The sequence below is a fragment of the Bidens hawaiensis genome, unplaced genomic scaffold, assembly GCF_021521415.1.
Source record: "Bidens hawaiensis isolate Kalapana, Puna unplaced genomic scaffold, B.hawaiensis_p1.1 tig00001721_1, whole genome shotgun sequence".
In the NCBI taxonomy this organism is placed as follows: domain Eukaryota; kingdom Viridiplantae; phylum Streptophyta; class Magnoliopsida; order Asterales; family Asteraceae; genus Bidens; species Bidens hawaiensis.
Window position 1 is genome coordinate 3,195,754 of NW_027491098.1, and position 72,089 is coordinate 3,267,842.

The 72,089-nt window shown below is 39.0% G+C and overlaps 3 protein-coding genes, 2 non-coding genes and 1 pseudogene across 5 annotated transcripts; 5 read left to right on the forward strand and 1 right to left on the reverse strand.

Annotated features, from left to right (window-relative positions):
- Positions 1–1,823: 1,823 nt before the first annotated feature.
- TRNAQ-UUG (transfer RNA glutamine (anticodon UUG)) lies at positions 1,824–1,895 on the forward strand. The gene has a single exon. It is a non-coding gene; the product is annotated as a tRNA-Gln (tRNA).
- Positions 1,896–8,091: 6,196 nt separating this feature from the next.
- TRNAQ-UUG (transfer RNA glutamine (anticodon UUG)) lies at positions 8,092–8,163 on the forward strand. Its single transcript has one exon. It is a non-coding gene; the product is annotated as a tRNA-Gln (tRNA).
- Positions 8,164–10,160: 1,997 nt separating this feature from the next.
- On the reverse strand, positions 10,161–13,252 carry LOC143596298 (uncharacterized). Its single transcript, XM_077075107.1, has 4 exons — positions 12,996–13,252; positions 12,301–12,533; positions 11,973–12,205; positions 10,161–11,939 (listed from the first exon to the last, which is right to left on the reverse strand). The coding sequence occupies exons 2-4, from the start codon at positions 12,529–12,531 to the stop codon at positions 10,490–10,492; spliced, it is 1,914 nt and encodes a 637-aa protein (XP_076931222.1). The 5' UTR covers positions 12,532–12,533; positions 12,996–13,252; the 3' UTR covers positions 10,161–10,489.
- Positions 13,253–22,854: 9,602 nt separating this feature from the next.
- Positions 22,855–24,992, forward strand: LOC143595557 (chorismate mutase 1, chloroplastic-like). The gene is made up of 6 exons (XM_077074544.1): positions 22,855–22,985; positions 23,752–23,965; positions 24,056–24,142; positions 24,227–24,370; positions 24,463–24,555; positions 24,641–24,992. The coding sequence occupies exons 1-6, from the start codon at positions 22,912–22,914 to the stop codon at positions 24,875–24,877; spliced, it is 849 nt and encodes a 282-aa protein (XP_076930659.1). The 5' UTR covers positions 22,855–22,911; the 3' UTR covers positions 24,878–24,992.
- A 2,102-nt stretch (positions 24,993–27,094) lies between these two features.
- On the forward strand, positions 27,095–28,538 carry LOC143596309 (early nodulin-like protein 17). The gene is made up of 2 exons (XM_077075115.1): positions 27,095–27,319; positions 27,994–28,538. The coding sequence occupies exons 1-2, from the start codon at positions 27,145–27,147 to the stop codon at positions 28,332–28,334; spliced, it is 516 nt and encodes a 171-aa protein (XP_076931230.1). The 5' UTR covers positions 27,095–27,144; the 3' UTR covers positions 28,335–28,538.
- A 6,212-nt stretch (positions 28,539–34,750) lies between these two features.
- Positions 34,751–38,850, forward strand: LOC143596743 (early nodulin-like protein 20 pseudogene; annotated as a pseudogene).
- Positions 38,851–72,089: the final 33,239 nt, after the last annotated feature.

A 72,089-nucleotide genomic window follows, 5' to 3' on the forward strand; every position in this document is an offset into this window, starting at 1 on the left:
AAAAACAAAAAAAAAACGTTGTATTATACACATATGTATAATTTTATTTAATCTTTAGTTACGTAATATACACATATGTACAGCATCATTTATCTTAAATTATACACATGTGTACAAAAAAACATGTAAATGTACATATATGTGTATAATATATATTATACATATGTGTATATAATTTAACTAAACCGGGTTTTTTTTATGAAATCAGGATGATAAAATAAGAATTTTGGTTTTTTTACTTTTATGATTTTTGTGTTTTATTTTATTTTATGATTTTTTTTATTTTTGGGTTTTTTGTGGTTCAAAATGGTTCTCATAGTTCTCAATTTCAAAAAGGTTCTCTCATGATCCTGATCCTATACATCATTATGTAGGGTTTAAATAACTAATATATAGAGAACAATTTTTAGATATCTTTTTTTTATTATTTTGAATCAAAAAAAGATATTTTTGGCCAATATGCCAAAAATTCGGATTATTAAAATTCAATATCCCTTTCAAAAAGCATTCTTATTAATAAATGAGTGTCACATTCGTTACCCCATGACACGTTTCAAGGTTAAACCAACATATGAACACTGCCATCGATCTTTCATGTAAACCAATGGATTGTTAAGGACAACGTTGTACGTCACAATCTCACATCTCGTCAACCGGTGGCCTTTGACCATGAAACAGATGGTTTATTACTTTATTCTTTCCACTTGTAACGTTTGTCTTGGTATCAAGCAATCCCAACAACTAAAAGACCACACACATAAACCATATTTCCATTCACCATCCTGATGGAACACTTTTAACTCGTTTCAAAATCCTTATTACATACTTTCAAAAGACCATTATAAATCATACAACCGCATGTGATCATTCGTAACTTTAATCACACTATTACACATATACACGTTCACATGCTCTGATGCTCATAACATACCTCACAGTTCATCGTTTATATGTCATTTGTCCTATTTGAAAACCTCCCAAACACTTTTATGGTTACTCAAAACTTTGAATTTACTTGTATGCTTGCCAGAAATTTGTGAACGTAAATAGACTCAAATATGTCGTGTATGAAATCTATGGGCGCCAATGCATACATGTGTTGCCTTATCATTGCTTCCTGAGCTTAATAGGCTATAAATGGCCACAACTTTAAATTCTTTATAAAACTAGTTCAGTCAAACAAAAAACGAATCACCGATTGTGCACCAATTGATTATGATTTCTAATGACCGAAATGTGCATTTATGATTCAGTTTAAAGCAATAGTTGGACGCCTGGACCTAGAAATTTCCACCCTTGTTACATGTGTAAAAAAGATTGCTAAGTTTAATGACGTAACGTATAACAAAACTATAAATTAATACATTTGTTAACATACATGGATTTGTCTTCTCATTCGAGAATCCATGATAGCGTGTGGTTACATCCTTAGGCATTCGAAAACACAAATAATAGTCTATAAACTAACTTAACTAGTTCAGATGATTTAGTTAGTTAATGTTTACCTTTTTTTAAAGGGAAAATCCTCATTTTGTCTATTCTCCTCTCCCAACTCAAGGATTTGTCCACGGTCTTCCTTTATTCCCAAAATATCCATGAAGAATACCGGCGGTTCCTTTTTTATTTTCCGACAACCGACGGTGTTTATATCATATAAGAACCTTAGTGAATTAACCGAGTCAACTTGAATTCTTAACAAAATGTTAGGTATGTCATAACTCATAATTGTATTTTCTCGTATATATGCAAGCTAGGAATATAAATAAAAGTTCTCTATGTTAATAACGGTTATTAATTTACTTATAGAAAAGTCAAACAATACAGGTTCTATGGTGTAGTGGTTAGCACTCTGGACTTTGAATCCAGCGACCTGGGTTCGACTCCCGGTAGGACCTTTTTTGTCGCTACCATTTTTAGTTTACACATCTGTTTTTTTTTTAACTTTGTTATCATTAAATGAACATGTTTCTGTACTTAGAAAATCATTCCACTACAGAGACGTTGAAATTATTCATTTATTTGTCAACATAATATCTACAAGCCCGTCGCTGACTTCTCACAGATTTAAACCATATTATAAAGAAAGCAATATTGCCTTTTCTTTTCTTTTGTTTTTTTTTTAATTATTAATCTTTTATATTCAAAACAGATAAAGTCATATAACCAGATATAATCATGACACAAATCAATATTAAGATGACCTTTGAATATATAGTATTAGAGTTAGGTTATCGTACAATAATACGATAATCTTTAACGTACAAAAATGTATATGAATTAGGCTTAAGGCAAAAACAAAACGCTCAAAGACAAACACAAAACACTCAAGGACAAAAAACAGAAACGCTCAAAAGCCAAAATAACAAAAAATGCTCAAGAATCCGTAATACGCTCAAAACGGGTTTCGTGAAGAAAAGTAAAAAATCGACCGATTAACGATTCAAATATGTTTTTTTCGGTGACTCGATGATTGGGTGTGTATTGATGATTTCAAGATCTTGTGATGTGATTTCATGATTCAATTTCGTGAATATATATTTTTGTACTTTAAGGTACGTTAAGAATTATTGTATTATATCATTTATCTATAGTACTACTAATAATAATATGTTCTAATTAGGTATATCATCTTGAATATTTATTTTAAAATGAACTTTAGATTCAACCTACCCTGAATATATTCAAATTTCAAAACTACTTTATGTTTGTTAAAAAAATAGCCATACGGATAGGTTATCCTAGGTTATCCTTCGTTGTTCAGTCATGGTAACAACTCATGTCAATACTTTCTCAAATTACGATTTTGTTTCCTAGGTTTCCTAGGTTAGAGAAAGTAATGGAAACCTAGGTTAGAGAAGGTGGCCATCATTCAGTCAAGGAAACCTAGGTTAGAGTTAAACCTTTTGAAATTAATACAACTACAATTGTGCCCATCGCGCGTTGCAGCGAGAGCATGTATTGTTAAGAACGCATACGTCAAGTTTAACCGGGTGTATCAATCATCTATAACCGAACAAAGGACACTACACTCTCCACAAAGGACGGTTACTGATAACATAGATAAGATAGGTAGCTATTTGTGAGTATTTTTTTATACAATAACTCCCTTAAGCAAGGCTGCTGCACCATATCTACCCAATTGCAAATATGTTCAGGTCGATAAGCATAGTTGGCAAACAACCTCACTGCTAGCCTAAGCCGTTCCAGCCAATTAGATTCCCATTGCCAAGTAACTACATAAATATTGTAAAGTAGTTTATGATCCTTCATAAGTTATCCTTCGTCGCTGTTCTTTCTCACTGAAATTATCATGTGGATGACGTTGGAGAGAGATGGAAAGGTGAAGAAGGTTCTAGCCATGTAAACATGTTGTAAAAGCTTGTACCATACGCTTCAAGAAATCATTGTGAGAGGAAGCCAACTTCACAATTAATACCCTGTTTTTAATTTAAGAAACGAAAAAACTAAATGAAAGATGAAAATATTAGTTTCAACTACGCCCTCATTCTCTTTAACAATTAAGACTAGTGTTCAATTTCAACTATTGAAATAAACAACTCCAATCATGCCAACTGTCAAGTGTCAAGTAGACATGTACTTAGTTAATTTAATCTCATATATGGCCCGATAAAAATCATACCACTTACGTTACATATACAAATAAGAAAATTAATCTTCAAGTAATCTAGTCCTTAAAAAGAGTCGAGAATGATGGCAACAACTGAGAAGGTGGCGGACTTGCAGTGCTAGCGCCTAGCAAGGAGAACACTAAACACCTCACCCCTTACGACGTGAAAGGGACAAAATTGGGTTTTAATATGGCATGTATTTAACAAGCTTTTGAACTTTTGTTAGTAAATAAAAGTGTTCACAAATCAAATTGATTTCTGATGTGTGCCACGTCCATGCACATGAACACAACATGGGTTTCTAGTAGTTTTGGTTCAATGCATTTTCTTTTGATTAGATTAATGGTTGGTTATTTGTTTAGTTAGTGGGTAGTGTAAAGAATTTACTAATTGTATGGCTATATAATGGCCACAACCTATTTCTATTAGGGTATGAATGAAAATATTATGATTTGATAAATCAAAGTCTCTCCTAAAAATCTGATTTCTATTCTGGTTTCTATCTTTTTTTTAGACCATTTAATTAATGAACGAGGTTCGTAACAATTTTCAAAACTGAAACCAAATACATGAAGATGTAATTAACCAATTACCATTACTTACATAATGAATATTTTAGTACATAACTGCATTTTTTTATTTCGAAGCTATTAATAATACTCTATTATTGGATTTTGTTTGAAGTCACTTTCAACAAACAAAAAAGAAAATGACAGACAGGTTCAGTTGATGGATGGAAACCCACCAAGTGTCACGTGGGCCTACAAAACTCTCAACTGAGAATTTAAGATTCGGTTCATGAAAGCCACGTGATATTGGAAGTTCTAAGTTAATACTCATGTCAAAAACATCAACTTAAACCTAAATAATATAGAACTTAAATCATGTAATCAGAACACACGATTGCCGGATTATTAATGAATTATAAATAAGTTTAAAAATGTCATAGATGAGTTGTTTTTTATAGGCGGGTTGTAACAAAGTAACAGACAAGTTAAACAAGTCGTAGATAAATTGATGTGTCATAAACATGTAATAAAGTTGCAAACATGTCAAACGGGTCATAAACGAGCTGACAAGTTAAACTTATAAATTATTTGATTTAATATGTATTTTTATTTTCGACGGGTTTAAGAATAAGTTTTGGCAAAACCTGAACATGGCATACTTATCGAACGTAATAGACACGTGTATTCATCAAATGAGTTAAATTAATGAAACCCAAAACCCCAAAACCTGACTAATTAGATGTGATTTAGGTTTTTAAATATGCTCACAATGTTGTCTTTTCTATGCTACTTTGAATACATTTCTAATACACACAAATAATATATTTAAAATAGAAGGATTAATACTTTTATTGGCTGCTAATATGCTTCTGCTATATAATATATAAATATACTATAGATGAATTTAATCTTTTTTTTTAAATGTTAACACACCCTTTAATCATCTTAAATAATAGTCCCTTCTACCTCATGAAGAAATTCATCATAACACTTTATAATACCGTCATGTCATTTGCCACATACCCTTAACCCTTTGGTGGATCTTGTCAATGATCACCTGATTAGTATGCTCATTTGATGGTTCCCACTTGCCACGGACTACCGCTATAAATTATAAATACTTAATTTTAATCCATTATAAAATGTTAGTTGTATCCAATTATACAAATGATATTCTTTTATACCAAGTAGTAATATATTTTTTTATAACTGCTTAATTTTGTTTTGATTATTTATTAGTGGTTAATACAGGGCCGGCTCCGAAAAGACGAAAAATATTTTGGGTTAAAGGCGAACTTTTTTTTGGGCCTTAAGTAAAAGAAACATTTTGTTGGGTTTATACAATTTAATTATAAATGAGCTTATTTGATTATGATTTAAATAAGACTAGAACCCACAACCTTTTGGTTAGATGTCATACCCCTTTACCATTAGACCAAGCTAGTAGTTATGTAATTGTGTTGAAACATTGATTATACACACGTTTTTTATTAAAATACATGTAATCTTTTTTGGAAAAAAAAAATTTCGGGCCTAGCGGGGTGTCGGGCATGTGGCCGTCGACTACCCTGCCATGCCTCAAAGACGGCCCTGAGTTAATAATAGATAATATTTGCAAATTGAAAAAAAAATAGATTTCTTGGCTATGCCTATCGTATGCAAGTTAGCTATTAAACAAATCTACATATTCTAATAAAGTAAAATAAATGTGACACGTGTCAGTTTGTGGTTAATCCTTACAATTTTTTTCCCTCCAAAACTAATATATGGTATAAATCAGTAATTATTCACTTTTCTTTTACACTCCATTTATATTGTTTTTAAATAAATTATTCATTTTTTAATTATATTATATCTACACTTTTATACAAATAAATATCTACACATTATATTAATGTATATTATTATAATATATTTCACAACATAATTGGTGAAATTCAAAAATCTACAACACCCATGTTTATTAAATATTGAAAATAATATAATTTTAAATGTTATCATTAACATATTATACTATGTATATTGTTGAAGATTGTAAATAAAAAAACACTAATATGCTTTCAGTTTACAAAGTAATTTTTTTAATCATTAAATTATAAGTATATGCTTAAAAGCTATCCATTTTTTAAAAATAAATCCATTTATCTATTGTTTTTTTTTTTTGTACAATGTCATATAAGGTGTTGTTTGTTTTTCAGAGGTAAAATGTCAGAAGACTGCGAAACCACATCTGCCAACATCTATAGCATAAGAGGTGGACCAAAACTCTGCAGTCTGCAACAAGAAGACTGTTTGTTTTTTAATAACTGCAGACTACCAAAACTATTCTAAATCTAATCTAATCTAATCTCATAAGACATATAACAAGTTAATGTTTGATATATTAGCTAGCATTCACAGTTCAAGTAACTTCAAAGCAATTATCTTTTCCACAAACTAACGCCTAACATAGCAACAATTATCAAGTAAAATCATGAAAATGTTTATAGCATAAAAATAACAATCAAAACACGTATTCATTACCACGAGACAAACAAACACACACTCTGGTTCAATAAGCCCTAACAATCACCAAAATCAATCAAAACATGTATTAACCACTACGAGATAGCATAATCTGGTTCAATAAACCCTAAAATCACCAAACTCAATAATAACAGAACCTACACACCAAACATCAATAGTAACAAAATGTATGAAATTAAACCTGATATGTGGGAATAGAGGACGGCGGGGTTGCAGCGGTGGGGCGGCACTGGAGCAGTAGAGCGGCAGCGGCAGGTTGCGGCGGTGGGGCGGCGGCGCTGGAGCAGTGGAGAGATGGGGTTGCAGCGGTGGGAGAGTTGGGCGGCAGTGGAGCGACAGGTTGATGGTGGGTGAGTTGGGTGGCAGTGGAGAGGATGAGGGGATTAGGGTTTGGGAGTGTCTGATGGAATAAGAAAGATGGAAAGAAATTGGTTAGAAGAGGTGAGAAGTAACAATACCAACACTTCTGGGAGAAGAGGGCGCGCAGACGTTTTTTAATGAAACGTCTTCGGAAAAACAAACACACTGCAGAGCCCAACGTCTGCGCGCCCTCTTCTCAGTGCAGACAGAAGAGGTGGAGAAGTGCTTTTGAGGAAAAACAAACAGCACCTAAATTTATAAATGACAACCACTTCTGACATGCCACCTCCTTACCTATCATTACTTCTAACTTTTATCAAATTAGAAACATTTGTGTCAGCATTGACTTTTTCTTAAATAGTGATTAGAATGTTATATGTGAAGCATGTCGTGCAAAATTATGCTCAAATGAAGCAAAACATTCACAAAATTGAACATATTAACATGTTATTTTTTTGTCAGTTGGCAAAGTCGAGAAGTCTCTAAAACTTATCAAAATGTTTTTCATGGTGTAACTCAAAACTATTATAATAAGAGAAGTATTCTCCGAAATTTGTTCATAACCAAATTTCTTTCAATTATACATACATGATACCGAGAATAAATTTTCAATAGACGAAGTATTCTTGTGTATGTTTTTGCACGTGCATATATTTTTTTATTAAGTTAATTTTATTTGGAAAAAATCATTTTCTGATATAAATAAAATCAATTTATATATAATGATACAAGCATAGATGTTATACATTTTTCTATATGTATTATGTATTGCTTTATTTGTAACTTAATTATTTAGATTATCCCGTGTGTTACACGGGCTCTAAATCAAGTCTAGTTCATAATAGTGTGTATATACCTTTTGACTTTTTTATATTAAAATATAACAATTTATATAAGATACTTCAGGTATACAAAATACAGAATGAGCTTAAAATACATAACCAGTCAATTCAACTAAAAATAAGAAATCAAGTTGAATCCTTAATGTGTCAACACACTAGAGTTCCTATAATGTCTGTTAGGATTTATCATTTATTAATTCTTTTAAATATTTTATAGCAATAACAGGTTCTATGGTGTAGTGGTTAGCACTCTGGACTTTGAATCCAGCGACCTGGGTTTGACTCCCGGTAGGACCTTTTTGCCACCAATAGATTGTTACATTTTAATATTTTGTTATCATTAAATAAACATGATTCTATTATTTTTATTTATCAATATATAAACACATTTAAATACTTTAAACCACCATTGTTTGTCTAATTGTCTTGTCAGATTTTTAATATTCTTTATCAATTTTATAAACATATTTCTAGATTTTAAAATTCACCTCTCTAGAAAAGAAGTTTTCTTATATGCATAACTCTTTATGCAGTTTATTTCTGTATTAAACATGTCTATATAAGTTTAAACCTTTAAATAAAGACAGAATTACAAATTTTGTCCTTTAAAATAAGACGAATTACGGTTCGTGTCCTTTTCTAAGTTTCCTTGCAGGCGGTGTACTTTAAACTTTTTTTTCCTACAAGTTTTGTCCTTTACGCTAACTGGGTTAGAAAAAGTCAGTTAAGTATGACATGTGCCAGACATGTGATGGGCATAATTGTAATTTTAACAGGGGAATGTATTATATATATTTTCTTTTCTTTCTCTCTTCTTTCTCTCTAAGCCACCACCATCACCATAAATTCCGGCCACCACCGCTACTCTCACCGATTCCGGCAACCTCGTCCTCCGAAACGACACCGATGCCATTCTAAATAAGACAGACACTATTCATTAGTTCACCTTATTCAACAAATGATTCAATGAATCTTCCATAAATCAGCTGCTGATCATCAGGTTACAAAACTACAATCGCATAATCCAATCGTTCCAGAAGACCGATCAAATCCAGCGTTTTATCACAAACTTCCACCGAATTTGTTGAAAGTACTATCGAGTGATATCCCCAACCCTCACCCGAACCCTAACCTTATCCAACAGTCAACACAAAGTTTCACCGAATCTGTTGAAAGCCGGCGTATAATAATATGATCCACTGATAACTCCAACCCCGACCCAAACCCTAACCCTATCCAACAATCAACAAAAACTTCCATCGACTCCGTCGATATAATCCAAAATCTAAACCCTAACCCTAACATGATAATCCAAAATCATCCGGCCGAATCATCCGAAGAGGTTGATGATAATATGATGGATAAACAAGCATAATATAATTACGAGAGGAAAACACAACACTAATAAATAATAATGATGGTAGTCGCAATAAGCTATCAAACCTGCTGTTTATTTAATAATAATCGCCTCTGAATTGAAGAAATTTTACGACTAGGGTTTCAAGGAGGAGGCGAATATTGTGATGAGAGAAGACTTCGTGTTTGACCGGGGGAGTATAGTATCGGTGGGGTTATCGAAGGTAGTCCAGATTGAAACGGTGTCGTTTCGGAGGACGAGGTTGCCGGAATCGGTGAGAGTAGCGGTGGTGGCCGGAATTTATGGTGATGGTGGTGGCTTAGAGAGAAAGAAGAGAGAAAGAAAAGAAAATATATATAATACATTCCCCTGTTAAAATTACAATTATGCCCATCACATGTCTGGCACATGTCATACTTAACTGACTTTTTCTAACCCAGTTAGCGTAAAGGACAAAACTTGTAGGAAAAAAAAGTTTAAAGTACACCGCCTGCAATGAAACTTAGAAAAGGACACGAACCGTAATTCGTCTTATTTTAAAGGACAAAATTTGTAATTCTGTCTTAAATAAAAGCTACACTAATTAATTATACAAGTAACTTATAATAGTGTTGTGAACCCAGTCTTGTGTTGATAGGTGTTAAAAACTTAAAAGTGGTGAACCATACATTAATTTGATGGGCTGTAAATGATTGTTATCTAGTTGTTAACAAGTTAAACTAGTCATAAAATGTTACCGTCTTATAAATGAGTTGTAATAAAGTTACAAACAAGATACGTTGACTAGTTAATTTTTTTTATTCTGCTTTTGAATGGGTTGATGAGTCATCCTATTTTATTTTCATAAAACCCGATCACCACAAGATTATTAACGGATTAAATAGGTCAATCCACACAGGACATGCAGAGTTGACTCAAAATCATCTTACTCTTTTCATGTGGTCTAGATCATATTAGAAAGTTCCATTCAACCATCTTAACCGATGCTTGACGATTCTCGGTTTTGACCCAAACCCGTCCTTCACATGTATGGTAGTTTTTACTTTTTACAACCTCTATCTACCAAACACCATTCTATTACAATAATATACTCTTTTAACACATCATAATGCAAGAAGCTTCATAACTATCACTACCACTACCATTCTGATTATGTTTACTTTGTTTGTGACAAGTTTCATAAGTTGCGGTTGAGACATTATATAAAAGGTCTATTTAATTATGCACAACAATGACTACAACACCACACCATGAAAACATCCCTACTCAGCATTTCAAAGCAACAGACTGATTATGATTACCACCATTCTGACATCTTTGCCTCGGTAGCCTACGCGTCCTCCTCCCCCACCCTTCAAGACTTTTCTCCAACGACATAACCCTCTCCTCGCCACTGCCACCTCCACATGCCGCTGGCGGAGACCGGCTGCACGAGGATTCAGCCACCAACCGCCGCCTGACTTTACCATTTCTAGCAGCAGCTTTCCTTTTACCACAAGTAGACTGCCAACAAACACCAGTAGCTGAAAGCGCCTCTTCAAATACTTGAAGATCTTCGGTCACTTCCCGCCTCGATAACGAAACCATACTCGGCAGGATATCTTTTTGAAAATCTTTCCTTTGCCTTCCACGTCTTCCTTGTGCCTTTCTTGCTGTTCGTTTTGATAACGGGCCATTTTCGTCTTCTTTCTGTTCCTCCACAATTATTGGAACATAATTATAGTATTTGGTATCTTCAAGCTTCAACGTCATGTACTCAAAGTAATCCATGCCTTCCGGAACAGAATCTTTGCTTTCCTTAACCTCGTTAGATGTAATAACAACCTCAGCAAACCAAAGCAAAGTGTCTGTGGATGGCGGCTGCGAGAGTGAAATGGATACAATCGCCTCGGCTGCTCCTTTAACAAGCTCCATATGAGTACCATTATTAATATTATTATCTGTGGATCCATCATCCGGGTCGGGTTCAAGAACTGCTGGAGCTTCTAAGTCTATCTCCATTGTAGCAATCTTGACAATCGACTCAGGGAAAGACGGTGCTGTTGGGGAACTGTCTTCTTCATTAAGTGATAAGTTCAAATCAATATTATGCTTAATATCCTTTGATTCTTCACAATGGTTTTCAACTTTTTTGTCAATAATCGGGACGCCAAGGATCTTTGTAATGCTCCGAGTGTCATTATCGTTAGTATCTGCATTTTCAGTTTTCTTGAAAAACTGGTGAGAGTGATTCTGTAACGCGTCCAAGTTAATATGATGGACTTTTGTTTTGACCTGTTCTGTCTGCAAAGGTTTTGATGTAAGCCAAGACGGTAGTTTCTGTTCAGGGGTTTCATGGTTTTTCCACATGTCGAGAAACCTGTGTTTTTCTAAGTCAATAAATGTGTTTTGACTGGTTGACTTTGGAGTCAAATTCAATCTTGAATTGCCATCAAAGAGCCCAGGGGTTTGACTTGTTGACCCGAATGAGTTAAGCCAAATACTATGATGAGAAGTAGTGTTTGTGTTTCTCCATGGTAAAGCAAAAGACGGTGTGTGGTTTTTTTCACCGACTTCAATACCAAATAACGCTCTTTTTGCAGATAATTCATCACTTTTGATTTTGTTACTAAAAAATGCTGAAAAAGCCGTTTCCCGTTCCTCCACTTGAACCAGTTCATTCAAGTCAGCCAAGTTAAAAACTTTCCCTTTGTTACTCGCGTCCACGTCAGCGGACGTGTCCGGGTCAATTACTCTTTTTTCAAAAAAGCGACATTTTGAAATGAGAGGGTTGTATTCATGTAATGTACCTTTCCCCTTAATAGAATCCATTAATGAAAACATATTGTCGGTTCTCGAAGTAGATGCTCGACCAAAACTCGGGTTCATTTGAGGAAAATTAGATGGTGCATGATTTAGAAAATGACCCAAATTTAATGATTCGGTTGACACAGGAATCATCAAATCTTTCTGTTTTTTATACAACCGATGAAGCTCTTGTAGCTGGATTAAAAGGAAACACCATAAGTATATTAAAAAAACATCACAAACTCAGATAACAATATTAAATAAAATGCTAAAAGAAAACCGATACCGACCTGATGCTTGAAGATCGATTCATGCTTTACAATAGTTTGCCTAATTTGCTCTTTGGCATAACCGTTGTATCCGTCCATGGCTTGTGTTGTTAGAATATAGTCATAATGTTGGGTGGTCCCATTGGTGGGGATCTTGTGAGTTTTGTCATCATGACATAGATTGTGAAAACCGTTGTTTAGATCGGTCATAGAGCCGGGAAAATACGTTTTCGATTGGACTTTGGCTCCCATTTCTGCAACCATATCAAGAAACAAACACATTCATACCACAAAAAACTAAACTTTTAAAAGAGTTTTGTCCCAAATATGATTATATAGATCATTATATGAACACAAATATGCAATGAAAGTGAAAAAAATGATTCATTTATAAACAAAAGAGGCTATGTATGATGATTCAAATCTTGTAATATTATTCATTAACATATATGTAAATTTTGGAGAAATAAGTCAACAAGAGTCAACTCACAATGAAAAGATGAGATATAACAGCAAAGTGAATGAGTCTTTGGACTGATCCACATAGACACACTTATGTTAAAGTTTAACACATATACACATATATAAACTAAAACAATTAAATATATTATCCGTTACACCAAACATTGAAGAAATCGAAAACCCAATTCAAATTCAATCATTATTACAACAAAAACTAAACAATTTAATATTAACAATAATAATGGACTTGATACCTTCCGTGAAAGCGTATAAATCTTGACCTCAACGAACTGGATTCCGAAGGAATAGACGCAACAACATAATAATAATAATCAAAGCTCTCTCATGGGTTTCGTGAAATCAATTACTGTAATGAATTAGGAAAAGGTTAAAAAAAGGAAGAAAGAGGAAAATCGAAAAGAATCAAATCACTTTTTCTGATCAAGAGGAGGTACTAGGAGAAAAGGAGATCTGTTTCTTTATATTATATTATATTATAGTTTCAGTTTCTCTCTCTCTCTCTCTACAAATAAAAATGAAGCTTGTCAAGTGAAGGATCTGTCTGTCGTCTTCTGTTGTTTGATATTTAATTGCACATATATTTGTTGTGATTCCTTCATTTTCACATTTGGCATTTCGGAAATATATTTTATATAATCTACAAAGATAAAAAGAATTTTGGAAATTGATTTTGGGTTTGGAAATAATAAATAAATACATGTGAAAAGAGAAAGATGGGGATCCCTACATATTTATGTATCTATCATTCATCACATTTAGATTCCTTCTAATCTTTTACTATTATGTTTTTTTTAGTGTCATTACCAATTTAATCATTTCTTTTTTTCTAAAAAATTTTTTCTAGAGTTTTGGGAATATGAATTAATTTAGAATAAATAAAGACGTTGAAAAATCAAATAAACTAGTTGCTTTAAACTATGGGAGAAAATTATTGTTTGTGTCCCTTTAGTTTCAGGGCATATGCACAATAAGTCCTCAAGAAAGAAAACTGAACTGGTTGAGTCCTTGTGATTTCAAAAATGAACTATCCGAGCCCCTATCATTAACTAAAATGGTGGAATTACTAGTTTCCCTTTTTTTATGATCCGTATAAGTTCTTGTGGTTAAGTGATTGCTCAGTTTTAGTTCCTCTGTAAAATTTACCTCCAAATTACATAATTAACCATAAAAAGATAATCAATCAATCCATACTCAACCAACAAAACCATAATCAACCAAAAAAATGAGCCTAACTATTTTTTATCAAAAATAAAATAACCGAACTTTTTTTAACAAAAATAAATGAACTAAACTAAGTTTTTTTAACAAAAATAAACTAACATGACTACTTTAAAAAAAATAAACCACCAAACTACCTTTTTAACAAAAATAAACGAACTATTTTTTTTACTAAACAAAACAAGCATAACTACTTCTAGAATAAGTAATCGAATCAAACTTCGCCTTAGCACAAGCTACAACTATATTTTTGTCAAAAAAGTAGTTCGGTTAGTTTATTTTTGATAAAAAAAAAGTTGTTCGATTTGTTTATTTTTATTAAAAAATAAGTTTAATTCATTTTTTTTGTTTTGTTAAAATGTAGGTGGATTCATTTATTTTTGTTAAACGAAATGAACTAAATGGCTTTTTAAAAAAAGTGGCTCGGTTCGTTTAGTTTTGTGAAAAAAATAATTCAATCCGTTTATTTTTGTTAAAAGACAAGTTTGGTTTGTTTATTTTTGTTAAAAAAATAAGTTCGGTTCATTTATTTTTGTTAGTAAGGTAGTTTAATTCATTTATTTTTGTTAAAAAAACAAGTTCGGGTCATTTATTTTTATTAAATGAAATGAACTACTTGTTAAAAAAAGTGATTCGGCTCGTTTAGTTTGAACAAAAAATAGTTTGGTCCGTTTATTTTTGTTAAGAAGTAGTTCGGTTCGTTATTTTTTTGTTGAAAAGATGGTTAGGTTTGTTTATTTTTGTTAAAAAAATTAGTCTAGTTCATTTATTTTTGTTAAAATGAGAAAGAGACTCAAGGTGATCAATTATGAAAGTTCAAGGACTTAGTGTGACAATGTGTGTGTATATATATATATACTAGTCTATATACCCGTGTGACACACGGGTTTATAAAAAAAAAATAACTTATTATTAATTATAATCTATGATGTACCTACATATCCTAACAATAACTATATTAAAAGAATGCATAGAATAGTCAAACAAAGATATAAAATAAAACAAATTTCTCAATGAACCAAATGTTATGGCTCTACAATACATTAAAAGATGAAAGTACGGAAACAATGTGCCTTTCACTTCCTTTTGTAGTTCTCGTTCTTGATTTTCCGTCAACCCAATATTCAACCTCCATCGCAATTAGTTGTTATTACCAAGTTGAAATAGAAAATAGTTTCCACAAATTTCACTTGTTTTGATCACTTGAGACCACTATCAATGCACATCTAGACAACATATTGTTATGAGTAGGGGTGTTCACGGTCCGGTTTGAACGATTTTTAGCTCAAACCGTGAGCCAAACCGTTAGTAACGGTATCTGAAATCGAAAACCAAAACCGAACTGTTGAAAATTAAAAAAACCGAACCGTTGCCAACGGTTTGGTTTCAGTTTGGTTTCACGATTTGAGTTTGGGTTGTTAAAGTGTTACTATAAATTTGCGGTGCTTATAGATTTATACATGACAATATTGTTCTAATTTCAGTAATGAAAGAATTGTGAATGATAAACATTAATCTTATTCTAAGTCAAACAGGTCAATCAGCTCAAGGCTGAAGATAATTATGCAAGTATTTAGATGTTAAATAGTAAACAAACACTATGTAAATATAAAGTGATGGGTCAATAGGTCACGAGTGAAAGAGATTAGGTTGTTAGTCCATTTTAACATAAATGAACCCGGTGGTGTTAGATCCTTAGCACAGTTGACAATTCATCTATTTCATTTCAATTAAACCCAAATGCAAAGAAGAACATAATTTGTACCTACTATAAAACATCTAAAAATAAAATATATAAATACATATATATTTATTTATCAAACGGTCCGGTCCGGTCCGGTTTTATATGACCGTTTTTTGGTATAAACCGTAAACCAAACCGTTTGCTACGGTTTGAAATTTTTGAAACTGACCAACCAAAATATACAAACAATAACCGACAGTGAAGCCAAACCGATGACCAGTTTGGTCGGTTTCATGGTTTCAAACCGAACCGTGAACACCCCTAGTTATGAGTCATGTGAAAAAAACAATTACCTTTTTTAATGACTGAAGTGAATATATAATTCTTTTTGGGGATGAGTGAGCATGCAACATACAACCTCGACTATCTGCAAATTTCTCAACATAAAGCTTTTTATTAATAGAAAGATATTGCATACCTTTGGGCAAGTGATTCAGTAGCAATGCATTAGTCATTGGTGAGACGAACTTACCTGATTCGTTTTTGCACTTAGTTATGTTGAACATTCATTGATGAGACGTTCCTCTTCTGCACAAATAGGGCAGCCACATTATTTAAAGAACTGTTCATAGGTCTAGAAATGAAATATGCAATGTTGATAAGATTGGTGGCATTTATGATTAATATATCATCAATAACAAATTCACATAAAGACTTAAAAAATCCCCTTAATTTTAGTGAGCCCTAGCCTTAAATCTTTATGGCGCGTGTGTAAAATAAAGATTAAAGGAGAACAAATTATACAAGTTTATTTGTTAGCACTTTACAGTTATCTAAACATGGGGTACACAAAATCAGCTTTATTATTTTCATGCCCAATTTTCAATTTTTCGTATATAATCATTATAATTGTAAAATGTATTGATACAATGAAGATATTAGTTTTAACTAATTAAAATAAACACATATTATTGTGCACACATAATATCATCCTGTAAGCCTACTAAAAATTCACAAACATAGACACACACATATAATAAATCAAGTCGGCTCACGAGCTCAGAGAGTGAGGGCTAGCTCGGGCTCGACCGTTTACAACCGAGCCACATGGTATTTGGACAACCCTAATATATTGAGAAAACTACTAGTCAAACCTACAGTCCTCTAAAGTCAAATAATCTTTTATTATATAGAGGATATATATATATATATATATATATATATATATATATATATATATGTTTGTGTGTGTGTGAGAGAGAGAGCTAACATAGTTAAGTAACAAAAGGGACTCAAATGGTTCATTTTTGAAACCACAAGACTCAACCAGTTCGATTTTTTTCAGGGACTCATTGGTCATCCGCCCTGAAACCACATTGACGAAAACAATAATTTTCTCAAACTAGGCATTGCATCAGGGATGCGGATATCAGCTAACGAAATATTAAAAAGTTGTAGAGCTTGTTTGTGTAACTTAATAGAACTTTAGGGTTATCATATTAAAAAGTTGTGTGGTTAATTACGTAATTAGTGGAACTTGATGGTTAATATATTAAAATTTTTCGGGATTCTTTGTAAAACTAATGAAAGTTGTTCAGTACCATATGTAAATGTGTGTGTGTGGTTACCTGTTTATGTAAATGAAAGTTGTGTGAAACTATTTATGTAACTAACACCAACCGTAATCGGCACGTTTAGAGTGCGTTGTGGAGTATAACACCAAGGGCACACCCCCCCCCCCCGCGGCGTTTTGGGGTTTTTAGCCAGCGTTTTGTGTATAACATGAGGTGGCTCGAAAATTAAAAAATATATTTTCAACCCTCTCCAACGGTGTAAAAGTGACTGGGCGCCATGTGACACATAATGCTCATGGATGGAAAGTTATGACTACATTATTTTTTTTTATAAAAAATTATAACTCTGACTAGACCCCACATGACACACAATGCCTAATTGTGAAAAATTATGACTACGCATTGTGTAAATGAAAGTTGTATTATGTAAATATTGTTGCACGAATTTCAAAACTTTAAGTTAATATATTTTATAATATGACAGATTTACATTACTCAAGCATGTATAAAAGGTTGAAGTAAAACAACTATGCAAGTAACTCACGAAGATGATCCATGCCTACAAAAAAAATAAATTAAATGAAATGCGAACGACTCGAGTATCGATAAAAACAAGGACGCAAATATATATTTTCCGTAGAGATGCGTTGACTTAAAACCAAAATATCTATAAAAAAGTAAATAAATAAATAGAGAAAATGTGAAAGATAAATTAAAGAAAAAAATGGAAAAGGACAAAAATAAACATAAAACGATTGGAATGGGAAACTTGGAGTCGAACGTGTGTCTCCAAGTGAACTAGGAAGTGTCTATTCCATAATCCATAGTGCATACTATATTTACTTAATATTATGGATTAGCAACTTCGATATTTGTATCGATGGGTATCGATATCAAAGTTTTGAGTTTCAGTATCTGTACCGGTATGTTCAGAAATTTTACCTTTAATACCGTTACCGAACCAAAAATTTCGGTTATGGTAACAATATTGAAGGTAAAATTCCGGGAAATACCGGTGTCGATAACGAAACTCAAAACTTTGGTACCGATACTAATCGATACAAATACCGAATTTGCTAATCCCTAGTATTAAGTAAATATAGTTTACACAATGGAATAGCATGCCCAAATGTATCATTGTACTTAATATTAACTAATTCATCGTAATCGTGTAACATCAAGTCGTAGCATGCCCAAATGTATGTTGACACGTTTTCGATTTTTTCTTATTATCATGCAGAAAAATATAAATAAAAGTTATAAAAATAAGCATGTTGAAACGTTATATTTGAAATTTTATAGATCTCATAATTTAAGTAAAAGTAACTTAAAGTTTGAGTGCAATTATGGTATAATTCAGTTTTTAAAATTTAAAATAGCTTAAAAGATAAAAGCGTGGTCAGTTTGAAGTTTGAGTTTAGTTACAATTGTAAGACTATCTATAACGCAACAGCTCATTCTTCCGACATGCAACCTTATTATTTTCATATCACGATTAATTAATTAATTATTTAAAAAATATGTTTTTTTATTTTAGAAATAATTTAACTAATTAATTAAACAAAAGTATAATAAATATAAAATATTTGCATTAGATTAAAAAAAATCGAATAGCTAAAACTTAAATCAAGAAATAAAATTAAAACCACAATACTATATAATTTATCAAAACCCTCGATCATCGTCTTCTTCACCTGGGTCGTCTAGGTTGGGTCTTCAGCGAGCCTTAACTTGCTTGCATCATAATCGGATGAAGACATGCGTTTACCCTTTAGTTTGACCATTGATTTTTGCATGAATATCATCGTCGTCATCGGTCAAGTGATACTCCAAATTCATGAGTATAGCTAAAGAAATTTCATTAAAATGATTATTAGGTTTATCAGGGAAAGCATTTTTTAAGTTTTTTTATAAGTAAAAAAGACGTTTTTATTTAGTTAAAAAAACATTTTTAATTTTTAAATAGAGTGTTTTTTTTTTTAAAAAAAAAAAAAAACATTTGTTCTAAAAAAGAAACCCGTTAAAAAAATCTTGGGTGGAATATGATAAGTTTTGATTTTATCTTGTAGAGTGTAAGGATACGACAAGTAAAAAAGATGAGCATGTTTAGCCATATCCCTTGAATAATGATATAACTTATTACAATAATTTTTTCTTTCCTTTTTTTAAAGTTTTTCATTCTAAATAGATAAGCTACAACTTACAGTTATAGTGTCAATTCAAAAGCTTAAAATTCAATGTATCATTAATAATGCTACCAAACAACTTCATTATCAAATATGGACCACAATTATACATCAAGTGATTTCACACAATTTAGACAATTGAAGAGTTGTATTGGGCCATAAATTAGCAAACTATCTTTGACCCATAAGCCCAACAACATTTAGGATAGAACCCAGCCACAAAACCCATCAAAGAATCTAAACTCACCCACACCAAACACATTCCTCATCACCATCCTAGCAACACACCCTGCAGTGTCTCTCTGGTCCCATAGTACAACCCTATCATTACTTCATGAAAAACACTGCTATTTTACAGGTTTTGAATTTCGTATTTCATGATAACCTTTTGAATCTGTAATTGGGCCCCTTTTAAATTAAAGTATTCAGTGTTTATCGATAATAAGATATAAGACAAAAAGTTTTCTTTTTTTTTTAATTAAAAAAAAACGCCATATATAATATATTTCCTGAGAATTTGAACTATGAATTCGATTATAAAACTAGACCAAATAATCTTTTTATAAAGGGGTCGGACCATTACAACGGTTAAAGTGAAATGTCGTAACGCTTCACGAACTGTCTGGCAATTGAGGTGCAACTAGGGATACCAATTTGGTACCGTCGTTAACCAATTGGTACCAAGTTTTTAATTTTCAGTATTGGTACGGTACCTGTATTTTTCGAATTTTGCACGAAATACCGGTACCGAACCGAACATTTCGGTACCGGTACCAAATATTTCGAAATTTCAGGATTAGTACCGGTGGTTCGGTACCGGTACCAAATATTTCGAAATTTCAGGATTAGTACCTGTATCGTCCCGAGCTCATCCTAGGTTGTGATCACTACCGATACATCGATATCGGGAACTCGATTGCAACCTTGTTGCTACCGAATTTTTAAAATCCTAGTGATCAGTGAGGAAGCTTAGGCTAAGTCATAGGGGTGACTAGACTCTATACCTATAAAAACTTCGAACGAAATCGTGACAATTTACCATACGAAGCAAAAAAAAAACAGCTGTGACCGGGGGACACCCCCCCCTAAAAAAAAAAAAAAAAAAAAAAAAAAAAAAAAAAAAATAATAATAATAATAATAATAATAATAATAATAATAAAGTATCTCATTTGCTACCAACAAACAAAGTTGCTATCGCTTTAACTAAGTTGTTATAACAAAGTTGCTACCAAACTTCAATATTCAAGTTGCCACCAGTGAGTAGTAGTTTCGTGTTGAGTTCTAGTCATGTTTAAAAGATCTTTTTCCATGCAACTTACAAGCATCCATGTCGAATCAATGCGTTTTCATTGAAGCATCATTAAGATCATGTGTAGTGGGCCGTTTTAGTTGCCCCAAATGCTCTGTTAAGGAGTTAAGGAATCATCGAAAAGAGCATACACAACTAACTAATGCCCCTTTATAAACATGACTAGACGTTAAGGTATCATCTAAAAGAACATACACGATATCCATACACCCTTGCTAAAAGCTCACACGCCCTATATACAATCGTATAGGAGTTATACGATCGTATGGAATAGCGCTTAGTGTACGGAGTTTGACTAGATAGTATGACTCCCATACGATCGTATGAGAACAAAAAACAAAAAACTAAATTTAATTGAGTTAGCCGTATATGCTAAAAACAAAACGTGATGACACATGGACATGAATACTACATTAAATAAGATATAATATCCCGTACGTACCTACCCTCGTTTTACGCAACGACACGATACAATATTCCGACGTGATATAATATTCAGTTTATAATTTGATACGACACAATATTCCGGACGTGATATAATATTCTACCGGTTTTAATATATAAACACGAAGTAGACTTGTTTCTTTCTCATTCATTCACTACCAAACCAACGTGAGTGATGTCGATTTCTGGAGATGATGATAACGATAGCGAATTTTATAACAACATATCAGTGTTTACAACTGATCAGGTCTATTTTTTCAAAATTATGTTTGTATTATTTAAGCACGATCATCACTAAATGTTTATTTTGTTTCAGTTTTTTGGGTCCATCGATGAATTGAAGACATGGGCGCAAACTACTAGTCGTGAGAATGGTGTCGCATAGTCACAGAACGATCAAAGAGTAATGTTGCTGGCGAGGTGGTCAAAATATACTTAAGGTGTGATCATGGTGGGGAGTACAAGTGCACTGCAAAAACTCGACGTACTGGTACGAATAAAACCGGTTGTCGTTTTCAATTAATAGGCAAGTATCTCAAAAATTATAATCGTTGGCCATTAGTTGTGTCATGTGATGCACACAACCATGAACTTGCTGCACACATGGAGGGCCATCCATATGCAATGAGATTTACCCATGATGAAAAGGTTGTGGTGGTAGATATGTATCAAAATAGATCGACACCACGTGACACTCTTAGTAATTTAAAGGCGAAGGACAATAAAAATTCATCGTCACTAAGAACCGTGTACAATGAAAGGAAGAAGCTGCGTGGGAAGGAGCGCGGAGGAGAAAGCCCAATGAACGTTCTTTTCAATCAGTTGATCAGGAAAAAATTTATACACCACGATCGCACAAATCCAACCACTAATGCTCTGGAGGATTTATTCTTCATTCACCCTACGTCGTATATGATATATCGTGCATTTCCACACTTGTTGATCATAGACACCACATACAATACAAATGTATACAAGTTGCTGCTTGTACAAATTGTTGGTGTAACCTCAACTGGAAAGACGCTTACGATAGCGTTAGCCTTTATATCCCATGAGAAGGAGGATGACTTCACATTATAAAACAGGACAAGCAACTAGTTGTATATTATAAAAGTTTAAGCCTTCTAAAGTTATAATTTCTTAAAAAAGTTATACCCAAAGTTCCAATTAATAAACGGGTAGTTAACTCATGCATCTACAAAGCTATACCCTTTCTCAAAACTCACACGTCCTAAAAAAAGATCGTATAGTTGTTGGTCATTTAAAAAACTTACAAACCCAAAGTTCATACGAAAGTTGTAGATTGTTAATTAAAAAAAAACAAGTTATACGATCGTATAGTGTCCATACTATCGTATGGAATTTTCCTGAACAACAGACAAAGGTTGCGAGAAACTGACAAAAGCTGCAGTCTTATACGATCGTATAAGAGCCATACGATCATATGGATTCCAAAGGTGTGTGGATAAGTCAAAAAGGATGTGCAGATAACCGAAGCCCTTTACAATGGTAGAAATATAAATCTATTTCTAGTTAAAGTCTAAAGTTATGTCATGAAGTTGTAAACAAGAAGAAAAAAACATGTCTATTAAATGAGGAAAAGCATCAAACTTATGTAAATAAGAGAATTAATCATTAATTTATAGGGATTTAGATATGTCACTCATCCAATATTGATTCGTGGCTCCTATGAAAATATTTCTTGTAGACTACTAATTAATTAATCGCATCAAATGTGGAAGAACTGGAAGTTGGAAACACCCAATTTAGGGTTAACCAACACTCACACTTCATTTGGGTACCTTTTCTCTCATTTTTCTTTTTTTTTTTTTTATTTCAATGCATGATTCATCATGTCATGTGTATGATTCATCAACTGTTGATAGTATTATGATCTAAGTATGCCACATGTCATCCTTTCATTTGATTTTGGGGATTCAAAACTGCCAATTTGACATACAGAATAATCCTTTAATTCAACAAACTCACTTGACATTAAAAAGTCAAACATGCGAGATTGATTTTGTTCTTCAATGTTTTTCTGTAAAGTTTGTTCAAATATGGTATGTGAATATGCTAGACCTAGCAAAGTCCGCATGTCGTGCTGGTTTGGGTTCTAAGCAAAATGAATTCGGGTCAATCTAGGCCGTTTTGAAAAGTATCAATTTGGTTGGGGTCAAAACAAGTCTGGCCACAATGGACTTGGTTAAAATGAGTCGTTTTAAAAAGGTTATCAATTTGGTTGGAGTCAAAACGGGTTTTAAGCAAAATGCCGGTATCGAAGGCGGCGGTGGAGCCTCAATGTCAATGGCGGTGACAGCGACAAGTTGGCAAAGACAAACAATGTTCGTGGGTGGTGCTAACCCATTTTGACCTCTTTTTCAAGTTAAAGAAGTTTTATGATAGTCACCCGTTGACTAATTTAAGGTGATCCAAATGAACCCATATGCAATTTAGTTTTACCAAAATTCGCCAATTGTTTGAATAATGGGTCATGATTGCCTTCTCTAGCTAGAACACTGGTTAGCCTATTTTAGGCACACTAATTAGATTGGTCTTTGTTGATCAACAACCGATAACAAGGTGGCCGAGAATGAGATCTATACTCTTGATGCTATAAGAAGCTCTCTAATTAAACAAGAAGATACCATTATTTTTAGCCTTTTGGAAAGAGCTCAATATTGTTACAACAGTGACACATATGACCCCAATGCTTCCTTCATAGATGGCTTCAAGGGTTCTTTAGTCGAATTCATGATCAAAGAAACCGAAAAGATCCATGCTCAGGTACTTTATATTTTACACCATAATTTGATAGTTGTTACTATAAAAAAATGTTGTTATCAGCACAAACATAAAACTTGTTTTGTTAAACAGGTTGGAAGATACAAGAGCCCCGACGAGCATCTGTTTTTCCCAAATGAAATATCCGATCCTGTATTGCCACATTTACAGTACCCACAAGTAATGATGGTTACACAGTTGGTTTATTTATATAATTATATTAGTTTACAACTCAAGCCAGTTTCTTTGATTTTATGCATATAGGTGTTGCATCCTTGTGCTCGTGATGTTAATATTAATCGCAAGATATGGGATATATACTTTAAAGATCTTCTCCCTCGGCTAGTCAAGGAAGGAAATGATGGTAATTGTGGATTAGCCGCGACGTGTGACTACACATGCTTGCAGGTACACATCTATAATAATGCACCAATCTTGTAAGAATAGTCTTTCATGTTTATAAAATGGAACTTCACTTTATCACTTTATGCTATTTGCAGGCCCTGTCTAGAAGAATTCACTATGGTAAATTTGTAGCCGAATCCAAATTCCGGGCTTCACCAGCTGATTATGAAGCTGCCATCAAAGCAAATGTAAGAGTTTCTATGCGTGTTTTATATAAAATAATGAAAACCCCGTCAGGTATTATGAAGGGTATAATGGTCATTTTACATGCAGGATAGGGAAAAGCTGATGAGCCTGTTGACCTACCCGGCCGTGGAAGAGACGGTAAAGAAGAGAGTGGAAGCAAAAACCAAGACTTTCGGGCAAGTAGTGACAGTGGGGTCTGGTGAAGATGCTACCGAGCCGATTGATAAAATAATACCAAGTTTGGTTGCTGATATATATGGGGAGTGGATTATGCCATTGACAAAAGAAGTGCAGGTTGAGTACTTGCTGAGAAGACTTGATTGAATTCATTTTCATGTAAAATGTAATGTGTTTTATGAACTGAGTGTGAATCTGTGTTTTCATCTCAATATTACTGAATTTCACTTAGGTGAAAACATGAATTCTTTCTGAAAATAGACCATGAAGAAAATAAAGAATCTGTTATGATAAACAAATGTAATGGCACAAAGTTGTAGTAACAATTTGTATTAATATTATTATTGTAATGATGTGGCAAATCATTTTATCACTTATGTACAAGACTGAAACAATTATAGGGTTTTATAATAATCTGTTAAACCTATTCTTTGATTAATTTCTTAAAATATGCAGCTATGCCAGCTTTGAAGCCACCTCAAACGCCAGATCAGTACCTTTTGTCATATACTCATATCATGTAATTTTTAAACAGTGTCCATTTTTCAGATCTTAAACCGTGTCAATCTTTTATGTAATCCCTGGAGCCTGGAGGTTTTCGTTAAGGTTTCCTTATGGGGACGTGTGCACTTTGAAATATGAGCAACGCCAATGCGACATACACATTTCCAAAGTAAAATACCCATGGGTGCATATGATATTGTGTAAGACGCTAGATCTTGATATTGACCATAGAAGTTGGTTCAAATTTTCATGTCATCCTATTATAACTGATTGTATCTTGAAAGAATAGTTCTTAAGAGCGTAATTTTGATGTTAAAATCTTATTAGTTTTATATTTTTATTTAATAAAAATGTGTCAGTTCTTCATATAATCTAGACTACAGGAGTCGGTTCATACTGCTAGAGTGTCAGGTCATCTTATTTTTGACAGGTTAGCATCTGAAAGCATGGTTCTCAAGATCTCGATACCTTAACTCCTTAAGAAACTATAATTTTATTTATTGAACGTATGTTGATTCACATTTGTGCTTTATGATTAGGGGTGTTCTTCGGGTTCGTTTTCGGGTTCTTTGGATTTTAAAGTTTTAAATATTGACACAAAACCCAACTCAAATCTCTCACGGGTTTTCGGGTTCGGGTTTTTTCGGGTTGGGTTAATCGGGTTTCGAGTAAAAAAAACACAATAACAAAAAAATAATAATTAAAAACTAAAATGCTAAAATTAAAACAACATATTCATCTTTGTCCGTGTTCGCCCATTAGGCTTACCGAACTAATTTTTTTTTCTATGTCTGGTTCATTTATTAAAAGGACAAACACAAACGAACTTCTTGTCGAACTGACAACCGGACGTCTGTCGGACGTCCGATTCACTTACAACCCTAGCTGTAAGAGAGAGACTCTTATTATACTCGTATTAACCACCTTTATTATATTGATGTATCTTTCAGAATTGAAGAAACACTAAATAAACTTGGAGTGATCAAGTTAGTATTCTATCCAGGTGTGGATCTGTAGTCAGGTAGTTCAAGGATAAAACCAACTGATCCTGCAAAATAGAACACCGTGAGTTCGTTACGAGAAGGAGAATGAAGGGGTTCTTCTCGTAGCCACCTTCCAACATGAGAATCAATATTGTATGTTAAATGTATGAGTAGATGGAATTTGATGATCTTACCGCTGGTTTTGCATCATATTTATAACCGAAGAGGTAAAGAAGATTTGGCCAGACTGTCACCATAAACCAAACCTTCTACTTTTTATGTGCAAGCGCGTTTCTGGTCTCTGATTGGTTGTGACAGTTGGCAGGTAAAATGGTTGTCTCCTGAAGGTACAACGTTGGCTTCTCCTGATATGCTCATCGTCCGCTTGCTATCCCTTCTGTACCACGTGTTCCCCAAGAAGGTTCTTGCATTATGATTGGCTGTAGAATTAGCCGCTATTTTTTATATCTCTCTCGCTAACGACTATCCTTCATATTATGTATTTGTTGGGAGTTGTTCTACGGTTCTATGTCCTTGTCGTAGGTTCCGCGTACATCTACAAGACTTTAAACCATATAAAAGCTTACCATCAAGACAAATAAATATCATATTAGTGGTTAGGGTTTACAATATTTAAAGGATACAAGTAACATGTCCAAAAAAAACCGTGAATAACAAACACATATTTGTAGGGACACGATAGAAGTCGATTTAAATAGATAGTGACATGAAGGAAATCGATATAAAAACATAACAAAATAAAAACGCGTACCGACTAATGCATTAAAATTATTATATTACTTAATATTATTATTACTATTATCGTGTGACGCTCCTTTTCGTGTTATAAAACCAAGCCCCGAAGACAGCATTACATTACATTTACATCACCCGACATTTCTAGAAAAACCTCGAAATTAATTTCCAATGGGACGGAGCACTACCACGGCGGTGGCTATCGCGTTCTTGGCTACATTAGTCATCATGTTGCCGGAAGTCTCCGCCAGACGATTAATCGTCGGCGGAAGCATGGGCTGGACTACCAACGTTAACTACACTCTGTGGGCTGGCAACCAAACCTTCAACTTCGGTGACTGGCTCTGTAAGTATTTATTTCTCTCTCTCAGATCTACTGTTTTATTTTAATTAATTACTGTATTTGTACACGTAGATCTGTCATTTTGAACCTAATTGCACTAGATCTTTCTTTCTACCCTGATGTTGTTGATATATTGTTTCATTATATATTGCCTAGGTTTTGCAATTTCTAATAGTTATATCTGTTAATTGTTAATTGAGTCTGCTAATAGAGATGTGCATGGTTCGGTTCGGTAATTAGCTGCAACCAAATTAATCAATCAGTTTTCGGTTAATTGGTTTAGTTTATTCGGTTTTCAGTTCGGTTAATAAACAAAATCGAATTTGAGCTAAAATTTTTACTTAGAAATACGTGAAATGGTTGTATAAAAAAATAACAGGTAACTGATTTTCGGTATATTCGGTTAATTTTGGTCCGGTTTTGTCGGTTTTTGGCTCGGCTCTGTTAACGATTTGGTTGTTGCACACACTCTTAATGTGCAATGAACGTGTAGATATGATTTTAGATTGCAAGAAGTTGATCTGAGAATTGGATTACATAATAAAATGTTATATATGTCAAATTTAATATGCATATTAGTACCAATACTTGTGAATATTTTGCGTTGTATTACCTGTGAGTTGTGACATTAGATATATTTTGGATCTTAGTTATTACTGTTAATTTTTGTTCTGCAGTTTTCGTGTACGACAGAAACCAAAACGATGTGATTGAAGTGAACAAGACCAACTATGAAACGTGCAACGCTGAGCATCCGGTTCACAATTACACAACAGGAGCCGGAAGAGATGTAGTGGAACTCAATGTGACCCACGACCGCTACTTCATTAGTAGCAAAGGGTCATGCTACGGTGGCATGAAGCTGCACGTGCACCTCGCTCCTCTACCACCGCCTCCACGAGCCGCACCTGCAAAGAGTGACTCCTCAAGTCTCACTGTTGTTCTCAGAAGCCAGCTGGTGGTCCCAGCTGTCGTCACGATTGCCGCCATATGGGACTCGTTACTTGTCCGTGTCTGATGCAGAATTCAATTTGGTGATATGATAGATTCTACTGCGTACACATTATTGGTTTCTTTTTTGATATTTTTTTTCAGTTGTTTGTTGGCTGTTCATTATAGTTTGACCAAAAAAAAAAGAGAAAATTGAGTAATGGGTGTGATTGAGTTGGATAGACGCATGTAATTGCACATTGATTGTTATTATTTATGGATTATTAATTTATTCCATTCCATTGCGTGACTGGCGGATTCCGCTATCATTTTTTCTCTTTGCACATATGGCTTTGTCATCATCTCCTAGAAGTTTGACCCTGGTTGGGATTAGGAGTGTTTGGATCAATTAGAATCAGAATCAGAAGTGGGTGTTTGGGATTCCTTATTTATCGTAAAACGTTTTTTTAATAAGTTATAATGTGCTGACTGATTGACTTATTACTCAAAATACCGTAACTTACTAAACATCTTATTAACTTATTAAGGAGCCTAAATAAGCAATCTCAAGCATCCCCTAAATATCTATTTGGTTGATACAATTTTAACCTTTACTTTCACTGGCATTGCTTATTTATGTGGATTGGCTCTATTGATCAGTAAGAATAGGTAGTATCTATGTAGAACTTTCATTGACATGCTAATTTTTTTTTTCATACAATACACAATCAAGTCTTCTGTTTTCTACCATTTGGTACTTATTTAATGATTTTTGTTCAAAATCGGGAAAATAGAATAATAAAAAAAGTTATAATAGTAAACCCGAGCCAACATGGTGATGTTGAAAAGGCAATAGCCAATAGACATCAATCATGTCATTGTAAAAGGCCAGTAAGAATGTAACTTTTTAAGAGACCAGTCATCAGAATTGTTCTTACCAAATCAAAATAATTGTGGATTTTTCTTTTGTTCACAATGATGATTGATGCATCTAAAAATGTTAACGGTATTTGAGATTTGACAGCCCTTATGTATCTCATGTGGACCATATGATGTTGATTTTCCAAAGACTTAATTTACTTAGAACTCTCTACACCTCATTTAGTTATGAAGGTTTTGTATATTTTAATTCTCTAGATAAGCCTTTTGAATTGTGTACTCACTAGTCATTACTTTCAGATTAAAGTAATTTGATTGAATGCTAAATCCTTAATTGAATAATTCAAAAGGAAAAAAACGAGTGTGCAAGTTTTGTCATGCCTAAATAAGTCAACATCGAAATTTGGTGTTACATTACATATACTTTATTCGCTTTTATTTTTAATCAACTAAACAGCATCTTGATTTGGAGGTAGCCTTGTTTCACTTAGGAGAAGCCCCAAGTTCAAGCCCTGCTGGTCAGCGCTTGCATCGGGGTTTTTCCGGTTGTTGGGGGGTTTTTGTTTACGGGGTTTTCAAGTCAGGCACGAAGTGTTAAATAACTGGGGATGGTGAAATCTCGTCGCATGTAGATTCGGAAAAACGTTGTTGAAAAAAGTAATCAATTACATATTAAAAACAAATTTTGCATAACAATGTTACTTTGGTTGTTCCTTATTGCGAACCAAATCATGACAGGCGTTGGAATGTGTGGACAATATGGCATTATATGGGTGTTATAGGGGAAAATAAAGCCTCTACACTATTCTCATGGGGCATTATATGGGAATTTTTATAAATCCCAATGTAGCTTGAAAAGTAATGAATGAAGGCATATTAAGAACAATAGCCATTACATATATTTTTGCTTAAATAAATAATGATGACGTGGCGGAAAATAACTCTTATGGGGCATTAATCATTGCCAGTCGTCTAAGCATGATATACTTGGCAATTACCCCCCCCCCCCCCACCCCAATCATAAGTCAACTTAGACCATGTGCAATGAGTTAATGCATAAGGAATTTAAAGAAATTATGATTGGACGAAAATACTCCCTCACATGGTGGTTTTAAGTTTTAACGGGGAACTTTAACTTTGTTAATCAATTGGACTGGAATTGTTACAATATGAAACTTTAATGATGCAAATTGTTAAAGGTTTATTGATTGGACCAAAATAGTTACAACAACAAACCATGTGAACCAAAACATGAGTTCTCTCCTTATACAATTAAGGAGGGAAAATATGCAATTGAAATATATATTTAAAAAGTTAGGGAAGGAAAAATATACAATTGCCCTTAAAAATAAAATGAGTCAACCTCAAACTAACCTAATCCTAACCATTTAGCTAAACTTGATTGTGAGTTCAGTATTTTAGCACATTTAAGCTAAACTGAAAGCCAGAAATTTTAGGTAAAATAATCAAAATATGTATCTTTCGCCAACAATTTATCAAAATAAGCAAGTGAATAGTTCCTAACTAAAATAGGCATAGTCGATGAAATACTAACACACAATCCTGTATGTTTTACCACTAGACACCAAATGAGTCTACAAGGAACTTCAAGCAACACTGAGTTGACGAAATCACTTTCGAACATGTTCGCGACTGGGCTACATTGGTGTCTAATTAAGCTCGAAGGTGAGACACCACATCAGTCATACAATAATTGCAAAGTTTTTCTTTCCCAAAAAACATAAGAAGCAGTGTAAGTCACCAATATTGCCTAAATGCTGAAGGTAAGACACCACCTTAGGGTTATCAGGGGCGGATTTAGAGCTTAGGGACGGTGAGCCAGTGCCCACCGTAACATGCCACCGGAGTGTCGATTTTACGGATACGTGTTAGCATATGTAAGTCAACCATCAGTCAGTGCCCACCGTCCACCAGTTACGGTAGGGATGAATACTAAAAGTGAAGAGAGAATGAGTTTAAAAACTGTTGGCTTGTATTATTTTCCGGTCGCCGGCGATGATAAATGGGTGATGCGTTATATTGAACAATGTGTAGGGAGTGGGGACGGTAAGTGATGATATAGGCCATAGGGTCCTTTATTTGATCTATGTGTCGTTAGAATTGTTTATTATTTTAATTATTTTTAGTACATTTGTTTATCTTTTCTTTTTTTTTTAAAGTCAAATGAAGAAAATTTTATAAATAAATAAATTTATTTTAGTACATTTGTTTGCCAGTTAACTTGTTTTGTACTTTTTAGCATTTTCTTTTCTTTTGAATCGTTTCTACATTTGAGTATTTTAAGCTATTTGATTTAAAGTTTTAAATATTTAATAGTTTTTTTATTTAAAGTTTATTTAACATTCTGTTTGATAGTACTTAATAACTTATTTTATATGATTTATGGTATAATTTTTAATAAAATACAACTTAATTATATATTTATTATATGTATATAATATAATATGCATTTTAATTTTTAAATAGTATGAAAAAACAGCTTACTCTCACCCGTGTCTCGAGGGTTCATTTCGTACCCAGGCCTTCAAAATTGTTGACCGGCCCTAGTTTCTTTGGTCCAACCGATTTTTTTACTCAATCCATTTTATGCCCCCATAATAAAGATTTCTAGATCCGCCACTAGTTACTATTATTGCAAAGCTCCTCCTATCCCAAAAAAAAAACATAAAAAGGTCATGTAGCTCACCCATATCTAGGACTGACAATTTAGACACGAAATACAAATACATGACACAAACCTACACGACTTTAACAGGTATCAAGTATGGCCTTAATTGGTTTCGTGTACTAAACAAGTAGACACAAATCAACCTGTTAATTTTCATGTCTAATCAGGTTAAATAGCCGTTATATGTTAAGTACCAGTTAGTATATGATTAGATTTTTTTATAAATAAAAATCTATACACTCTAATGAAAGGCTACAAGTTTTGTCGTTTGTCATTCCTACATTAAACCTCACCATTTTTAAAAAAATTATAATAGTTACCATTCTTTAAATTTATGCTTCAAATTTTGTTAATTTAATATTTACTTTTTTTTGGAACGACCAACTAAGTAACGCCGGGTACTCCGTACATGGCCCCCATTGGCTAAAGGTAGCCCGAGCCGGCCACGAGTCCGGACGGACGAAGCCCCTAGCGGTCCACCTATTGAGGGATTCCCAGGACTTGACCTCGACGCCCGCCAAACGGCACGACGGCGAGAGGCCGGTAAAACCGTGTGTGATCAGGACTCGAACCCTGGCAAACCAGGGTCATCCCTCATATCTTCCATATAAATTGGTGATGATAGTGAGGTTTGATCCCCCTACGTCATATTTTTTTCAAACATTTGATGTTTATAATTATCTTTTACTTTAAAATTGTTTTAAAGACTATTGTACAACGACTGTATTAATAGTGTTTAACAGATTTATTGTTTATTGTATACTGATTATTTATTAAATATTGTATTTTCAAGAATTACTCGTGTAGTACACGGGCCTCAAACTAGTATATAATAATATAATATGTTATATACCCTAAATAGTTAAACCCTAAATTTTTATACCAAACCATTGAACACGACGCACATAATTCCAATCCAACATCAAGCAGCCCTTCGATCCTCCGGTCTACCTCTCCACATCTCCGATTCTCCGGAAGTTCGACCTCTTCGCATTTGCAGCGGCGCCGCCCGCCACCAAACAGCCGAACCCTTTTTCGATTCTCCACCAGGTTTGTATCTTATCGTGTGTACCTGGTATTAAAAGGTTCGTGTTCGGATTTTAGATACAGTTACATGATCAGTTTTCGTGTCGTTTATATTAGGGATGAGATTGGTATTGCATCGGTACCGAAAATCCCAATCCCGAAAATCGCAAATTCTTGGTACCGGTATTTAGGGTAAAATTCAGGAAATACTGGTACCGATACTGAAACTCAAAACTTTGGTACCGATTCCGTACCGACTGTACCAAATCAGTATCTGGACCAAATTTGCTCATCCATAGTGTACATGTTTCGTGTTCGTGTCTTATCGTGTAATACACGATATGCCATCCCTACCAATATTACCTAAGTGCCAAAGATGAGGCACCACTGGAGCTTTGGCAGGCAAAGCGAGACACTTTTGTAGCCCGTTGTAGACTAGCTATGACACGTGTCTTAATATGATCTTTTTTCGAGCTGGTATTGCTTGATATTTCGTGCATACTCATGCGACGCCCAAGGAAATTCTATGTCAACGTTTTATTAGTTATGCCTATGTTGGTTAGGGATTTTTTTCTTTGCGCGTATTTCTAAAGGAATATTAGTTTTAAATAATCTCAACTATACTCTATCGGCAAATAACAGTCATAACTTCAAACTTGGCTTATGACGGTCCCGACTAAATAGGTATTACTTTTAAACGGACCGTGACTTACAAAGGATAACTCCGTCAGTGACTTGCTGACGTTGCACGCCTAGGTTCAAAAAATAGGTGTCAAAAATTATATGCCTCACATGATTACGTGGCAGGTAACCTAAAATAAGTTTTCAAATGAATCAGTCTTCGTCTCCAATTATAACCCTAGAAGCACCCTCCATTTATCCTTCTAACATCATCCACTACTACAACCATCTCCTACCACTACATGCTGTCTCCAGCCATAACCCACCATCACATAACCACCACCACCACATAACACTTCCGCCATCAACTTCAGTAATTAAAACCGCTGTCATCAACAACCAAAAGCCCTCAATTAGACAATTAAAACAAATCAAGTATAGATATGAAGTTACAAGTATACATAATCCAACATGTAAATTGGAACCCTAATTTTAGAAGAATCCATACCCTGCTCTCACTCTAAATCGGTTCCCCTTGATAAATAGAAGCCATCGCCGTCGCTGATTCTATATTATGGTGAACGCAAGTCACATATCGAATACGATTCCACTTTAATAATGTCATTCAACTCGTTTTTTCTTCCTTATCAATAGCCCGAATATCTTAAACGCAAATTGTAGTCAATAAGGTCGAATTTTTGAAATAAAATTGAAGGTGCTTCTAGGGTTATAATCGAAGAAGAAGAAGACTGATTCATTGGAAAACTTATTTTAGGCTACCTGCCACGTAATCATGCCACATATATGTTTTTTACACCGGGCATGCCATGTCAGCAAATCACTAACGAGTTAACCTCCGTTAGTTGTGGTCTATTTAAAACAACTTATACCCCTTTAGTTGGGACCGCCACTAACCAAGTTTGAAGTTAGGCTTGTTATTTGTCAATATGACATATTTGGATTATTTAAAACAAATATTCCTTTTCTAAATTGTTTGTCAACTATGATAAGCTTGTCAATTTCTAAATTTTATGTTAGGCACATGTCCTACTCTTGTATCATGTACGAAATTCACACTTCATTTCGAAACAGCATAGACATTTTAGTATTCAACCAACTTTATCAACATAATCAAATATGTAAAATTGTGAATCAGAATTATAGAATTAATGAACAAATTAATATTTCTCACAACGTTCTAAACATATAAGTATGTTGATATACATACATGCATGATTGATCTTTCACAAACAAATGAAAGAGAATGTTGTATTTGACAATGGTGGTCTTCATGCAGAACAAGAGAAATGCGTGAACGTGAGACTAAAGAATTATATGAAGTAGTCGGTCAATGTTTAAACAAATAGTAAAAAAAATTACAACTTAAAAACGAAAATCAACGGCAGCCAAGGCCACCCATGCGTTGACTTTCCTGTTATATTAAAATGAAGCCGATCATAGCATTGCTGGATATTTGCTAGCCGATTAATTTCACACTCCAATGGGGCGGAGCAACGGCAGCAGTACTGCGGTGGCTTTGGCATTCTGCACCACATTAATAATGATGTTACCGGAAGTCTCCGCCAAGCGGTTCATCGTGGGAGGAAATGTACTGGGATGGAGTTCCGACGTCAACTACACTCTTTGTGTTGAAAACCAAACATTCATCCTCGGAGACTGGCTATGTAAGTATCATCTCTCAAAGATCTACTATTTTGCTTCTTGGATTACAACATGGTCATGCCATGCTAGACCTACACCCATTTGATTGCACACTATCAAATAGACGTCCATAACTGATTTGACCAAGAAAGTCAAACATGTAAAAGTATTGGTTTAAAAATTATTGGTCAGAAAAGATGTTTAGTCAGAAAAGTATTGGTTTAATTTTTCTTTTCTTTTTGTCAAAACGGTTGTCCGACCTCTATTTGGAATCCAGACGGCCATTTGAGACGCAACAGAAAATAGAGAGCATGTTATATGAACTATACATGTAATTGATCGAAAATTTTCTCCATGCAGTTTTCGTGTATGACAGAAACCAAGACGCTGTAATTGAAGTGAACAAGACCAACTTTGAAACATGCAATGCGGATCATCCGGTTCACAATTACACAGCAGGATACGGAAGAGATTTAGTGCGACTCAATGTTACCCACCGCTACTTCATTAGTAGCAAAGGGTCTTGCAATGGTGGCATGAAATTCAAAGTACATCTCACTCCTTTACCACCACCACCACTCCCACTCGTAAATCTATCTCCTTCACCGTTGCCGGTAAATCTTGCTTCTTCACCACCGCCTGTAAATCATGCTCCTTTACCATCGCCAACGCTACATCTCACTCCTTTACCACAACCACCACGAGCCGTCCCTTCAAGGAGTCACTCTTCAACTACAAGGTTCCCTGTGCTCGGAAGCCAGCTCGTGATCCCTGTTGTCGTCACTATTGCCGCCATATGGGGCATGCTACTCCCTGTTTGGTGACAAATAGCAAGTGAGATTGTTAACTAGGGAGCTAGCGTTTTCATTTGGTTTTGAATATGTTTGTGCTTCTTTGTCATAGTTTGACCAAAAACTTCTAAAGTGATTTATGGGTGTGATTGTGTTGGGTAGATGAATATAACTGAAAATCGAGTTTTATGAATGTAAAATGTTAACGACACGAGTCGAGATTAAGTTGAATGCCATGTTCATCCATTTGACTAACCGTGTTAATTTTTAGGTAGAGTTGGAGTGAAATGAGGTAAAGTAGGTGATATGGTGCCTACATATAATTAAAGAGTGTTAATTTATATCCCATGGCCTTAGGAATATACCAAGGAGGTTTTAATTATGTTATCTCTTTGAAACGGGTAGTATTCAAACTGATTTGGAACCTAGTCCATCACTCCATTGATGAAGATCTTCTTCTTCTTCTTCTTCTTCTTCTTCTTCTTCTTCTTCTTCTTCTTCTTCTTCTTCTTCTTCTTCTTCTTCTTCTTCTTCTTCTTCTTCTTCGACACAAACACGTTTTGCTTTTGGGATCCCCTCCAAACTCCAAAGATACGTTGCTTCCAATTTGATATTTCATGTTTATTTCTAATTTTAGGATATACACAAATGGTACTCCTAGTACATCTAATTAGACTTTGATTGCAAAACTTATAATTACATTTTCAGCTTCAAATACGTGATGTTTATGACATTTTGGTCCAAATTTCAACACAATGAATAGACTTTAAATATTCCCAAACAAATATATTTTACCCAAATTTGGGACGTTGTGGTCACAACGGTGCCAGAGCGAAGGATTATGAATTCCTAGTATTTTTAGTTAAATTTCTTTACGGAGTGAAAGAAATTTTGATGATTAAATTCCTAGTCGAGTGAATTCTATAGAAATCATTTTGAATCCAATGCTAATATCGTTTATTCACCATTCGAACACCTTATTAATTGAATTTAAAATAACTTTATTTATAAGTTATACAAGAAAAATTAATAAGAATGGAATTTAATTTGTGATTTTATTTTACTTCAGCGTCATGGTTTGGGCGGGTAACTTTACACAACACCAATGCCAGCTTACAAGCACCCACTAACCCTGGTTTCTCGAGTAGAGTCAACATGCAAGCTTTTGGGATTGTGGAACTCAGAGAGAAATAAGGACGAACAACACAAGAAGACACACGGGTATGGGAACTTGGTTGGGTACACGCCCCTAGCTCTCATTTTGGATTGTTGTGTGTAAGTGTTCCGGGTAATAGACCCCGCCAATCCTTACTGTTAAAGTTCTAGAGTAATGCAATATATAAACATTAATACGAGAAAGGTTCAAATAAGAAGTTTGATTTTTCCAAAAAGGCTATAAAGAAGGATATTTTAGTCAACTACCTTAATATTGAAACCCACATAATTTAATTTCAAAAACATACTTAATTAATCTTAAAAACCCACATAAATTTTCACTCATCTTCTACAACCACCACCGCCCACCTCCACCCACCGCCACCACCTTGCCGGAAAAGTCTTTGGAAATTTCGCCGGAAAATAAAACACAATGGAAAACACTATGAAAAAACAAAACGAAAAAAACACAATGGAAAAAACACTATGAGAATAAAAATACAATGACAAAAACACAATTAAATAACACAATGCAAAAAACACTATGAAAAAATAAAATACAGTTGTATAACACAATTTTATAAAACACAATTTTTGTAAAACACAATTTGTAAAAAACACACGATTTTTTTTATTTTATATAGCAATATGGTACTCATATAAAAGATAACAAAACACTCGCTATTAAGGTGAAATTGTTTTTTAAAAAATGTCGTATAAAAAAGTTATTAATGTTTTAAAATAATGAGGGAATTTGACGTGCGGCTTGCATTTGAAGAGAGAAAGTCAACAAATGTGTTATATCTATTATGCCCTTACCATTGTTTTACACCTGATTTTATTTCTAATCTAGTCTCGACCATTCAAGTATAAAATGAATGGACAAAATTATTTCTTATCATTCATAAAAAAACTAATCTCCAAGTTATAATTCAACCCACATTAATACTTTTATAATTTGAATAATTCGTATAGTTGTATCCTCGTATATATACTTTAAAAAAATGGTGGTCACATAAAAATAAAGTGTACGGTCGTCAAGACCTCACACAAAAATGGTGGCACCAAACGGCATGTGGGTAAAATCTGTTATTCCGTTATTCGCTGACTTGTGCCCCTGGCCCATAATTACACAGATATATTTTATATTTCCGAAATTGCCCCTGCTAACCTCTGCCGTAATCGTTTCGCGGCTATTTATACTCGCTCTCATCATATATTTGCGTGCGTGTTTTCCGTTGTGTGATATAAACTACCAAATCACAATTAAATAAATTTGTGTTATATAAGTGTATTTAAATGAGATGAACAACTTTTATTAAAAAACAAAACAAGTTACTTAGTCAGATCCGCAATCACATTTAAGCAATCATCGATCAAGTAGCGTTTTTCGGTTTAGTTATAATTTAGATTTCTAATTTATTTGTACATTTACTTTGCGTTTCTGATTTTATGCAGATTTCGTGTACGACAAGCATATGTTCAATGTGTTGGAGGTGAACGAAACGAGTTACGGAAACTGTACTGATCAAGGATTCATCTTCAACATCACACGAGGCGCTGGACGTGATGTGTTTGAGCTTACTCAACCTAAGCCATATTATTTCCTTGCAAGTGGTGGTTACTGTTATAACGGAATGAAAGTGGCTGTGAATGTGGTTGAATTAGTTCCGGCTCCTCAACCGTTTCCGGCGATGACAAGTGGTGGTTATGCGGTAACTGGAATCAATCAGCTGATCATGTTATTGATGGTCGTCACAGTATGGGCTATTTTCCGTTAAATTGGTGAGGAATTAAAGTGGGTTGATTATGATTAGTTACAACATTAATCTGGAAATTGATTATAGTATGAATTGTGAAGAAGCGTGTATCGACTTACTTGTATACTATCAACGTTCCTCGGGTACGAGTGTGCTATATCACCAATGATTTTCCGAGATACGAGTTCTTCCACCTACAAAACGAACAGCACAGTGAGCTTACCCCTCAGAAAGGGACAGAGGGGTCCTCTTTGGGGTAACCCTCCGGTGTGAGAATCAGGTATTGTAGGAGAAGATAATCAGGATGTGAAAATGAGTAAAGGACTTAGAGTATATTTTCCTGCTTGCCTCCAACTGTGGAGGTGGTGTGGTATTTATAGTATTAGGGTTTCCAATGATTTGGCTCAGACCCAATTAGGGCCTTTTTGGCCTCCTCCTATTGCTTCGCGCCACGTGTACTTAGGACACCTGGTGCTTTTTTATTGATTATTCTCTGACCAAGGTATTTCACCTGACCCATGTGCCATCATGTGGTGGTGTAGGTTCCCGCGGGGCGTCGCTGATCGATACGAGATCCGCACGAGGTCTAGGAGTGCGGAATCCTCCTAGACTCGTTTAATGGTGTAGAAGACGAAGAACACAATTACACACATACAAACACACGAACAAACACAAGAACGGGATAAACGAATCTGCAGATCTTTTATATAATAATCATAACTCGTTACATACCAAACACGAAAACAAAGACACGGCCGACCCGAAGTGAGCTCTACCTCGGGCCGTCCCACACGACTCTGCCTCTCTGTTTCTCTCTAGCTACTTGAACTGAACACACAATACTCTAATTTTCTGGATACTCAAACCTAAACAAGACACACATATATATAGACAAAACAACTTCGCAGGCTTGGGCTTGGGCCAGTAGGCGAAGTTGTTATAACTTCGCCTATGGTGAAGTTGTTCTAACTTCGTACTTCGTTTCCGCTGATCAGAATTGCATAGCGACGGTCACAAAATGCACCAACAGACTCCCCTTTGACCGTTGCTCTCAATTCTAACAAACACAAAAGATCATCTGTTACAAAACATGCACCAACAGACTCCTTCTTAACTGATGATCTTCTGTTTGCTCTTCAATCAGCCGTGTCTGAAACTGTCTTGTAGCTTCACAAATCTACCAATCACCCAGCGTCTTCCATATCAGATCTCCCCTTCAGTGTAAGCTTCTCCGACTATATAAATTGAGGTCTTTGAAATGCATGCATCCCCGTGCCTAATTGATCATCTCAACCAATCATGTGAGTCCTTCTGACTTCACCAACACGTGAAGTTCTTCTAACTTCACCAACACGTGAAGTTGGGCTCCCTCCACAACTTCACCAACACGTCGGCATACGATAAGGTTTAATCTTCAACTACTCAACATTAAGTGATCAATTTCATCACAAAACCACATTGACAGAATCTAACACACATGACCATTAATTAATCCGAAGCATCTTCAATCACCAGGGATAACGATCAAGAACATAAACACTTTAATTCCCGATTAAATCCAACTTGTTCCAGAATTTTCACATTAATAAATAAGCATCGTTCAGGATCCAATTCTCGAACGCCTTGAAAATAACATAAATAATATGCTCTGACCGCAATCCAGTAATGACAAAAACCTTCAGTTCAATTTGACTTTCTTCAGTTGGTCAACCTCGAACAACAACTATTTCATTGCCCACAAACACCCAAATATGTGTCAATATCCAGTTTCAATCAATATCCCATTCACAACCTCAACTCCATATCCAGAGTTGACACGTATTTGTTCACACGTAAGACCAAGAGATAACAAGTTTCACTCGTTGACGGAACAACGTCTTCGGTCTCACAATAATCGTGTACACCTGGCCATACAGACGAAAACTCCAAACATTTTTTTTTTTAAGTTTTTTTTTTTTAACTTCGCCTAAAAGTCAACTTTGCCCCTCCTTAACTTCGCATGTCCATAACTTCGCCTGTCCATAACTTTGCCTAAACCCTAAAATTTAAGCGACAACTTCGCCTGAACCCCATAACTTCGCCTGCAGCGGCTGTTCGGCCAAAAACGCATCAGAAACGTGCCAGAAACACCAAAACGCAGATCTCGAACCATAGCATAAGAGCCTAAGGCTTTGATACCACTTGCAGGTTCCCGCGGGGCGTCGCTGATCGATACGAGATCCGCACGAGGTCTAGGTGGTGTAGAAGACGAAGAACACGATTACACACATACAAACACACGAACAAACACAAGAACTGGATAAACGAATCTGCAGATCTTTTATATAATAATCATAACTCGTTACATACCAAACACGAAAACAAAGACACGGCCGACCCGAGGTGAGCTCTACCTCGGGCCGTCCCACACGACTCTGCCTCTCTGTTTCTCTCTAGCTACTTGAACTGAACACACAATACTCTAATTTTCTGGATACTCAAACCTAAACAAGACACACATATATATAGACAAAACAACTTCGCAGGCTTGGGCTTGGGCCAGCAGGCGAAGTTGTTATAACTTCGCCTAAGGCGAAGTTGTTCTAACTTCGCCTATGGCAGAAGTTGTTACAACTTCGCCTATGGCGAAGTTGTTATAACTTCGCCTATGGTGAAGTTTGTAACACCCCGACCAAAGGCGGATTATACATCGGGGCGCCACATATTGTTTCATTACTCGTGACACTATTGGGTGTCAATATTTAATAAATACATTCATTCGCGCACGCGCAAAGTAAACAAGATAACATAAATCATCATAAATCATTATATTATAAATCATAATATTCGAACAGCAAAAACTTGTCTTGATACATTTTAATCTAGGCCCAAAATAAAGAAAACTTCCTACGTGTCCACAAGCTCCAAAGCAGCTACTGCAAACCTGAACATGTGTTAAAATAAACGTCAAACACTTGCGTGTTGGTGAGAAATCAAGTTTAATACAATACATAGATAACAATAATTCTGCGCGCAACACGTGTATGTCTGGTGTTTAACAAGGGTGCAATCAGATTGTGATCAAGCCTAAATAGATCATAGCTCATAGTTCATAGTTCAATCCATGCTCCCAATTGAGCACAAAAACGAGAAAACATCTGTGCAAGTGTAAACAAAGAAAACCGTAAACGATAGGTCTCCCGTGTTCATCTAATGGATCCATGAAAACTGCGGAATAGGCCGAACAAAGCGGTTAATGATACACACATACAAATAACAGCTGTAACATCTGCCCTGATCCGACCCGACCCAGGTACCCGTTTCTCTGACCCGATCTCTTTCTTTTATGATTTAATATTTATTTATACTTATACTTTATTTTTAATAATAATAATATATTTTCCTTCCCGCCTCTTTCTCTCTCTTTCTTTCCGCCGTCCCGTCCCTCTTCCTTCTCTCTTTCCGCCTTCTTTTCCCTCTTGTCGCCGTCCCGCCCTTACGCCTTGTTTCCCTCTTTTTCTTCTAACTCTTTGCTTGTCCTTTGTTCCTTCCCGCCTAAGGTTGTCTGCGCAGCTCCACGTGCCAGACCCCTTACAAGGAAGCCTGCGTGAAGACCACCTGTTACAGCGATACGCGAGACGAACTCTTCTCGCAGCGCGCTAAGAATTGTAATTCTTCTCGCAGCGCGCTAAGAACGGTAGTTCTTCCCGCGACGCGCTAAGGATTTGTAGTTCTTCTCGCAGCGCGCTAAGAATAGTAGTTCATCCCTCGACGCGCGAAGAATTATAGTTCTTCCCGCGGCGCGCTAGGAATTTTAGTTCCTCCCGCGGCGCACTAAGAAATGTGATTCTTCCCGCGGCGCGCTTAGAAATATTGTTCTTTCCGCGACGTGTTAAGGTTGGTTCTGTCTGCCTTCGCGCTCGCGCTCTCTTGACCTTCTGTGTCTGCCTTCGCGCTCCAGCCTTCTCGCGCTATGTCTTGAGTCTTTTCTTCTGTTTAATCTAGCCGTTTGCTTTTGTGTTGTCTTATCTTTTGTGCTGTTGACCTAATCTGCTTTATGTCTAAAAAGCCACTTTTGGCGCAGCATGCGCACCAACCCCATTGGTTGGCAGAAAAAGTGACTGACATAATCTTGTGAGATCTGCTTTTGCCATGCTTGACCAGTACCTTTATCTGACCCGCCCATGCCTGTTTACTGTTCCCTGTCAGCTTTTCCTTGTTTCCTGCAGCTGCCATATCTTTTGATATCTTTTGCTTTTGGAATCTTTTGCTTTTTGAGATCTTTTTCCCCTTTTCTAGGGATTGTGTTCCCTAGGGTTTCTCTATAAATAATAATAATATTTTCATAACACTACACACACAAAACACTTAATCTCTCCTGTCCTCCTTGCTCTCTCTGCCGCCTCCCTCTCTGCCTCCGTCTTCCTCCCTGTTCTGTCCTGCTTTTCCGGTAATATATATTATATATAATAATTTACTTAGTAATTATGCTAACTTGTAATCGAGACTTAAAACAAATCATTAAAACAATAATCTTATTTATAGGTTAACTTGTGCTTGTTTAAAGTTGGTTCTTGCTTTATCTTACACCGCATCGTTTATCAAGTGAGTAATCTCGTACCTAATCCCTTTTATTTTTAATGTTTTGGGATGTTCATGTGTTCATACAAACTTAGAGTCTTAAACTGTTTATGAACTTTAGTCGCGCAGTATCCCATGTGTTGAGGACGTAGACTTGGCTGTTTATTTGTATGTGTGGATCATTAACCGTCTTGTCGGTCTATTCCGCAGTTCTCATGGTACCATTAGATGAACACGGGAGAACTATCGTTTATGATTTTCTCTTTTGTTTGCACATGCACAGTTTGTCTTGTTTGTGAGCTCAATTGTGAGCACTGGCAGTCTATGAATCTTAGAGTTGGTCCCGATCAGATTACACCCTTGTTGAAAACTAGACATACACATGTTGCGCGCAGATTTATTGTTATCTATGTAATAACTATTAAACTTGATTTCTCACCAACACGCAAGTGTTTGACGTTTATTTTAACACATGTTCAGGTTTGCAGTAGCTGTTTTGGAGCTTGTGGACACGTAGGAAGTTTTCTTTATTTTGGACCTAGATTAAAATGTATCAAAACAAGTTATTGTTGTTCGAATATTTTGCCTTATGATATATTGATTTATGTTGATTTATGTTATCTGTGTTTACCTTGCGCGTGCGCGAATGAACGTATTTATTAAATATTGACACCCAAATAGTGTCACGAGTAATGAAACAATATGTGGCGCCCCGATGTATAATCCGCCTTTGGTCGGGGTGTTACAGATTGGTATCAGAGCTCGTTGACTTTAGGATAGGTGGTTAGATGTAACGGCCTAGAATACCTAAGAGTCCCTTCTCGCGCATGAGAGAAATCTCATGTTTGCGCGCTTATTGTTAATTACTCGTTATTTATGAATATGCTCGCGCTTGCGCAGTATATGATTTTATGTTTTATTTCGCGATATTTCGATTTTTGTTAAATTTCGATTTTTATTGATTTTACTTACATATTCGTTTGTTGGATTTGAAAATCCGAAAAGTCATGGTGATACATGAATAGTTGATTTCCAACTTCCATTTACGATTATGTTCTGAGGTTGGAGACTTGAAAAGTCATGGTGATACATGAATTGTCAACCTCCAATACTCATTTTCTTGTATATTTTATATTGAGGATTGAAAAGTCATGGTGATACATGAATCGTCAATCTCCAATACTCGTTTGCTCGTATATTTTAAATTGGGAATTCGGAAAGTCATGGTGATACATGAATTGTCGATTCTTGATTCGAATTTGTTACTTTTATTAAGTCTGCATTTAGGATCATTTATTTTATTTTAACTTTTGACAGTAACTGACTCCGTGAAACCAAGCTTTTCGAAGTTATACTTTGCGCTAAAACCAAGATATTAACTAAAATTAAAATTTTTATAGAATGCCTCCGCTATCTCGTCGCCATCTCAAGAAGAAAGAAGCCGCGCGCAGACGTTCGCAGCAACGTTCCCAGGAAATGGCCGCCGCAATAGCCCAAGCTTTGAGCCAAAACAATACCAACACCTCTGGTTACAACATTAAGTTCTTTAACGCGGGTAACCCTCCAAAGTTCACAGGTCTTGAAGGAGCCACCGTGATGCTCCAGTGGCTTGAGAAAATAGAAAACACTTTCCTCCACACCCAATGCCCCTCAGACAGACGAACCCTATATGCTTCCAGTGTCCTGGAATCTAGAGCGCTTACATGGTGGAATGGAGTAGCTCATGCGCGTGGCGCAGAAACTGCTTCTAGCATGCTCTGGGAGGAATTCAAGGAAATTCTGACGCGAGAATTCTGCCCTCCCAACGAAGTTAAGCGCCTGGAGGAAGAATTTTGGAACTTGAAGCAATACAGCGGTGAAGCGCGCGAGTACGCGACGCGCTTCCATGAACTAAGCCTGCTTGTCCCTCACCTTGTTACCCCTTCCCGCCGAGCCATAGAGAAATTCCTTGGGGGTCTCCCCATGGAAATTCAAGATTCTGTATGGGCCAGAAACCCAGTAACCCTCTCTGACGCCATCGAGTTGGCCGCTGTGCTCAGCGACAACCATGTCAGAGCAGGAACCCTGTTCCTGCGGGGAACAGAAAAGACCAAACTCACCAAGACTGCCCCTGAACCAACAGAAACCAAACCTGAACCCTCAAACCGTAACAACCTCAAGCGCAGGCGCAAGGCCTATGCGCTTACCAACCCGCCCATTGTCCAGCAACCCATCTACCAACCTCCAGTTTACACGCCTACCCCACTGACAGCCTACCCAACACCTCCTGTAGTCCACAACTATGCCTTAACCAATCCAGCACTCCCTGCCCCGCCAACTAAGAAACCTTACACAGGAAACCACCCCTTTTGCCCAACCTGTAGACTCCACCACCCACCTCAAGTCCCATGTCGACTTTGTAACCGATGTGGCCGCGCTGGTCACCTTGCAGAAAACTGTAGAGTTCTTCCCGCCAATCCAATTGCGCCAACACCACCAGTCTACCCGCAGAACCCACAACCAACCTACCAAAACCCACGACCCAGGTCGTGCTATAACTGCGGTGATCCCAGTCATTTCCGGAACGCGTGCCCGAGACTACAAGTGCAAATCACACAAGCGAATCCGGTGAACCAGATTTCGAACCAAGTGGCACACGGACGAGCTTTTAACATAACCGCGCACCAAGCGCAAGCGAATAATGACGTAGTTAATGGTACATTTTTGCTTAACGGATTTTATGCTTCTGTACTTTTTGATACTGGCGCCGATCGAAGTTTTATCTCTCGCGCCTTCGAGCAGAAGCTTGCGCGACCGCGCGATGACTTAAAAGAGAATTTTTCAGTTGAATTGGCTAACGGCGAAACTGTTTTAATTAACTCTGTGATTAAAGATTGCACGCTTAACCTTAACGAAAACGATTTTCTGATCGACCTCATCCCCATGCCTCTTGGAAGTTTTGATGTTATCATTGGTATGGACTGGCTTTCGCATAATCGCGCCGAAGTTATTTGCGCCAAGAAGATGATTCGCATACCTCGAGAAAATGGTGATCTTCATATCTACGGCGAGAAACCCTCCCGCGGTCTTAAGCTTATGTCTTGCGCCGAAGCCCAAAGACTCATGCGGAAGAAGTGTATTGCATTTCTAGCCCATGTGGTTAAACCTGCTGAAGAAAAGTTAAAGCTTCGCGATGTCCCTGTTGTGCGTGATTTCCCTGAAGTTTTTCCTGATGATCTTCCTGGTATCCCTCCCGCTCGTGAAGTCGAGTTCCGTATTGATCTTGTCCCTGGTGCTTCCCCCGTAGCCAAATCTCCTTATCGTCTTGCACCCACTGAGATGCAAGAATTGGCAAGCCAACTTCAAGAGTTGACTGCTAAAGGATTCATTCGCCCTAGCTCTTCGCCCTGGGGTGCTCCGGTGTTGTTCGTTAAAAAGAAAGATGGATCGTTTCGCATGTGTATAGATTACCGCGAGTTGAACAAACTCACCATTAAAAACCGGTATCCCTTACCGCGTATTGACGACCTCTTCGATCAACTCCAAGGTGCCTCTTGTTTCTCGAAGATCGATCTCCGCTCTGGCTATCACTAGTTGCGCATCCGCGATGAAGATGTTCCGAAGACTGCTTTTCGAACTCGTTATGGCCATTTTGAATTCTTGGTCATGTCCTTCGATCTAACCAACGCACCCGCCGTTTTCATGGATCTAATGAATCGGGTGTGTAGGCCTTTCTTGGATAAATTCGTGATTGTGTTTATCGATGATGTTCTGGTGTATTCTAAGACCAAGGCCGAGCATGAGCAACATCTTCGGTTGGTGTTGCAGAAGCTTAGAGCTGAGCAACTCTATGCTAAGCTTTCCAAGTGTGAATTCTGGTCTGATGAAGTACAGTTTCTTGGCCATGTTGTAAACAAGATGGGTATTCATGTCGACCCATCCAAAATTGAAGCAATCAAGAACTGGATTACGCCATCCTCTCCTACCGAGATCCGTTCCTTTTTGGGCTTAGCTGGTTATTACCGGCGCTTCATTTCGAACTTCTCGAAGATCGCTTTGCCTTTAACAGCTCTAACGCACAAAGGTAAACCGTATATTTGGGGCTCGAAGCAAGAAGAAGCCTTTCTAACGCTCAAGCGTTTGTTGTGTGAAGCTCCTGTTCTTGCGCTACCTGAGGGTAATGAAGATTTTGTCGTGTATTGCGATGCATCCAACCAAGGTCTCGGTTGTGTTCTTATGCAACGAGGCAAGGTTATCGCTTACGCATCAAGGCAACTTAAGGTTCACGAAAAGAATTATACGACTCACGATCTCGAACTTGGTGCAGTTGTTTTTGCCTTGAAAATCTGGAGACACTACCTTTATGGTACTAAGTGTATCCTCTACACTGACCATAAAAGCCTTCAGTATATCTTTGATCAGAAGGAACTTAACATGAGGCAACGCCGATGGAACGAACTCATCAGCGATTACGATTGTGAGATCCGGTATCATGCTGGTAAGGCTAATGTGGTAGCCGATGCGCTCAGCCGAAAACCCTGCCAGCTTAACTGTATCTTGCCGCGCACCCAGCTTCACTTCGCGCCGATTCAAAGCAACCTTGAATCGCGTATTCGTGACGCGCAGCGCGCATCCATCAGTAATGGTAACCTTCGCGCCGAGTTAGCGTGTGGCGCGGAAGCACATTTTGTGCCTAATCTGAGTGGAATTCTCTGCTATCTCAATCGCATCTGGATTCCCTTTGATGAGAGTCTTCGCGCTGATATCCTGAGTGAAGCGCACAAATCTCGGTATTCTATTCATCCCGGCGCTGATAAGATGTACAAGGATTTGCGCATAACTTATTGGTGGCCCGGTATGAAGAAGGATATTGCTGTGTTCGTAGCTAGATGCCTGACTTGTTCTAAAGTAAAAGCTGAACACCAACGCCCATCTGGTTTGCTCGAACAACCAGAAATTCCTACGTGGAAATGGGAAGGTATAGCGATGGACTTTATTACCAAGTTACCTTTGACAGCAAGCAAACATGATAGCATTTGGGTAATAGTGGATCGTTTGACTAAGTCTGCTCACTTTCTGCCCATTCGTGAAAACTACCGTGTTGAGCATCTCGCGCAGCTTTATGTCAAGGAAATTGTCTGCCGCCATGGTACTCCTTTGAGCATCATATCCGATCGCGATGGCCGTTTTATATCTCGCTTTTGGAAATCTCTCCAATCTGCGTTAGGAACTCGCTTGGACATGAGTACTGCATATCATCCTCAGACTGATGGACAGTCTGAGCGAACTATTCAAACTCTTGAGGATATGCTCCGATCTTGTGTTCTTGATTTTGGAGGTAATTGGGATTCACACCTGCCTTTGATTGAGTTCTCTTATAATAACAGCTATCATTCCAGTATCGGTATGGCCCCATTTGAAGCACTTTACGGTCGTAAGTGCCGCTCCCCGATTTGTTGGAGCGAAGTGGGAGAAGCTCAAATCACAGGACCCGAACTTGTTCAAGAGACAACCGATAAAATCGCCAAGATCCGTGATCATCTGCTGACTGCCAGAAGCCGACAGAAGAGTTACGCAGATCGCAGGCGAAAGCCTCTCGAATTTCAAGTTGGTGATCTTGTTCTCCTCAAAGTGTCGCCCTGGAAGGGTGTTGTCCGCTTTGGGAAGAAAGGTAAGCTTGCTCCTCGATATGTTGGACCATTTAAGATTCTCGCGCGTGTGGGAAAAGTTGCCTACAGACTAGACCTGCCGCCCGCGCTCAGTAATGTGCATCCAACGTTCCATGTATCCAATCTCAAGAAGTGTTTAGCTGACGAGAACCTTCACATTCCACTTGATGAAGTTCAAGTTGATGAATCTATGCATTTCGTTGAGAAGCCTGTTGAGATTATGGATCGCGAGGTAAAGCAAACCAAGCGCAGTCGTATCCCCATCGTGAAAGTTCGCTGGGAGTCCAAGCGCGGAGCCGAGTTTACATGGGAAAGGGAAGATCAGATGAAGATCAAGTACCCGCACCTGTTCTCTGCGCAACCTACTTCGAGATAAATTTCGGGACGAAATTTCTTAAAGTAGGGGAGACTGTAACATCTGCCCTGATCCGACCCGACCCAGGTACCCGTTTCTCTGACCCGATCTCTTTCTTTTATGATTTAATATTTATTTATACTTATACTTTATTTTTAATAATAATAATATATTTTCCTTCCCGCCTCTTTCTCTCTCTTTCTTTCCGCCGTCCCGTCCCTCTTCCTTCTCTCTTTCCGCCTTCTTTTCCCTCTTGTCGCCGTCCCGCCCTTACGCCTTGTTTCCCTCTTTTTCTTCTAACTCTTTGCTTGTCCTTTGTTCCTTCCCGCCTAAGGTTGTCTGCGCAGCTCCACGTGCCAGACCCCTTACAAGGAAGCCTGCGTGAAGACCACCTGTTACAGCGATACGCGAGACGAACTCTTCTCGCAGCGCGCTAAGAATTGTAATTCTTCTCGCAGCGCGCTAAGAATGGTAGTTCTTCCCGCGACGCGCTAAGGATTTGTAGTTCTTCTCGCAGCGCGCTAAGAATAGTAGTTCATCCCTCGACGCGCGAAGAATTATAGTTCTTCCCGCGGCGCGCTAGGAATTTTAGTTCCTCCCGCGGCGCACTAAGAAATGTGATTCTTCCCGCGGCGCGCTTAGAAATATTGTTCTTTCCGCGACGTGTTAAGGTTGGTTCTGTCTGCCTTCGCGCTCGCGCTCTCTTGACCTTCTGTGTCTGCCTTCGCGCTCCAGCCTTCTCGCGCTATGTCTTGAGTCTTTTCTTCTGTTTAATCTAGCCGTTTGCTTTTGTGTTGTCTTATCTTTTGTGCTGTTGACCTAATCTGCTTTATGTCTAAAAAGCCACTTTTGGCGCAGCATGCGCACCAACCCCATTGGTTGGCAGAAAAAGTGACTGACATAATCTTGTGAGATCTGCTTTTGCCATGCTTGACCAGTACCTTTATCTGACCCGCCCATGCCTGTTTACTGTTCCCTGTCAGCTTTTCCTTGTTTCCTGCAGCTGCCATATCTTTTGATATCTTTTGCTTTTGGAATCTTTTGCTTTTTGAGATCTTTTTCCCCTTTTCTAGGGATTGTGTTCCCTAGGGTTTCTCTATAAATAATAATAATATTTTCATAACACTACACACACAAAACACTTAATCTCTCCTGTCCTCCTTGCTCTCTCTGCCGCCTCCCTCTCTGCCTCCGTCTTCCTCCCTGTTCTGTCCTGCTTTTCCGGTAATATATATTATATATAATAATTTACTTAGTAATTATGCTAACTTGTAATCGAGACTTAAAACAAATCATTAAAACAATAATCTTATTTATAGGTTAACTTGTGCTTGTTTAAAGTTGGTTCTTGCTTTATCTTACACCGCATCGTTTATCAAGTGAGTAATCTCGTACCTAATCCCTTTTATTTTTAATGTTTTGGGATGTTCATGTGTTCATACAAACTTAGAGTCTTAAACTGTTTATGAACTTTAGTCGCGCAGTATCCCATGTGTTGAGGACGTAGACTTGGCTGTTTATTTGTATGTGTGGATCATTAACCGTCTTGTCGGTCTATTCCGCAGTTCTCATGGTACCATTAGATGAACACGGGAGAACTATCGTTTATGATTTTCTCTTTTGTTTGCACATGCACAGTTTGTCTTGTTTGTGAGCTCAATTGTGAGCACTGGCAGTCTATGAATCTTAGAGTTGGTCCCGATCAGATTACACCCTTGTTGAAAACCAGACATACACATGTTGCGCGCAGATTTATTGTTATCTATGTAATAACTATTAAACTTGATTTCTCACCAACACGCAAGTGTTTGACGTTTATTTTAACACATGTTCAGGTTTGCAGTAGCTGTTTTGGAGCTTGTGGACACGTAGGAAGTTTTCTTTATTTTGGACCTAGATTAAAATGTATCAAAACAAGTTATTGTTGTTCGAATATTTTGCCTTATGATATATTGATTTATGTTGATTTATGTTATCTGTGTTTACCTTGCGCGTGCGCGAATGAACGTATTTATTAAATATTGACACCCAAATAGTGTCACGAGTAATGAAACAATATGTGGCGCCCCGATGTATAATCCGCCTTTGGTCGGGGTGTTACAACAGCCAAGTAAACGTCCTCAACACATGGAATACTGCGCGACTAAAGTTCATAAACAAGTTTAAGACTCTAAGTTTGTACGAACACATGAACATCCCAAAACATTAAAAATAAAAAGGGATTAGGTACGAGATTACTCACATGATAAACGATGCGGTGTAAGATAAAGCAAGAACCAACTTTAAACAAGCACAAGTTAACCTATAAACAAGATTATTGTTTTAATGATTTGTTTTAAGTCTTGATTATAAGTTAGCATAATTAATAAGTAAATTATTATATATAATATAATACCGGAAAAGCAGGGCAGAACAGGGAGGAAGACGGAGGCAGAGAGGAAGACGGCAGAGAGAGCAAGGAGGAAGTTAAATTAAGTGTTTGTGTGTGATGTGTTAGGAAAATAACATTATTATTTATAGGGAAACCCTAGGGAACACAATCCCTAGAAAAAGGGGAAAAGATCTCAAAAAGCAAAAGATTCCAAAAGCAAAAGATATCAAAAGATATGGCAGCAGGGAAAAAGAGAAAAAGGCTGACAGGGAACAGTAAAAAGGCATGGGCGGATCAGATAAAGGTACTGGTCAAAGCATGGAAAAAGCAGATCTCCAAAGATAATGTCAGTCACTTTTTCTGCCAACCAATGGGGTTGGTGCGCATGCTGCGCCAAAAGTGGCTTTTCAGACATAAAGCAGATTAGGTCAACAGCACAAAAGATAAGACAACACAAAAGCAAACGGCTAGATTAAACAGAAGAAGACTCAAAGGGTTTAGCGCGAGAAGGCTCGAGCGCGAAGGCAGACACAGAAGATCAAGAGAGCGCGAGCGCGAAGGCAGACAGAACCAACCTTAACTCGTCGCGGAAAGAACTACATTTCTAAGCGCGCCGCGGGAAGAATCACATTTCTTAGCGCGCCGCGGGAGGAACTAAAATTCCTAGCGCGCCGCGGGAAGAACTATAATTCTTCTCGCGTCGAGGGATGAACTACGATTCTTAGTGCGCTGCGAGAAGAACTACAAATCCTTAGCGCGTCGCGGGAAGAACTACCGTTCTTAGCGCGCTGCGAGAAGAATTACAATTCTTAGCGCGCTGCGAGAAGAGTTCGTCTCGCGTAACGCTGTAACAGGTGGTCTTCACGCAGGATTCCTTGTAAGGGGTCTGGCGCGTGGAGCTGCGCAGACAACCTTAGGCGGGAAGGAACAAAGGACAAGCAAAGAGTTAGAAGAAAAAGAGGGAAACAAGGCGTACGGGCGGGACGGCGACAAGAGGGAAAAGAAGGCGGAAAGAGAGAAGGAAGAGGGACGGGACGGCGGAAAGAAAGAGAGAGAAAGAGGCGGGAAGGAAAATATATTATTATTATTAAAAATAAAGTATAAGTATAAATAAATATTAAATCATAAAAGAAAGAGATCGGGTCAGAGAAACGGGTACCTGGGTCGGGTCGGATCGGGGCAGATGTCACAGTCTCCCCTACTTTAAGAAATTTCGTCCCGAAATTTATCTCGAAGTAGGTTGCGCAGAGAACAGGTGCGGGTACTTGATCTTCATTTGATCTTCCCTTTCCCATGTAAACTCGGCTCCGCGCTTGGACTCCCAGCGAACTTTCACGATAGGGATACGACTGCGCTTGGTTTGCTTAACCTCGCGATCCATAATCTCAACAGGCTTCTCAACGAAATGCATAGATTCATCAACTTGAACTTCATCAAGTGGAACGTGAAGGTTCTCGTCAGCTAAACACTTCTTGAGATTGGATACATGGAACGTTGGATGCACATTACTGAGCGCGGGCGGCAGGTCAAGTCTGTAGGCAACTTTTCCTACACGCGCGAGAATCTTGAATGGACCAACATAACGAGGAGCAAGCTTACCTTTCTTCCCAAAGCGGACAACACCCTTCCAGGGCGACACTTTGAGGAGGACAAGATCACCAACTTGAAATTCGAGAGGCTTCCGCCTACGATCTGCGTAACTCTTCTGTCGGCTTCTGGCAGTCAGCAGATGATCACGGATCTTGGCGATTTTATCGGTTGTCTCTTGAACAAGTTCGGGTCCTGTGATTTGAGCTTCTCCCACTTCGCTCCAACAAATCGGGGAGCGGCACTTACGACCGTAAAGTGCTTCAAATGGGGCCATACCGATACTGGAATGATAGCTGTTATTATAAGAGAACTCGATCAAAGGCAGGTGCGAATCCCAATTACCTCCAAAATCAAGAACACAAGATCGGAGCATATCCTCAAGAGTTTGAATAGTTCGCTCAGACTGACCGTCAGTCTGAGGATGATATGCCGTACTCATGTCCAAGCGAGTTCCTAGCGCAGATTGGAGAGATTTCCAAAAGCGAGATATAAAACGGCCATCGCGATCGGATATGATGCTCAAAGGAGTACCATGGCGGCAGACAATTTCCTTGACATAAAGCTGCGCGAGTTGCTCAACACGGTAGTTTTCACGAATGGGCAGAAAGTGAGCAGACTTGGTCAAACGATCCACTATTACCCAAATGCTATCATGTTTGCTTGCTGTCAAAGGTAACTTGGTAATAAAGTCCATTGCTATACTTTCCCATTTCCACGTAGGAATTTCTGGTTGTTCGAGCAAACCAGATGGGCGTTGGTGTTCAGCTTTTACCTTAGAACAAGTCAGGCATTTAGCTACGAACACAGCAATATCCTTCTTCATACCGGGCCACCAATAAGTAATGCGCAAATCCTTGTACATCTTATCAGCGCCAGGATGAACGGAATAACGAGATTTGTGTGCTTCACTCAGGATATCAACGCGAAGATTCTCATCATAGGGAATCCAGATGCGATTAAGATAGCAGAGAATTCCACTCAGATTAGGGACAAAGTGTGCTTCCGCGCCACACGCTAACTCGGCGCGAAGGTTACCATTACTGATGGATGCGCGCTGCGCGTCAGGAATACGCGATTCAAGGTTGCTTTGAATCGGCGCGAAGTGAAGCTGGGTGCGCGGCAAGATACAGTTAAGCTGGCAGGGTTTTCGGCTGAGCGCATCGGCTACCACATTAGCCTTACCAGGATGATACCGGATCTCACAATCGTAATCGCTGATGAGTTCGTTCCATCGGTGTTGCCTCATGTTGAGTTCCTTTTGATCAAAGATATGCTGAAGGCTTTTATGGTCAGTGTAGAGGATACACTTAGTACCATAAAGGTAGTGTCTCCAGATCTTCAAGGCAAAAAAAACTGCACCTAGTTCGAGGTCGTGAGTTGTATAATTCTTTTCGTGAACCTTAAGTTGCCTTGATGCGTAAGCGATAACCTTGCCTCGTTGCATAAGAACACAACCGAGACCTTGGTTGGAGGCATCGCAGTACACGACAAAATCATCATTACCCTCAGGTAGCGCAAGGACAGGAGCTTCACACAACAAACGCTTGAGCGTCAGAAAGGCTTCTTCTTGCTTCGAGCCCCAAATATACGGTTTACCTTTGTGCGTTAGAGCTGTTAAAGGCAAAGCGATCTTCGAGAAGTTCGAAATGAAGCGCCGGTAATAACCAGCTAAGCCCAGAAAGGAACGGATTTCGGTAGGAGAAGATGGCGTAATCCAGTTCTTGATTGCTTCAATCTTGGATGGGTCGACATGAATACCCATCTTGTTCACAACATGGCCAAGAAACTGTACTTCATCAGACCAAAATTCACACTTGGAGAGCTTAGCAAAGAGTTGCTCAGCTCTAAGCTTCTGCAACACCAACCGAAGATGTTGCTCATGCTCGGCCTTGGTCTTAGAATACACCAGAACATCATCGATAAACACAATCACGAATTTATCCAAGAAAGGCCTACACACCCGATTCATTAGATCCATGAAAACGGCGGGTGCGTTGGTTAAACCGAAGGACATGACCAAGAATTCAAAGTGGCCATAACGAGTTCGAAAAGCAGTCTTCGGAACATCTTCATCGCGGATGCGCAACTGGTGATAGCCAGAGCGGAGATCAATCTTGGAAAAACAAGAGGCACCTTGGAGTTGATCAAAGAGGTCGTCAATACGCGGTAAGGGATACCGGTTTTTAATGGTGAGTTTGTTCAACTCGCGGTAATCTATACACATGCGAAACGATCCATCTTTCTTTTTAACGAACAACACCGGAGCACCCCAGGGCGAAGAGCTAGGGCGAATGAATCCTTTAGCAGTCAACTCTTGAAGTTGGCTTGCCAATTCTTGCATCTCAGCGGGCGCAAGACGGTAAGGAGATTTAGCTACGGGGGAAGCACCAGGGACAAGATCAATACGGAACTCGACTTCACGAGCGGGAGGGATACCAGGAAGATCATCAGGAAAAACTTCAGGAAAATCGCGCACAACAGGGATATCGCGAAGCTTCTTTTCTTCAGCAGGTTTAACCACATGGGCTAGAAATGCAATACGCTTCTTCCGCATGAGTCTTTGGGCTTCGGCGCAAGACATAAGTTTAAGACCGCGGGAGGGTTTCTCGCCGTAGATATGAAGATCACCATTTTCTCGAGGTATGCGAATCATCTTCTTGGCGCAAATAACTTCGGCGCGATTATGCGTAAGCCAGTCCATACCAATGATAACATCAAAGCTTCCAAGGGGCATGGGGATGAGGTCGATCAGAAAATCGGTTTCGTTAAGGTTAAGCGTGCAATCTTTAATCACAGAGTTTATTAAAATAGTTTCACCATTAGCCAATTCAACTGAAAAATCTTCCTTTAAGTCATCGCGCGGTCGCGCAAGCTTCTGCTCTAAGGCGCGAGAGATAAAACTTCGATCGGCGCCAGTATCAAAAAGTACAGAAGCATAAAATCCGTTAAGTAAAAATGTACCATTAACTACGTCATTATTCGCTTGCGCTTGGTGCGCGGTTATGTTAAAAGCTCGTCCGCGTGCCACTTGGTTCGAAATCTGGTTCACCGGATTCGCATGCGTAATCTGAACTTGTAGTCTGGGGCACGCGTTCCGGAAATGACTGGGATCACCGCAGTTATAGCACGACCTGGGTCGTGGGTTTTGGTAGGTTGGTTGTGGGTTCTGCGGGTAGACTGGTGGTGTTGGCGCAATTGTGTTGGCGAGAGGGACTCTACAGTATTCGGCAGAGTGACCAACACGGCCACATCGGTTACATTGTCGACACGGGGTTTGGGTTGGGTGGTGAAGTCTACAGGTTGGGCAAAAGGGTTGATTTCCTGTGTAAGGTTTCTTAAGTGGCGGGGCAGGGAGTGCGGGGTTGGTTAAGGCATAGTTATGGACTACAGGAGGTGTTGGGTAGGCTGACAGTGGGTTAGGCGTGTAAACTGTAGGTTGGTAGATGGGTTGCTGGACAATGGGCGGGTTGGTAAGCGCATAGGCTTTGCGCCTGCGCTTGAGGTTGTTACGGTTTGAGGGTTCTGGTTTGGTTTCTGTTGGTTCAGGAACAGTCTTGGTGAGTTTGGTCTTTTCTGTTCCCCGCAGGAACAGGGTTCCTGCTCTGACATGGTTGTCGCTGAGCACAGCGGCCAACTCGATGGCGTCAGAGAGGGTAACTGGGTTTCTGGCCCATACAGAATCTTGAATTTCCATGGGGAGACCCCCAAGGAATTTCTCTATGGCTCGGCGGGAAGGGGTAACAAGGTGAGGGACAAGCAGACTTAGTTCATGGAAGCGCGTCGCGTACTCGCGCGCTTCACCCCTGTATTGCTTCAAGTTCCAGAATTCCTCCTCCAGGCGCTTAACTTCGTTGGGAGGGCAGAATTCTCGCGTCAGAATTTCTTTGAATTTCTCCCATGTCATGCTGGAAGCAGCTTCTGCGCCACGCGCATTAGCTACTCCATTCCACCATGTAAGCGCTCTATATTCCAGGACACTGGAAGCATACAGGGTTCGTCTGTCCGAGGGGCATTGGGTGTGGAGGAAAGTGTTTTCTATTTTCTCAAGCCAATGGAGCATCACGGTGGCTCCTTCAAGACCTGTGAACTTTGGAGGGTTACCCGCGTTAAAGGACTTAATGTTGTAACCAGAGGTGTTGGTATTGTTTTGGCTCAAAGCTTGGGCTATTGCGGCGGCCATTTCCTGGGAACGTTGCTGCGAACGTCTGCGCGCGGCTTCTTTCTTCTTGAGATGGCGAGCTGATAGCGGAGGCATTCTATAAAAGTTTTAATTTTAGTTAATATCTTGGTTTTAGCGCAAAGTATAGCCTCAAAAAAAAGCTTGGATTTACGGAGTCAGTTACTGTCAAAAGTTAAAGTAAAATAAATGACCCTAAATGCAGACTTAATAAAGGCAACAAATTCGAATCAGGAATCGACAATTCATGTATCACCATGACCTTCCGAATTCCCAATTTAAAATATACGAGCAAACGAGTATTGGAGATTGACGATTCATGTATCACCATGACTTTTCAATCTTCAATATAAAACATACAAGAAAATGAGTATTGGAGGTTGACAATTCATGTATCACCATGACTTTTCAAGTCTCCAACCTCAGAACATAATCGTAAATGGAAATTGAAAATCAACTATTCATGTATCACCATGACTTTTCGGATTTTCAAATCCAACAAACGAGTATGTAAGTAAAATCAATAAAATCATATACTGCGCAAGCGCGAGCATATTCATAAATAACGAGTAATTAACAATAAGCGTGCAAACATGAGATTTCTCTCATGCGCGAGAAGGGACTCTTAGGTATTCTAGGCCGTTACGTCTAACCACCTATCCTAAAGTCAACGAGCTCTGATACCAATCTGTAACACCCCGACCAAAGGCGGATTATACATCGGGGCGCCACATATTGTTTCATTACTCGTGACACTATTGGGTGTCAATATTTAATAAATACATTCATTCGCGCACGCGCAAAGTAAACAAGATAACATAAATCATCATAAATCATTATATTATAAATCATAATATTCGAACAGCAAAAACTTGTCTTGATACATTTTAATCTAGGCCCAAAATAAAGAAAACTTCCTACGTGTCCACAAGCTCCAAAACAGCTACTGCAAACCTGAACATGTGTTAAAATAAACGTCAAACACTTGCGTGTTGGTGAGAAATCAAGTTTAATACAATACATAGATAACAATAATTCTGCGCGCAACACGTGTATGTCTGGTGTTTAACAAGGGTGCAATCAGATTGTGATCAAGCCTAAATAGATCATAGCTCATAGTTCATAGTTCAATCCGTGCTCCCAATTGAGCACAAAAACGAGAAAACATCTGTGCAAGTGTAAACAAAGAAAACCGTAAACGATAGGTCTCCCGTGTTCATCTAATGGATCCATGAAAACTGCGGAATAGGCCGAACAAAGCGGTTAATGATACACACATACAAATAACAGCCAAGTAAACGTCCTCAACACATGGGATACTGCGCGACTAAAGTTCATAAACAAGTTTAAGACTCTAAGTTTGTACGAACACATGAACATCCCAAAACATTAAAAATAAAAAGGGATTAGGTACGAGATTACTCACATGATAAACGATGCGGTGTAAGATAAAGCAAGAACCAACTTTAAACATGCACAAGTTAACCTATAAACAAGATTATTGTTTTAATGATTTGTTTTAAGTCTTGATTATAAGTTAGCATAATTAATAAGTAAATTATTATATATAATATATTACCGGAAAAGCAGGGCAGAACAGGGAGGAAGACGGAGGCAGAGAGGAAGACGGCAGAGAGAGCAAGGAGGAAGTTAAATTAAGTGTTTGTGTGTGATGTGTTAGGAAAATAACATTATTATTTATAGGGAAACCCTAGGGAACACAATCCCTAGAAAAAAGGGGAAAAGATCTCAAAAAGCAAAAGATTCCAAAAGCAAAAGATATCAAAAGATATGGCAGCAGGGAAAAAGAGAAAAAGGCTGACAGGGAACAGTAAAAAGGCATGGGCGGATCAGATAAAGGTACTGGTCAAAGCATGGAAAAAGCAGATCTCCAAAGATAATGTCAGTCACTTTTTCTGCCAACCAATGGGGTTGGTGCGCATGCTGCGCCAAAAGTGGCTTTTCAGACATAAAGCAGATTAGGTCAACAGCACAAAAGATAAGACAACACAAAAGCAAACGGCTAGATTAAACAGAAGAAGACTCAAAGGGTTTAGCGCGAGAAGGCTCGAGCGCGAAGGCAGACACAGAAGGTCAAGAGAGCGTGAGCGCGAAGGCAGACAGAACCAACCTTAACTCGTCGCGGAAAGAACTACATTTCTAAGCGCGCCGCGGGAAGAATCACATTTCTTAGCGCGCCGCGGGAGGAACTAAAATTCCTAGCGCGCCGCGGGAAGAACTATAATTCTTCGCGCGTCGAGGGATGAACTACGATTCTTAGCGCGCTGCGAGAAGAACTACAAATCCTTAGCGCGTCGCGGGAAGAACTACCGTTCTTAGCGCGCTGCGAGAAGAATTACAATTCTTAGCGCGCTGCGAGAAGAGTTCGTCTCGCGTAACGCTGTAACAGGTGGTCTTCACGCAGGATTCCTTTTAAGGGGTCTGGCGCGTGGAGCTGCGCAGACAACCTTAGGCGGGAAGGAACAAAGGACAAGCAAAGAGTTAGAAGAAAAAGAGGGAAACAAGGCGTAAGGGCGGGACGGCGACAAGAGGGAAAAGAAGGCGGAAAGAGAGAAGGAAGAGGGACGGGACGGCGGAAAGAAAGAGAGAGAAAGAGGCGGGAAGGAAAATATATTATTATTATTAAAAATAAAGTATAAGTATAAATAAATATTAAATCATAAAAGAAAGAGATCGGGTAAGAGAAACGGGTACCTGGGTCGGGTCGGATCGGGGCAGATGTCACAAAGTTGTTCTAACTTCGTACTTCATTTCCGCTGATCAGAATTGCATAGCGACGGTCACAAAATGCACCAACAGACTCCCCTTTGACCGTTGCTCTCAATTCTAACAAACACAAAAGATCATCTGTTACAAAACATGCACCAACAGGTGGCACATGGGCTTTGCTGAGTTGTCCACCCTTCATTGGCAGCTGTCAACATCAGCACATTCTTTATTCCTTAAAAGATACCTTCTGGAAGGTTGCCTGATGAGTACAATCATGGTTGTCATTATCCTGATTTGGATTAGACTATTGTCTCATTTGTTGTGTGTCGCTTACGCGCGGCCTTTATGCGCTTATCCCGGGGATGCGCAAGGTCTTCTCTTTATTCTCACAGATGTTTCATGCGCTTGCGCGTATATGATATGCGCCACGCGCAGATGTTTCATGCGCTTGCGCATAGGTTTTGGCTTTGTGTCTTCATGACATCCTGATTTCAAGCCTCTTGTCTATATCTTGTGGGTTGACCCGCCCTGCTCGATGTTAAGGCGGGTGCATACCCCTTCAAGCCCCCCCAGTCTAATGTGTGTCTTGTCTCGCGCGAGCGAGGTAAGATGGATATTAGACTTAATAGTTTGCTTTTTCAATAGGGCTTGTTTTTTCCTTTTCTTTTCTTGTATGCGCGTTGCGCGAAATTCCATCCCTTTGGTTAAAACGAATCGTCAATGCACGTGGTTGGTTGGTGTTGACATGCATCAGAAATAGAGACGTCATGTGTCAGACCTTTCGTGTGCTCGAGGTGCTACAGTGGCCTTTCACGTCTCCTCATGCAGTGTCAGGAACACGTGTCGCGCTTATGTTGGCCTACGCCTGCGAGTGGGGGCGCGTGAGCGTAGATCTGATTATTACTTGTTTCTCTTTCTCTCCCTTGGGCCTATAAAACCAAACCTTTTGAACGGTTTTTTCTTCATCTCCACTGTCATTTTCAGAGCTTTTGCTTATCATTTACATCCAATTAAGAGCTTTCGTCTTCGTCCCTGAATTCCGTGCTTAAAGTAACCATATTGTTCGATTCGCAATTGTATGTCTGATAACCCAGACACCACAATTTCCCCTAGTAAAGGCCGTGTAAAATCAGTGGTTATATCTACTTTGAAGAAAACCGGCAAGGGTACTCGGGTTGCCGAGGCTTCGTCGGAGGAGGGGGGAAAGAATAAAACGGCGAAAAGATGGGACGAGATCCCCTGCAAGTTGAAACAGCCTGAGCTTGATAGTCTCATTGCTTCTCAGGGTTTTCTCCCTGAGTATGGTTGTCTGCTCCCGGCAGCCGGGCAGACGGCTGCGGATCCTCCTGCCGGCTATATCTCTCTATATACTCATTTTCTTACTCACTGTAACCTTCGTCTTCCGATGACAAGGTTTATAGGTGCGCTCCTTCAATTTTATGGGATTCACATATCCCAAGTTCACCCTTTTGGGTTGGTGCGCATGACTCATTTTGAGTTTATGTGCAAAGCTCAGCGCGAAGAGCCTACTCCTCGCCGCTTTCAATATTTCTATAAACCAAAGGTTCAAGATTCTTGGTTTTCGTTTACTCCGCGCAGTCAGAAGGTTAAATGCTCTAATGTTACTTTTAAGAGCCTTCATGACTGGACTGAGAAGTTTTTCTACGTCAAAGCTGGTGTTATTCCAATCCACATGACTGTGCGCGCGATCACTTCTGCGCCCGCGGATGACAATGTCCTTAAGAACCTAACGGGCACATGGGTTAAAAAATTAACTGCTGAACCATCCCCCGCCAAGAATATTTGCGAGGAAGCGTTGGTGGGGGTTGGTATGAGCAAGAGGTGGACTGACAGCGAGACCGAGCCTGTCATCCATGTTGATGGCTTAGATGGGTTGTTTGTTCATTGCATTAATTTTGCGCGAGTATAATTCGTTTTGTTGATATCGCTTGTCTTGTTTTATGTAGAAAGCAAGGAATACATCCACGCCGCCTATGACGAGCATACAGAAGGTGGCTCTGCCGCCCTGACCGCTGGGGAAGTTGCTTTCCCTGATCGCTTCGATGATATGTTCATCCCTGTCGACTTAGAGTTTTGCTTTGACAGCGCCTGGTAAGCCCTTGTATTTGTGTTTAGGCTCTTAGAATACCAAATTTGGTTTTAACATTTCTGTTGCGCGTATTGTAGATGCGCTCGCTAATTATGAGTTGGAGCCTGTGGAAGAGGAAGGGGAGGAGGCAGAAGCTGAAGCGCAAAAACTCAAGCGTAAGGCTAAAGGCAAGACTGGCGCAGGGGCCAGTAAAAAACAGAAAAAAGATGATGCCTCTGTTGCCCAGAATCTTCCTCCTACTCAAGTGAAGGGACTTGAGAAAACCAAGGGTTTTACTTCCAAGTTTTCCTCGTCTTCTTTGCCTCAAGGTGTGAGCAGTCCTCCAGTCCACACGAGGTATGGTGCTGCCACCTCATCTCTGCGCGCGGCGGACAAGGGAAGCGGTGCTGCGCCTGTTGTTTCGTCTTCTCCAACAGGTATACTTTGTTTATATTTTGTTGTTTTATGAGCGTGATTCCGATAGAGTTATTAATGAAGCTTTGTTCACTCAAATGTTTGTAGAGCCGGCAACGTTGATGGCTCAACCTCAGGCGCAGCAAGGTGCCAAGGCTATGCCGAAGGTTGTTTTAAAGTCCTCTGTTTTGCCCTCAAAAAGGGGGAAAATGGACTTCATGGCGATGCTTAATTCGCGGACTGCGGTGCGCCAAGGTATTTATTGCGCTTTGATTGTCTGATATTTTCCTTTAGTTCAAGTTATGAATCATTTCTCCTTGTTGGTTTTTTCATAGGAATTATAGCTGACACACAAGCTGCTGGTGGCACTGCTAGCGCTGGCGCCGTTAGTTCTGCTCCTGCTCCAACAAGTACTGAATCTCCCCTTATTGGGATCACTAAGGAGCAGGAGACTATATTCGCGCTACTCTAACAGCGTCAAGACCTCCCTCACCTCCTCCTGCGCGCAGCCCTCCTCGTGAGACTATTTTTGATTCTTCCAAGTCGCAGGAGAAGAGACCTGTTATAGAGGATGATGAGGAGGTTGATTTTGAAAATTCTGATGGTGGCCGCGTAAGCCCTACAGCGCCACGCGATTTCGTGGCGCAGCCTTCTTCTCATGGGGCAGGCAGGAGCTCATCAGCTGGCGCTAACCTTTCTGCCAGTTCTCCTCAGGTATAACTTTATTTTTCTCCGCTGCGCAGACTTCCAAATTAGTGTTTAGATAACTAAAACGTTTTTTTGCGATGCTTTGTGCTTGTAGGGAGCAGATCACATATACCGCCCGAGCTGGAGTATCACTGAAGAGAGCTCATTCCAATCCTTGGGCGTATGTGAAGACTTTTGGGCTCACTCTGTTCCTCCAGCTGAAAGGAGGTTTCAAGAGGACCGCGCTCACGTGGATTTGCTTAATGACCACCTTTTTGCTGGGTCTGCGTTTTTTGCTGCCTCCCAAGAGCTTCGCAATGATTATATAAAGGTACGTGATGCCCTTGTTGAGGCCAAGCAAGAGGCTAAGATTTCTGCTTGGAATCTTTCTGATGCCCGAGAGAAGGCTGAGAAACTCCAAGCAGAACTTAGCGAGAACCGGGCTAGTTCCAACGCTGCTTTTGTGAAGCGCATCTATTGGGCTTTCACCTGCACTGCCTTCGCCTAGGACATTAGAAAGGGAAAGGGCTTGCTGCTGGTTCGGAACTCCCCTATCTATTTGAATTGATTTACAGCGCCTATTTTCAAGCTTATAAAAGAAATTGCTTCTATTCACTTTAAAGAGCGTCTCTCCTGTCCGGCTAGGTCACGCGCCTCCACTGCCAACTCCAGGTCACGCGCTTGAAGCGCGGGCTTGAGCTGCAAGCTGCGCGTGAGAAACTGCAAGTGGCAGAGGCAGATGCGGCAAAGCACGCGCGTCAAGCGCGTGACCTGGAGTTGGCAGTGGAGGCGCGTGACCGAACTATTGCGCAGGTTAATACTGAGAAATCTTTGCTGGAAAGTGAGGTTGCGCGCCTGAAAGAAGAGCTTGTTGCTGCGCAAGCAGAGAAGAAAGAGGCCTTGGCGGCGGCGGCGTCCGAAAAGGAAGAGCTGAAGCAAGCCAAAGAAACTATTGAGTTGTTAAACTCTCAGATTCCTGCTTTTAAGACGTCTGTCTCTTCTCTTGCGCAGGATCGTCATTGACTGATTTCATAGGGTGTGACTCGTTGCGCTTATGCCATGAAATATTCAGACGAGTTCCAGACCCTTGTGATGGACTGTAATGCGGCGTTGCGCTTGGTGGGTCGGGCTGAGGGGTTTAAGGATAATTATGAATATGGCATGCTAAAGAAGAATCCATCCGACTACCCTTATCAGCTCGACGCTGTCTGCGCTGACATGGCTGAGGTGGGGGAGAAGTACTTGAATACTCCAATTCCCATCCTTGAGCAGGTATTTTCACCTTAATGAGTTTACTTGGCTTATTTTCATAATCTTCTGTACTTATACTGTTCCTTGTGACTTGCAGATAGCCGCGCTTGCTGACCAGCTCGATCTTGGCGCTTTAAAGAAATTACTTGATGAATGTGAAGGGATTGGTGGCAATGATGATGGCGCGGGCAACGCTACCTCTGCCAGCGGCTCTGGCGTGGCCAAAGGACCTACTCCTGACGCTATCATGACAGAAGACGACTATATTCAAGACGAACAGCTTGATTATGGTAAGTTTGGAGATGACGAGGAGCAGGCTGCGCCAGATGCTGAGGGAGGAAATAATGATGAAGAAGATGAAGAGGCTGATATTAACATAGAGACTTGAAAAGCCCTTCTTGTTTTTTTTTGTGTTTGTAGTTTTTACCTCATCATTTGTAAATTTGTAAACTTCTATGTTTCGGAATGAAATTTTGTTTTTCCCTTATTCGCATCTTGCGCATTCCCAATTCATCTCTTTATATTGCATGTGTGTGCTTGTTGAATATAAGGTATGCTTACACATTGAAACTTGAACAAGGTTGTAAGGAAATTATTTTTTACTTAATCCTTAACAGTTGTCATATTTCAAGTTTTTTTTTTGCGATATTCTGAATATGCTGACACGTGCCTTGGCATTTCATTATTCCTCTTTTGCGCGACGTTATCGTGCATTTATTATAGGGAATTATGAATGAGTTTTTTAGCCTTTACGTGTCAGTATGTGTTATTCTGCTTATATCCATTATAATCCCATGCGCGGCCCCGACCTGAGACCTTAACAACTATGCTTTGGCATGTGCTTTGCCTTAGTTGTGCTTAGGTATTTTTATGGTCCAGCTGCGGAATACGTAGGATGGATGCTAAGAGTAATTTGAGCTAAGGCTCATATTATTGGGCTAACTCCCTGACGTTTTAGAGTTAAAACTCGTTAACGCGTCTGAGCTTGAAGCTCGCGCATGTATGTTTTACTTCGTTTTATTTTTAGTTTGATGTCAATACAATGTTGTCATATTGCTCAAAATTAATAAAAGGAAGTGTGAAACATGTATGCAAAAGGTAATAGAACGCATATAGAGTGCATCATTATTCATAATGGCTTAAAAAGCCTTGATTACAAACTTGACAACTTTTACATGAAACATTTTCTAAGTTGTGCTGCGTTCCATGTGCGCGGGATCTTCTTTCCATTTAAATCTTTTAAAGCGTATGCGCCTTTTCCCAATTCTTCCGAGACTTGATAAGGTCCCTCCCAGTTGGGAGACATCTTTCCCGGGGGTATTGCGCGACTAGCTTCATTGTTCCGAAGGACAAAATCATTCTTCTTGAAGTGGCATTCTTTCACGCGCTGATTGTAGTATTTTTCTAGCTTTTTCTTGTATTTGGCTTCACTGATGATAGCCGCCTCTCTGCGTCCCTCAAGCAAATTGAGATCCAACCTCCTTTCTTGCTCGTTATCCGTCTTACTCATCATGAGCACTCTATAGGATGGGCATCCAATCTCTGCTGGAATCATAGCCTCCGTTCCATAGGTTAGGCTGAACGGGGACTCGCCATTGCTGGTTTTGCTTAATGTCCTGTGTGCCCACAGGACATTAGGTAACTCCTCAACCCATGCATGGGACTCTCCCTCCAACCTTTTCTTCAGCCCATTCAGCAAGCTTTGGTTCGCGCGTTCCACTTGACCATTCCCTTGAGGGTGGTATACTGAGGTGAAGACCTGATTGATGTGCAATTCCTTGAACCAACTGGATATCTTCCTGTCAGTGAATTGTTTGCCATTGTCGCTCACGATTTCCATGGGCAGGCCAAAACGGCATAAGATGTGGCTCCAAATAAATTGCTTCATTGCCTCGGCTGTAATTTTTGCCAGTGGCTTGGCTTCAACCCATTTTGTGAAATAGTCTACTGCCACTACCAAAAACTTTACTCGCCCTGGCGCTTGTGGTAAGGGACCCACAATATCGATTGCCCACTTGTGGAAGGTCATGCAGAGGTTACCGGAATCAAGTTGTTCTTTGGCCGCATGGTATTTGGCGCATAGCTCTGACACGCTTTGCATTTTTGGATCTCTTTTAACGCATCCAAGTACATGCCTGGCCAATAGTAACCTGCGTTCATTGCCTTGGCGACCACCATGCGCGGGCCAGCATGTATTCCACAGATTCCTTCGTGTATCTCTCTGATCACATAGCTTGCTTCCTCAGCGTCTAGGCATTTCATGAGTGGTCCAAGAAAAGAGCGTCGATATAACGTACCATCGAGCACTTCGTAGTTCTGCGACTTGTGTCTTATCTTCCTCGCCTGTGCGCGATCGTCTGGTACCTTTCCCTCCTTCAAGAATTCCATTATTGGAGTTTTCCATGATGAAGGTGTTGTATGAATTACAAGAACAGACTTTGCTCCCACTGACAGGTTGCTCATTACTTCCACCCTGACATCTTTGCCAAAATGGTCGAAGCTGGTTGATGCCATCTTGCTTAGCGCGTCGGCAGACTTAATTTCACTGCGCGGAATGTGTATGATTCTGAAAAAGTCAAATTGTTCGGTGAGTTTTTTTGCCTGCTCTAGATACAGAGGCATGGTGTTCTCCTTGGCATCATAAAGGCCATTGACTTGTGCTGCTACCAGGTATGAATCTACATGAGCCTCTAGCTTTTTAGCTCCGAACTTGGTTGCGATGCGCAAACCAGCCAGCAGGGCTTCGTACTCAGCTTCATTGTTGGTGCTCTTGAAATCCAACCTGATTGCGTAAGTATACTCATGATTTTCTGGATCCACCAATTTGAGGCCTGCGCCGGACCCTTAGTTGTTTGAAGCTCCATCAGTGAATAATCTCCAAACGTTTTCTTCATTAATGGATTGCGGAGGGTCTACTTCGCGCTGAGCCTCTTCGACTTTTCCTTCAGGGATTTCTGCGATGAAATCAGCTAAGACTTGTCCCTTGATTGCTGGACGAGGCTTATAGGTGATCGTGTGCTCCCCTAATTCCAGCGCCCATTTTGTCAGCCTTCCTGAGAGCGCGGGACGTCGCAAGACTTGCTGGATGTTGTAATCGGTCAGGACTTCAATAGGATGACCATTGAAATATCTGTGAAGCTTGCGCGACGCATGCGTTAGTGATAAAACTAACTTTTCTATGATGGTGTAGCGCGTCTCAGGATCTGTCAGCACCCGACTTACATAATAAATTGGTGTTTGGATTCCCTTGCGATCCACCAATAATACTGCACCAATGGCGCGCTCTCCAGCTGACAGGTACAACGTTAAAGTTTCACCAGGTAGTGGAGCTGTGAGCGCAGGGTGATTTATCAGACATTCTTTTATCTCACTGAAAGCTTGCTCGGCCTCAGGCGTCCACTTGAATTGGCTTTTCTTTAAGCAATTTCTCAGTGTGTTAATGAATGAGGTAGATTTGCTTGCATGGTTTGCTAGGAACCTGTTAATTGATACCAATCTACCATTCAACTTTTGAACTTCCTTCATGGTGGATGGTGAGGGCATGCCGAGGATAGCCTCCACCTTCTCTGGGTTCACCTTGAAACCATCCTTGGTGACCATTACACCGAGAAATTTCCCTACTTCAACACCGAATGTGCATTTGCTCGGGTTGAGCTTCATGTTTACTTCCTTTAGGCGCCGAAGGGTTTCTTCGATGTCTTTGAGCATTTGTTTTTCCTCCCTGCTTTTAATCACCAAATCATCCACGTAGACTTCTAAGTTTTTTCCAATCTGCTCGTTGAAAATTGCATCCATGAGTCTTTGGTAAGTGGCTCCTGCATTCTTCAAACCAAAGGGCATTTTTGTGTAACAGAAAACACCCTTGTCAGTTCTGAAAGCAGTCTTGTCTTCATCCTGTGGTGCCATTTGAATTTGGTGATAGCCCTTATAGGCATCCAGGAAACATTTGAGCTTAAATGGCACCACAGAGTCCACCTTCATGTCAATGTTTGGGAGGGGGTAACAATCTTTTGGACACGCCTTGTTGAGGTCCTTGAAATCAATGCATATTCTCCATGACCCATTGCTCTTCTTTACCATCACAGGATTGGCTACCCATGTTTGATATCGTATTGGGCGAATGATATTCGCGCGCAGTAGATCTTCTACTTGCTTATTCATGGCCTTTGTCTTCTCGTCTCCCATGACTCTTTTCTTTTGAGCAATTGGCTCCACGGACTTGAATGTGTTGAGAGAGTGCTGCGCCAGGTCTCGCGGAACCCCAGTCATATCAGAATGTTGCCATGCGAAGACTGACATATATGTTGTGAGCAATCTTTTCATTCTCACTCTTGTGTCATCTGATATCGTAGCTCCGATTGTGATTGTTTGTTCTGGGAATTTTGGGTTGAGAATCCATTCCTCTGGCGCGTTGTTTGCCACTGGAAGCTTCATTCTCCCCTCTCGAGGTATACTTATTACTGCGCATAAGTGATCTCGGTACACAAATGTTACTCCTGTTGGTGTTGGGAACCCCAACGCGCCATGCGCTGGTGACGGTATGGCGTTGAACTGGGCAATCGTTCCTCTGCCCAAGATCATACTATGGCATGAAGTGGTGGGCAAGACCAGGAAGTTGACAATTTCAGCTCGCTTGTGCTTCTCATCCCCCATAGTTAGTTCGAATTGTATCTGACCTAGGGGGTGAATAATTTCGTTTGAGACACCCGAGATTGGTGCACTCACAACTTCAAGCCTTGCTTGGTCTGCTGGATCCAACTTCCTGAAACATTGCTCATACATGATGTCTGACTCACTACCGGTGTCCACCAGGACTCTTGACACCTCATAATGAGCGATGTGTGCAGTGATGACTAGAGGGCTGCTGATAGACGGGCCTCCTCTGATTCTTGGAAAAATTACTTGTTGCTCGCGCCAATCCCCTTGGATTTGCGCGCTTCTCTTCCTCTATCTTTGCCCTTGCCTTCTTCCTTCAGCTACACAGATTCTTTTGAATTTTTTACTGGCTAAGGCTCCGTCTGGTTGTTCGTTCTCTGGTCTTGGATTTTTTACCTGGTGAGCCAACTTGCCTGATTTCACATCTTTTTCGATCGCATCCTTCAAATGATGGCATGCATCAGTGTTGTGCCCTGTGGATTTGTGAAACTCACAATATTTGCCACTGTTCGATGGTCCCTTATGGAGTAATGGCCTGGGGTTTTTAAACTGGACATTCTCTGTGCTTAACACTTGCGAAGGCGTTTTGGTGATGGGAGTCCATATTCTTGGTAGAGGTCTGTTAGGCTCTCTGCCGCCTTCCTTCTTGTCACCTTCTCCGCGATTAAGAATGTCTTTTTGGGGTTGGGGTGAACTTTGTTGCGCTTGCTTTTCTGTAGGAGAATAATTGGTTTGTTGCAACCTGGACCATACGGAGTTTTGTTTGCGCCTCTTTTCATTGTTGCGTGGTGCTTCTGTTTGATGCCCTTTATCTCTTGCTCTGTCTTGGGCAATTTGTTTTTCATTTCGCGCGAAGACTCGCGATGCTTCCATAAGCTTAGCCCAAGTGGTTAGCATGCCTTCTCTGCTCACGAGAGCTCTGCGGAGTTGATCACTGCGCGCACCTTGTATAAAGGCCACGCGCAAGAGTTGTTCAGTGATGCCTCCAATTGCAAGAGATTCCTGATTGAAACGAGTTATGTAGTCTTCAACGGTTTCATCATTCCTGCGTACGCAGTGCATGATGTCATCGGGGTCGCCCGTGTGTCTGCGCTGCTGTACAAAGTGAGCCTGGAACTTTTCCAATAGCTCTTCGAACCCATCGATTTGTCTTGTCGGCAAGCTTTCGAACCAGACACGCGCTGCGCCCGTGAGGCAGCGAGCAAACATGTGACACCATGTTGGCATCGTCCAGCTTTCTAAGTTTCCAGTGTTATAAAAACATTGTAAGAAATCATCTGGATCTGTTGTACCATCGCACTTGCCTAAACCACTTGGCATCTTGGTTTTGTGTTGAATGGGAGCCTTCGCAATGCGCTCAGCGAACTTTGAATGTTTTACCAAGATGGCTGGCCTATATGGTGTGGTTACGTCCACTTGCTCTTTCGCTTGTGGGTTGTATGGTGTGTATAAATCCATATCAGCTTTGGCACCAGGTGCTATGTGCATGTGTGCGCGAAGCTGTGAACCTCCTGCATGAGTATCTCGCGTCTTCTTCATGCTGTGCACCTCTTCCTCATCACTAATATCAGCTTGTTCGGTGTGAACAGAATGACCGTCTTCCAGCGCGCGCGTCTTTTTTGTTGTTCCCTGAATGGTTTGTTTATCAAATGCGAGCCTTTGTGTTAAATCGGCTAACTTTTTGTGTTTTACCAACTCATTGTATTTGTCCATTAAACGCCGTTGTTCGTTTATGAGCCATTCTTTAGGGTCATTGGTTTCAACTTCCGGGCCCATTGGTCCTTTTTGTTTTGCACCAGTCAGATTTTGGAACGTGAGATCGTCTGGGGGAGTTTCAGTTTGACTATGAGGTGTTGTGTTGAAGGGATGGTTACTGGTGGTGCGCGCAGTGTCACGCGGCGCCCTCAGAACCTGATGTCCCTCATTAACATCCTCAAGCTCATTATCCTCCAGAACTTGATCATTGTTTCGAACACCGGAAACCATGGTGAAGAGAAAATTGATGAAATAGTAGTTTTGTTGCCGTTGTAACAGGTGATGGCGCCAATGAAGAAGCGTGTATCGACTTACTTGTATACGATCAACGTTCCTCGGGTACGAGTGTGCTATATCACCAATGGTTTTCCGAGATACGAGTTCTTCCACCTACAAAACGAACAGCACAGTGAGCTTACCCCTCAGAAAGGGACAGAGGGGTCCTCTTTGGGGTAACCCTCCGGTGTGAGAATCAGGTATTGTAGGAGAAGATAATCAGGATGTGAAAATGAGTAAAGGACTTAGAGTATATTTTCCTGCTTGCCTCCAACTGTGGAAGTGGTGTGGTATTTATAGTATTAGGGTTTCCATTGATTTGGCTCAGACCCAATTAGGGCCTTTTTGGCCTCCTCCTATTGCTTCGCGCCACGTGTACTTAGGACACCTGGTGTTTTTTTATTGATTATTCTCTGACCAAGGTATTTCACCTGACCCATGTGCCATCACGTGGTGGCACATGGGCTTTGCTGAATTGTCCACCCTTCATTGGCAGCTGTCAACATCAGCACATTCTTTATTCCTTAAAAGATACCTTCTGGAAGGTTGCCTGATGAGTACAATCATGGTTGTCCTTATCCTGATTTGGATTAGACTATTGTCTCATTTGTTGTGTGTCGCTTACGCGCGGCCTTTATGCGCCTATCCCGGGGATGCGCAAGGTCTTCTCTTTATTCTCACAGATGTTTCATGCGCTTGCG

Coding starts and splice junctions, on each gene's coding strand:
- LOC143595557 (XM_077074544.1), top strand. CDS start 22,912: ATGTGGAAGAACTGGAAGTTGGAAACACCCAATTTAGGGTTAACCAAC. Junction 22,986..23,751: donor ACTTCATTTGGGTACCTTTT/CTCTCATTTTTC, acceptor TTGATCAACAAC/CGATAACAAGGTGGCCGAGA. Junction 24,143..24,226: donor CACATTTACAGTACCCACAA/GTAATGATGGTT, acceptor TTATGCATATAG/GTGTTGCATCCTTGTGCTCG.
- LOC143596309 (XM_077075115.1), top strand. CDS start 27,145: ATGGGACGGAGCACTACCACGGCGGTGGCTATCGCGTTCTTGGCTACA. Junction 27,320..27,993: donor CAACTTCGGTGACTGGCTCT/GTAAGTATTTAT, acceptor TTTGTTCTGCAG/TTTTCGTGTACGACAGAAAC.
- LOC143596298 (XM_077075107.1), bottom strand. CDS start 12,531: ATGGGAGCCAAAGTCCAATCGAAAACGTATTTTCCCGGCTCTATGACC. Junction 12,206..12,300: donor AATCGATCTTCAAGCATCAG/GTCGGTATCGGT, acceptor CTTTTAATCCAG/CTACAAGAGCTTCATCGGTT. Junction 11,940..11,972: donor CCTCTCATTTCAAAATGTCG/CTTTTTTGAAAA, acceptor TGACCCGGACAC/GTCCGCTGACGTGGACGCGA.